At 37.7% G+C, this 72,089-nt stretch overlaps 1 non-coding gene across 1 annotated transcript; it reads right to left on the bottom strand.

Moving 5' to 3' along the window:
• Positions 1-29,463: 29,463 nt before the first annotated feature.
• On the bottom strand, positions 29,464-29,570 carry LOC141694335 (small nucleolar RNA R71). The gene has a single exon (XR_012563650.1). It is a non-coding gene; the product is annotated as a small nucleolar RNA R71 (small nucleolar RNA).
• Between the last annotated feature and the right edge of the window lie 42,519 nt (positions 29,571-72,089).

Below are 72,089 nucleotides of genomic sequence, written 5' to 3' on the forward strand. Positions count from 1 at the left end.
TGGCATCAAACTTCCCGTTCTGATCAGTTTGATTTCTCAAGATAAAACATTTGCAGCCAAAGACATGAAGAAAGTTTAGAGTTGGCTTCTTATTCTTGAACAATTGGTAGGGAGTCATGCATTTTGCTTGATTAACTAGAGAAATATTCTGAGTGTAGCATGCAATATTTACAGCTTCAGGCCAGAAATATGTTGGTAACTTGGATTCTTCAAGCATTTTCCTTGCATCTTCAATAAGTGATCTATTCTTTCTTTCCACTAATCCATTTTTTCGTGGAGTTCTTGCTGCTGAAAACTCATGCAAAATCCCATTTTCTTCACAAAATGCTCTCATGACAGAATTCTTGAACTCAGTTCCATTGTCACTCCTGATTCTTCTAACTTTGAAATCAGGATGATTGTTGACTTGCCTTATGTGATTGATGATGATTTCACTAGCCTCATCTTTAGACTTAAGGAAATATGTCCAAGAGAACTTTGAGAAATCATCTACAATTACTAGGAAAAATCTTTTCCTTAAGATGGACAACACATTGATTGGTCCAAACAAATCCATGTGTAGCAGTTGTAAAGGTTCTTCAATTGTTGAATCAAGCTTCTTTCTGAATGATGCTTTAATTTGCTTTCCCTTTTGGCAAGCATCATACAGTCCATCCTTAGAAAACTCTACTTGAGGAATGCCTCTAACCAGTTCTTTCTTTACAAGTTCATTCATGGTCTTGAAGTTTAGATGGGATAGCTTCTTGTGCCATAGCCAACTTTCATCTTGACTTATTTTACTGAGAAGACAAGTAACAGATTCTGTATTTGATGAATTGAAGTCAGCTAAGTACACATTCCCTTTTCTCACACCAGTGAGAACCACTTTGTTGCTTATCTTGTTTGTCACAACACAGGCTTCTGAGTTGAAGGTTACTGAATTGCCTTTGTCACACAGCTGGATGATGCTCAATAAATTGTGCTTGAGACCATCCACTAAGGTAACCTCCTCAATGATGACATTGTCTTTTGAAATCAAGCCCTATCCCACAGTATAACCCTTGCTGTCATCTCCAAAAGTAATACTTGGGCCAGCTCTCTCTTTGAACTCTTTGAGTAGGGTAGAATCACCAGTCATGTGTCTTGAACAGCCACTATCCAAGTACCATAGATTCTTTCTTTTTCCCCGCACACATTAAAATCAAATCAAGTTGATTTTGGTACCCAAGTTTCCTTGGGTCCTGCCTTGTTAGCTTTCTTTTTCTGTTTCTTAGGTTTGATCTCATTTGACTTGGGGTTATCAGATTCATCCTTAGTCATTTGAGTTGAACCTTTGAAACCATTCATTACAACAATTATCATGCACATTTTGATTAATAGAAAATGGCATGCTATTAGTAAACATGTTATTCTAGTAGGGCATGCTAAATGGCATTTGAGGCATACTAAATGCAGCATAATAAGGATTAGGTGCAAATGGCACATTAGCAAATTGTGCATTCATATTCTGTGTAGACATAGCATTCATAGGCATAGAAGGCATGGCATTTATGTTGGGAAAATGAGGTGGCATAGATATGGAAGTAGGCATGGTAGTTTTGCAATTAACAGACAGATGATTTACACTACCACACTTAACACAGATTTTTCTAGGAGCATATTTATCAGGTGTGTAGTTGTTATGTTTGTTAATCCCCACTTTACCATTTCTATTATTTTTCCTTTTAGCCTCTGTTTTAACCTCAATCTTTTCTAGTCTGTCATTCAATTGCTTGATAGATAGATGACCAACATTCACTTTCTTTTCCTTCGTCACTTGACTAGATTCTCCTGAAATGAAGTTTTTGGAAACTGATCCATGCTTTTCATTTAACTTAGCAAGTTTGCTTTACTCACAGGTTTGCTTACAGCCGACGGATGAGGATTTATGTCACTCGACAGATAATCCTTTTGATTATCCGACGGATGGCTCTCGTCATCCATCGAGTCCACATCTGTTAGCAATCCTTCAACCAAATTGGATTCCAGCTTCTCCTTATTCTTCTTCCAGGCTGCATCACAAAAGGACTCAATACCTTGAACTTTGGTGATTTGAGCATGAACATTCCTTGATGTTTTCCATGCCTTAATCACCTCATGTTCTCGTTCAAGCTGCTTTTTCAAGATCTCTTCTTTCTTCAAGGACTCAGTTAATTCATCCTTAGCAATTTTACACTCAATTCTCAATTTTTCAAATTCAATAAACTGAGATTCTAGCACATTATTCCTCTCATTTAAAAACAAATTGTTTTCTTTGATTTTAGCATTTTCCTTAGTAAGAGACTTAAGTGTAACACGCAAATGATATAATTCTGTAGACATGTCATTTATTGCATCATTACACCCAGCTTTAGATAAATGTGCTAGGTTAGTGGTGATTACCTGATTACTTGAAGAACTTGTCTCTGTTTCATCAGACTTGGCCATTAGGGCTAGGTTGATATAGCTGACATCCTCATCCTCATCCTCATCCACACCATCTGCTGCCCAGTCATTTTCTTGTTTAATGAAAGCCCTTTCCTTTTGTTTGAGCAACTCAAAATATTTTTGTTTATAGTCCACAGGCTCAAACTTCTTCTTGCTGGAATCTGACTTTCTACAATCACTAGAAAAGTGCCCTGCTAAGCCACATTTGAAACATTTGAATTTTGATTTATCCACCATGTTTTTATTTGGCCTAGCTGCTCCAAAGTTCTTCTTGAACTTGAGCTTGGAAAATCTTCTGGAAAGAAATGCTAGATGTTCATCAATATCCTCCATGTCATCTTGGCTCAAAGAATCTTCATTTTTTGCTACCAGCCCATTGCCCTTATTTTCACAGACCTTTGAAGTAGACTCAACAGCTTCTATCTTCATCTCATTCTCTTTCTCTAACTCAACAACTAGTGCAATGGACCCTCCTTTCTTTCTCCCTTTCTCCATTCTTTCATCTTGCTCTATTTCAAGCTCATAAGTCTTTAGGATGCCATACTGTCTCTCTAGTGTAAACTCCTTGTATTCTTGTGAGTTTCTCAAGGAGACTGTCATTGGTTTCCATTCTTTTGGTAGGGATCTCAGAAATTTGAGGTTAGAATCTTTGGTTTGGTAGACTCTTCCATGCAGCTTTAGAGCATTTAGTAGCTTTTGAAATCTACTAAAGATAACAGTGAGAGTTTCACCTTCTTCAAAGTGGAAATGCTCATATTGCTGAATTAGCAACTACATCTTATTTTCCCTAACTTGTTCAGTGCCATCACAGATAATCTGTATTGTATTCCAAACTTCCTTGGCAGTTTTGCAATTGATGATGTTGTCAAACATGTACCGTCAACTCCATTAAACAGAATATTGATGGCCTTCTTGTCCTTCCTGACTTGTTCAATATCAGGATCTGACCATTCATGCCTTGGCTTGGGAACTGATGGCTCATTTCCAGTTGCAGCTCTCATTGGTACATGAGGGCCTCTCTCTATGCAATCTACATAGGCCTCATCTTGAGAAAGTAAATGAAGATGCATCTTTACCTTCCAGTGATGGTAATTATCTTTGTCCAGAAAAGGAATCTTGACTCCAACATCCTTCTTGTTCATCTTCTGTTTGTTGTGATCTTTAAACTCTTTGTTCTTTCAAGAGCTTGCTCTGATACCAATTGTTAGTCCCTAACAATGCAACAAAAATTACAAAAGGGGGGTTGAATGGAATTCTTGAAACTTTTTCAGAAATATAAAATGTTCTATCTTAATAATATATATAGGTGTTTGATTTACTAAATGTGGAATAAGAATTAGTTGAATCAAAAACACAAAGTAATAAAAACACAAGTCTTTAAAACTTTCTGGTGGATTTGAATGTATCCACCAGAGATATATATATATATATATATATATATATATATATATATATATCAAGAGAACCCTGTAAAGCTTGAATAGCTCACAGCTGCTTACAGAATAAGAACAACTAAACTTACAGAGAAATGCTAAGGATACATCTTACAAATGTTTCTCCGAGAATTTTCTTTCTTAGTCTTCTTGTTGTTATAATTGCTACTCTTAGTTTATATATCACCAAGGTTACACAGTAATAAGACAAGATAATAAAAACAAAACCTATCAAGTCTAATACTATGCTACTTCATTACTCTATTCTAGCATCTTTGAATATCTTCTTAATAGTATGGAAATGGCAATGCTTCTTTATTCTCAAAAACCCAGTTGAATAGGCTTCCACATTCCTTTTGCATACACTCGACGCATGTGACTGAGTTGTCACTGTCAACAGATGTTTGAATTGATTATCCGTCAGGTACATGATCATCCGTCGGGTTACCTTGTTGATCATCCGTCGGGTAGCATTGTTGATTATCCGTCGGGTAGCTATTTGGCACTTGACTTCATTTCATTTATGCAGAATTACAAGACATCATCTATGTACAATTAATCAACTTATTCTGCATATCTAATTAAAGTCAACATGACTTATTATATGTTACTACAGAATCTATACAAAGGTGTATGTAGAAATGTGCTACAGACTTATTGTTACATAAACTACTCACTCGATCGATGCCAAATCCTTATCCGTCGGGACTATATTGAGTCATCCGTCGGGATAATATTTGCTTATCCGTCGAGTGCTACATATTTCGCTAAGTTAAATCTATTAAGTGTTTTGTTAATGAAATCATCAAGTTCACAACATATACACAACAGTTTGATAACTTATTCAAATTGCATAATGTGTGATATTATCATGGCGGTTTACTGGGATAAATGGTCATTTTAAAAACAAATTATATGCTTTTATTGCATTACTTATCTTCGTCTGTAAAAAAAATAAAATGGTGAATATTTTACCACTCCTTGCTGGAATCAATATGTTGATTTGTTCGAAAGGAGTAATATCCTCATGAAAATTGTTAATATATTCACAATAATCTATTTTATGGTACAATTCGAAACTATTTAGAGAATTGAGTCATCAAACCTATTACGAGTTATGGGAAAAATCCACCGCCACTTGCACAAGCCCTTAACCAATCCTTTTTTTTCATTTTACTTACATAACCAATATGAATTTAATTGTTATATGTTACTCCCCTCGATGTAAGATATATCTTCCAAGATCATAAATAGATTACTTGTTTGTTTTTGTGAAAAAATGAAATAACATTTACTTCCTAAAGCTCATTTTATTTGTCATCTCCCAACAAATTTTGATCACACAAACACAATAAATGTATCTATCAAAACCAATTCATGTAATATTTTGTTATTGTGTAGATGATTTTAGGTTAGTAGATGAGTTTTGTACAACCATGTACCCGCTTCCTTTAATTTCATAAGAAACGTTCGTGATTCATGTGTTTGATTGTTATATATGTTTCGAAAATCTTAAAAAATTTGACTAACATTGTGAATTTTTATGACGCCCCCGACACCTGACCAATAACATTTGAACCGGTCCTGGGTCGCCAAGCACTTAAACCTATAAATCGAATTCTCATTATAACATATATATAGCTCAAATTACAATTCTAATTGTAATATTTTAGTATACAAACTTATTCTCAATATACAAATTATTCTCGAATTTTATAACCTTAAGAAATTAAATTTAACACCAATACTCTCAAATTTAACCATCTTTCACTCATACCCTTCATTTCAACAGTTGCAGTTTTATATGAAATAAAAATAAAGACAAGAAAGAGTGAGACAAAGAACGACTCTATAAGTATATTTAACAATAGTGTGACATGCAAGTCATGATCAAATAATATGATGACGGTTCAATAAATAGTATTACGTAAAATGGACAATAATAAATAACTTCACGTATAATAAAAACGCACGCCAAACCGAATTTATGAACCAAACTTAAACTACTAAGTGATCTAATAATCTTTACGGCACCTTCCATTTTGGGATCTCCCTTCCAGCTAGAATATTTTGCGTTTGACAATTTTACAATGTTTTTCATCACACCTAGTAATTTACTGAATTACGAATTAGCCAACTCAGTTATCGACCGATCAAATCATGACTAGAAAGTCAAACTAGTCAAACGTATCAAGAAAAAATCTCAAACTCAAGCTAACGAATTGAATTATCTTTCTTAGATGATAAATAAACCAAAATGATTGGACAATGAATAAGATAATATCCAATTAAACCGGTGTTATCTATAATCCAGTAACACACTAAAATTAACGATATTAGATAAAAATAATATCGTATATAATCAGAAATTATATAAAAATGAACAACACTAACAAATAGTGTTGTGCATGACATGCCTTCACATAACAAGACTAGGCCACTTTCACAATCCCAATATTTAGTTGACTTGTATGTTAGATATAATTGATGATATCAGAAAATAAACTATCAGAGTTTACTATCAGGACTTAATATCAGTATTTACTAAAGGTGACATCATCAGTACTTGTCTATCAGTACTTGATGATCAACATTTGATATCATTAGGATTTAGTCTGTGACGGCCTCAACTCCGGGGTCCGGAGTTGACGTCATCCACCATAACAATAATGTTGCCCAGTGAATATACAATTATTTAGGGGGGTTGGATACAATTATATAAATGTTTCGAACAAGTAATAAAATATAACAACTTTTTATATTTCTAATAAAAACCGTTACAAAATCCTCTCAAGAATAACTGATGTTCTTTAGAGCTGCTAGGTGATGACCTAAACTGTATTTATATACTACATAGCTACAACAAATCAATCTAAGATATGCATTATAAATAGCTAATTGAAACTGATACATGATAAGTGACATTTTATACCACTTAGAATGTCTTATAATGGCTTGAATTGATGTCTTGAAATCAAGTATTTTGTGTATTTGATGCGCTTTTTTAGTGTTTGTGCATTTCAGGGTATTAATTACATTTTTGGAGAGATTTCATCAAGAATAAGCCTTGGCATGTGTTTGGCATTGCAAGTGGGAAGATAGGAGCAGATTGCAACAAAGGGTTGGAGCAAAAATAGAGTATTTTCCAGAAGGGGTCTGAGCGCCCACTCAGCTCTGCTGAGCGACCGCTCAGGAAGCTGAGCGCCCGCTCAGGAATGCTGAGCGGCCGCTTAGGGACGGAATTTTAGAATAAATATTTTAGACTCCTGGTTCTGTTTAACTTCCAACTTCTGAGTTAGCTGGGTTTTATGGGACTCCTATATAAGTAGTTTTCAGAGACGTTTCACATAAGGTTGGATTGTAGTATTAATCAAGGAGCGAGGAGATAAGGAAAAAGACCGTTTTAGCACACCGCAACGAAGAGGAAGCATATTTTCTTGTGATTCTTTATTTCGTTGTAACTTTGGATGCTAGTTTTCTTTACTTTGAACCTATTTACTCTTGTGACGTACTCTGGTTTAATATAAGTAGTTTTAGTTATTATTCTCGTGTGTTATTATCATGTTTTCATATGAACCCATGATGACGATGAGTGCTATCATGGGCTAATCGTGATCATGGGGTCGTAACGGATTTACTATGGAATTTTTTAGTTAGTTGTTTAATACCTTAGTGTGTGATGATTGTATGATATCTAGTATTGGTTGTGCTTATTCGTCTTATGTACATCGCGAACATATAAGATAGGGTGTTAATCTCTTTTGAAGCGACGGTGGATCTTGAGGTTTAGAACTTGCCATGCTAGCATAGGTTCACGTATGAGTATGCATGATTAGTGGGTAACTCTAACTGTTTTACTTGTCCTGTGTAATCAAAAGGAGTAACTTGTGCTTAAATCGTTATGTTGTCAAATTCTGTAGACATATAGGGTCTCAACATAATTGATGCCTATTCAACTTCTATCTTAATTGTGGATGCTTGGTAGAATGGTATTAGTACAATGAAAGTTAGCTTTTATCAGTTTCATGTTGTTCGATTAATATCATCACTGTTGCATGCTAATGGTAATAACAATGACTATTGAAGGAAGTATTAATGAAGTTGTGATCTCATGTGTGTTTTAATATTGTTAATTCAAGTGTTAATTAAGTGCTTAATTCTTGTAGTTAATTGTAGATAATAATTAGTTAATCAATCTAAGTGTTATTGTCTTAACATTGAGAAGTAATCATACATTGGTGAGTGAGTGTTAATTGAACATAATTAGTCTGAGTCTCTGTGGGAACGAACTAGAAAGTATTCTATATTACTTGCGAACGCGTATACTTGTGTGTATTATTTACGCATCTTTTCACCCTAACAAGTTTTTGGCACCGCTGCCGGGGACTCGGCGTATTTGTTTAGTTTATGTACTTATCATCAGTGGTCATTAGGACTCAGTGATTAAGACGTGTTACTTATTGTTTCCGGTTGTGTTTCAGGTACTTTAGCGAGCGTTTATGCAAACACGTTCTCATACTCGCAAGAGGACTTTAGATACGGCCGAGGAGACAGACGAAGTTCTTGATATTCCGGAGAAGATAGATTTTGAAGATTCGGATTCAGGAAGTGAGCAGAAAGAGCCAGTAATCATGGGTGATCGTATAGTTCCGGCAGATCCAGCACTTATGGACTTTTCTCGGCCTAAAATTTATGACATTCATTCTAGCATCATGCACCCGGCTATTGAGGCCAATAACTTTGAAATCAAGCCGGGCACTATTCAGATGGTGCAGAATTCCGTTTCTTTCGGAGGTGCTGTAATTGAAGACCCCAACATGCACATAAGGAATTTTGTCAAGATATGTAGTACTTTCAAATACAATGGTGTGACTGATGAAGCTATCAAGATGAGGCTTTTCCTATTCTCACTGAGGGATAAAGCTAAGGACTGGTTACATTCTGAACCAGTTGGGTCCATCACTACTTGGAAAGATCTTGCGCAAAAGTTTCTGGTGAAGTTCTATCCAATGGCGAAAACTGCGGCTATGAGGAGTGCTCTTACTCAGTTTGTGCAGCAACCTACAGAATCTATGTGCGAAGCTTGGGAGCGCTACAAGGAGATGTTGAGAAAGTGTCCATATCATGGTATGCCTGATTGGATGGTGATCACTGGTTTCTATAATGGTTTTGGAGCCCAATCTCGGCCCATGCTTGATGCAGCAGCTGGAGGCGCCTTGTGGGCCAAAAGCTATACTGAGGCTTATAATCTGATTGAGAATATGGCTGCAAATGAGCATCAAAACCCAACTCAAAGGATGATTCCTGGGAAGGTAGCAGGTATTCTGGAAGTTGATGCAGCTACAGCTATTACAGCGCTGCTCCAAGCGCTGTCTATGAAGGTCGATTCTCTAGCCACCTATGGAGTCAATCAGATAGCTATGGTCTGTGAGCTTTGTGCAGGTTCTCATGCTACGGATCAGTGTTCTCTTGTTGATGAATCTGTTCAGTATGTGAACAATTATCAGTGACCGTAGCAGCCTGTGCCAGCTACTTATCATGCTAACAACAAAAATCATCCAAATTTCAGCTGGAGTAATAATCAGAATGCTCTTCAGCAACCATATTAGCAAGGCGTAAGTAAACAAGTCAATCCACCTGGATTCCAGCAACCACAACATTATGCTCAAAGGCAATCATATCCTCAACAAGGAGGTGCAGCTCCACCCTCTAGTGCTGATTTTGAGGAACTTAAGTTGTTGTGCAAAAGTCAGGCGGTTTCTATCAAGACCTTGGAAAATCAAATCGGTCAAATAGCCAATGCAGTGCTCAATCATCAACCTGGCACACTTCCCAGTGATACCGAAGTGCCAGGCAGGAAGGAAGCTAAAGAGCAAGTCAAGGCTATTACCTTAAGGTCTGGAAAAGTTGTTGATGTTGAAAAAGCTAGAGAAGGAGAAGCTGAAGTTGGTGATGAAGAAGCTAAACAATGGGAGAAAGCGGCGGAACCAAGGAAGACTACTATGGAACACACTCTGCCTGAGGGTAATACATGGGAGAAACAACTCTATCCTCCACCATCTTTCCCTAAGAGATTGTAACAACAAAAGCTGGATAAGCAGTTCGGTAAGTTTCTGGAGGTGTTCAAGAAACTTCACATCAATATACCTTTCGCTGAGGTTTTGGAGCAAATGCCTAGTTATGCGAAATTTATGAAGAGTATTCTTTCAAGGAAGGTGAAACTGGATGAACTTGAGACCGTTGCTCTAACGGAAGAATGCAGTGCTGTGCTGAAATAAAAGTTACCTCCAAAGCTTAAAGATCCAGGTAGCTTCACCATTCCTTGCATCATTGGCAAGTTATCTTCTGACAAGTGCCTGTGTGATTTGGGAGCAAGCATCAATCTGATGCCGTTGTCAATCTTCAAAAAGTTGAATTTTCCTGATCCAAAGCCCACCTACATGTCTCTACAATTGGCTGATCATTCTATTACATACCCACGAGGCATAGTGGAGGATGTGCTAGTAAAGGTGGATAAGCTCTTCTTTCCTGCAAACTTTGTTATTCTGGATTTCGAGGAAGATAAGAAGATTCCCATAATCTTGGGGAGACCTTTCTTGGCTACAGGCCGTACCTTGATAGATGTGCAAAAAGGTGAACTTACTATGAGGGTGCAGGATCAGGATGTGACATTCAATGTATTCAAAGTGATGAAATTCCCTACAGAAGATGAGGAGTGCTTAAAAGTGGATTTGATTGATTCTGCGGTTACTCAGAACTTGATCATATGCTAATGTCTGATGCATTAGAGAAAGCCTTAGTGGGGGATTTTGACAGGAATGATGAGGATGGCAATGAGCAACTACAATATCTAAATGCTTCTCCTTGGAGGCGAAAGCTAGACATGCCATTTGAATCTCTTGGTACTTCTGACCTCAAAAATGCTGAAGGAAAGCTCAAACCATCTATTGAGGAAGCACCTACCTTGGAGCTTAAACCATTGCCTGAACACTTGAGCTATGTTTATTTAGGTAATGCATCTACTTTACCTGTTATTATTGCATCTGACCTTTCAGGTAATGAGGAGGACAAGCTCCTGAGGATCTTGAGAGAATTCAAATCGGCTATCAGATGGACTATAGCAGACATCAAGGGGATCAGCCCCTTCGTACTGCATGCATAAAATTCTGCTAGAAGAGGGTAGTAAGCCGACTATTGAGCAACAGCGCAGACTCAATCCTATCATGAAAGAAGTGGTGAAGAAAGAAATTCTGAAGTGGCTGGATGCAGGAATCATTTATCCTATTTCTGACAGTTCTTGGGTGAGCCCCATGCAATGTGTACCTAAGAAAGGAGGTATTACTGTGGTAGCAAATGAGAAGAACGAGCTCATCCCCACTCGAATAGTCACAAGATGGAGGGTATGCATGGACTATAGAAAGTTGAACAAGGCCACGAGAAAGGATCACTTCCCTCTTCCATTTATTGATCAGATGCTTGACAGGTTGGCCAGTCATGAGTATTATTGATGGTTATTCGGGGTATAATCAAATATGTATTGCACCAGAGGATCAAGAAAAGACTACCTTCACTTGTCCATTTGGCACGTTTGCTTCTCGCAGAGTTTCATTTTGCTTATGTGGCGCATCGGCCTCTTTTCAGAGATGTATGATGGCTATATTCTCTGATATGATTGGAAATAATGTCGAGGTGTTCATGGATGACTTCTCCGTCTTTGGACATTTGTATGATGAATGTTTGAATAATCTTCGTGCGGTGCTCAAAAGGTGTGTGGAAACTAATTTGGTGCTCAATTGGGAAAAATGTCACTTTATGGTGCGTGAAGGCATTATTCTTGGGCATAAGGTCTCTAACAAGGGTCTTGAGGTGGACAAAGCCAAGGTGGGAGTCATTGAAAATCTTCCACCACCTATTCCTGTGAAAGGAATCCGTAGTTTTCTTGGTCATGCGGGTTTTTATCGGCGTTTCATCAAGGACTTTTCGAAGATATCTAAGCCGTTGTGCAACTTGCTCGAGAAGGATGTGCCTTTCAAATTTGATGATGAATGCTTGACGGCATTCGAGATGCTCAAGAAGAGTTTGATAACTGCACCAGTTATTACAGCACCTGATTGGACAGAGCCTTTTGAGATGATGTGTGATGCGAGTGATTATGCGGTGGGCACAGTTCTTGGGCAGCGCAAGAATAATCTCTTTCATTTGGTCTACTATGCTAGTAAGACTTTAAATGGAGCTCAAATGAACTACACCACTACTGAGAAGGAGCTCTTGGCTATAGTCTTTGGTTTCGAAAAATTTCAATCTTATTTGCTTGGGACAAAGGTGACAGTGTTCACTGATCATGTGGCCATCCGCTATTTGGTCTCCAAGAAGGATTCAAAGCCTAGACTCATTTGTTGGGTGCTCTTGCTACATGATTTTGAGTTAGAGATCAAGGATCGAAAAGGTACTGAGAATCAAGTAGCTGACCATCTCTCTAGATTGGAGAATCCCGAGTCTACTTCACATGATAAGATATTGATCAACAAATCTTTTCCTGATGAGCAGTTGTTCGCAGTTCAGGAGGAAGAACCATGGTTCGCAGATATTATGAATTATCTTGTCAGCAATATAATGCCTCCTAATTTGAATATAGCTCAAACGAAGAAGTTTCTGCATGAGGTGAAGTGGTATATGTGGGATGAACCGTATTTATTTAGATAGGGAGCTGACCAGATCATTAGGAGATGTATCCCATTCTGTGAGACGGAGGGGATATTACGAGACCGCCACTCCACAGTTTATGGTCGATATTATGGTGGTGAGAAGACGGTAGCTCGTATTCTGCAAGCAGGTTTTTTCTGGCCTACTTTGTTTAAGAATGCTCATCAGTTCATTTTAAGGTGTGATCGTTGCCAAAGAGTGGGAAATATTACGAGGAAGAATGAGATGCCGTTAAATGTGATGCTTGAAGTCGAGGTCTTTGATGTTTGGGGAATCGATTTCATGGGGCCATTTGTCTCATCCTGCAATAATCAGTACATCTTGCTGGCAGTCGATTATGTCTCAAAATGGGTAGAAGTCAAAGCTCTACCGACGAATGATGCAAAGGTAGTGTTGAATTTTCTTCATAAGCAGATTTTCACAAGGTTTGGAACGCCACGAGTAATCATAAGTGATGAAGGGTCGCATTTCTGCAACTGTAAGTTCACTTCTATGATGCAGCGCTACAATGTGAATCATCGTGTTGCTACTGCCTATCATCCGCAAACGAATGGTCAAGCGGAAGTGTCTAATAGAGAGATCAAGTGCATTTTAGAGAAGGTTGTTTGTCCGTCAAGGAAGGATAGGTCTTTAAAGCTCGATGAAGCTGTTTGGGCTTACAGAACATCATACAAGACTCCACTTGGGATGTCCCCGTTTCAACTTGTATATTGTAAGGGATGTCATTTACCTGCGGAGCTTGAGCATAAGGCCTATTAGGTGTTGAAGAAGTTGAACCTGGATCTAGATGCAGCTGGAAAGAAGCGAATGCTTCAGCTAAATGAACTTGATGAATTTTGACTCCAACCGTACGCGAACAACAAAATGTACAAGGAAAAAGTGAAAAGGTGGCACGACAGGAAGTTATATCCTAAGTCATTTGTGCCGGGGCAGCAAGTTCTTTTATTCAACTCTCGTCTCCGACTTTTTCCTGGAAAGTTGAAATCAAGGTGGTTTGGAGCTTTTATTGTCAAAACTGTGTTTCCACATGGAGCGGTGGAGATTTTTGAGAATGATCCGGACCAAGCATTCAAGGTTAATGGTCAGCGTTTGAAGCATTACTATGGGGACACGGCAAACCGGGAAGTGGTTAGTGCCATTTTATTGTCAACTTGATTAAGGTACGCTACGTCAAGCTAATGACGAAAAAGAAGCGCTTCTTGGGAGGCAACCCATGATTTGTTGTTACAGGAACCCTTAGAAGTTAGTAACCTATCCAAAACCACAAAAAAATCAGAAAAACAGGGCAAGGAAATTTTTTTCCAGAAGACCCCTGAGCGCCCGCTCAGCTCCGCTCAGCTTGCCGGTCGCTCAGACTGGAAGAATTTTTTTTAAGTCATATAAGAATCCAAAAAAATCTGAAAAATCCAAAAATAAAACACAGCCCCATTACCCACGAATTATCTTCGCATTACCCACATTTTTAACCCTCAAAGCCACTCCTAATCAAATTTTACCCTAATCTCTATCCTATATATACATACAACTATTCCATATACTCCCCCATACACTTTCAAACCTTAAACTCTCTCCCATATTCAAAAACACAAATCTTAAACACTTTTTCTCAGTTTCGATAGCACCCAAGAGATCCAGGACTATTGATAGCAGCAATACTGTTCCTACTGCTGATTCTTCGAGGGGTACTGCTGTGAGGCCTCGTTTGTTTGATAGGGCTGCTGAGGAGGAGTATACTAGGCTTCTGGGTAAGCCGATTTTGAAGGAGAGGGGATTCTTACCATCGGGGAGGGATGGTGAGTTGTTGTCAATGATTGCTGAGAAGGGTTGGATTGCTTTTTGTGAGTCACCTGAGGTAGTTCCGATGAGCGTTGTTCGCGAGTTCTATGCGAACGTGAAGGCTGAAAAGAATGGGTTTTCTGTTATGCGGGGGATGACGGTGGATTATCACCCGGAGGCGATTCGCCGTGTGATTGGGCAGCGATAGAGGAAGCCCACGGAGGAGAATTGGAACGAGAAGACTGCTGAGGATTTTGACTTGGATTTGATTTGTACTACTCTCTATAGGCCGGTCACAGTTTAGACCTTCAAGACTGGGACTAACGAGTATCGCCATTTTTCGGCGATTGCGATGAATAGGTATGCCCGTGCATGGAATGCCTTTATTTGCGCTAATATTCTTCCTACTTCAGATGCACATGAGGTCACAGTAGAGCGAGCACAGTTGTTATGGGGTATTTTGAATGATGAGTACTATGTGGACCTTGGTGAGTTCATCTACCAAGGAATTCTGAAGTTTTTGAGGGGAGCTAAGCACATGAACATCCCTTATGCATCCATGGTTACAAAGCTTTTTCGAGCAGTGGGAGTTCAGTGGCCGTCTCATGAGCAGTTGTAGCTTCCAGCCGCTCCTATTGACTCCGGGACTCTGAATGCGATGTAGGAGTGGACTGGTGGAGAGCTCGAGGAGCATGGGCTGGGTTATCGTCTTCCAGGAGGGCGTCCAGCACGCGGTGTTACCATGGCGAGACCAGGGCGTGATGAGGCTGGTTCTTCTAGAGCTCAGGAGGGTGTTGAGATGGATGATGCCCAGTATATGAGGCTATCGAGGAGGATGGATGCTATGTACGAGACGCAGAGCAGGTTTGCTCAGGAGCTCACCCTTGCGCTTGGGACTGCTTTTAGAGGCCTTGGAGCTGACATCCAGTGGCCAGTTTTTGGTAAGGACTCTGCATATCCGCCTCCTGATACTCCACCCTCTGAGGGTGATGATGATGATGATCTATCCGAGTAGGTATACCCTGTGTTCCTTTCTACTACCTTCACTGGGGACAGTGAAGATTTTAAGTTTGGGGGTGGTAGTTAAGGAATATTTTGTGTGTGTGTCATATAGTTGCATATTCATGATAGTTTAGTTCATATAATTGCATATTTTTGTCATATAGTTTTTATTTATTTATTTATAGCTTTATTTATCATGTCAAGTAGCTCATGCATATACCATGATCCCTTTTGCGTTGTTTTGCCAATTGATTTGTGATGTTGATGCGAGTGTAGTGATAACGTTAAAGTGATGTTGAGTCTTGTAGGTTGACATGCATGCTAGAAACACTTGTAATTTCACTAAGTCTTAGAAAATGCTTAAGTACTAGATTGTTGTTATGGTTTGATGGTTTTCAAGGTTAATCTATTGATTATGCTTAGAATTTATAATAGGTTCTTAGTGATACAAGGCATGAAAAGAAAAATTGGAGTAAAAAGTGGAATTCATTGCTAATTGTGGCTAGGCGTCAAATGGCTAGTAGCCAGCTCGTATTTTTATGCGAGTAGTCTAGGGTTGAGCAAGATGGAGCGAAACGCACTTGCTCATTATTTTTAAAAAAAATAGAAAAAAAGAAAAAAAAAGAAAAGAAAAGAAAAAAATTAGAGAGTTAATGCATAATTGATCACGAGTGGGCTCTTTGGTATTCGAGTTATTAAGTTCTTAGGGGACTTTGTGCCTAGTGACCTAAGGCTTTTATAGTCTGGGATCCGCTAACCTAACGCTCGCTACATGGATGCCATAGTATAAGTCTTTTGTGGACCTCACTCATTGCACGGTCAAATAAGCGTTTTTTGTTGTGTTAGATAAAAAGCATGATTCTGTAATAAGCTCCAGTAATCTTGAAGTGTTATAAGTCATTTTGTGCCTAGAATTTTATTCTTTGTATAATCATGTGATTACCTTGAGGATAGTCGAGTTATGATAATTGATCTAGTTTCGAAGCATATCTGTTAAGCATCCGCACACACCACGTTTCCGGCTGTATGTTAGTTTGCATGATTTGATTGATCTTTATTCCCCTAATTGCATTTGTTGAGATGTCGTAAGTTGTTGGTTTGGTCGTAGTAAGGGGGATCGCTGCATTTCATATAGATTGCATTCATGCATGTTTTTGATTTGTTTTTGAGTCTGTGACGCTTGAGGACAAACATCGATTTAAGTTTGGGGGTGTGATAAGTGGCATTTTATACCACTTAGAACGTCTTATAATGTCTTGAATTGATGTCTTGAAATCAAGTATTTTGTGTATTTGATGCGTTTTTCTAGTGTTTGTGCATTTCAGGGTATTAATTGCATTTATGGAGAGATTTCATCAAGAATAAGCCTTGGCATGTGTTTGGCATTGCAAGTGGGAAGATAGGAGCAGATTGCAGCAAAGGGTTGGAGCAAAACAGATCATTTTCCAGAAGGGGTCTGAGCGCCCGCTCAGCTCTGCTGAGCGACCGCTCAGGAAGCTGAGTGCCCACTTAGGAATGCTGAGCGGCTGCTCAAGGACGAAATTTTAGAATAAATATTTTAGACTCCTGGTTCTGTTTAACTTCCAACTTCTGAGTTAGCTGGGTTTTATGGGACTCCTATATAAGTAGTTTTCAGAGACATTTCACATAAGGTTGGATCGTAGTATTAATCAAGGAGCGAGGAGATAAGGAAGAAGACCGTTTTAGCACACCGCAACAAAGAGGAAGCATATTTTCTTGTGATTCTATAGTTTGTTGTAACGTTGGATGCTAGTTTTCTTTACTTTGAACCTATTTACTCTTGTGACGTACTCTGGTTTAATATAAGTAGTTTTAGTTATTATTCTCGTATGTTATTATCATGTTTTCATATGAACCCATGATGACGATGAATGCTATCATGGGCTAATCGTGATCATGGGGTCGTAACGGATGTACTATGGAATTCTTTAGTTAGTTGTTTAATACCTTAGTGTGTGATGATTGTATGATATCTAGTATTGGTTGTGCTTATTCTTCTTATGTGTGTCGCGAACATATAAGATAGGGTGTTAATCTTGATAGGGATAAATAAATTATGATAGTATAATTAAATACTGCATTAATTGTACAAGGTGTGGACTGCTAGGCCCAATAAGAAGATGTATAACATTCAGACCAGAAAGGTTAATATGCTGATCAGGCCTGATGGACCAGATCAGGCCTGATTGAACAAAGAAGGCCCAAAAACCCTGATTATTAATTAATTTCGTAATTAATTAATAAGGGAAAAATCAGCTATTGAGAAGAGTCCCGATAAGGATATAAATCCTTACAGATTAGCCTCAAGGTGACCTAAAAGGATAAGGAATCAGTTTCCTACTATCTAGGACTCCAAAGTCCATTCTAATTATGAGACTTGCCCACCAAGTCTCCTATACCAAGTCCAATTCAAGGACTCCCAACATCTATATAAGGGGCCTCACCCCACAGATCAGAACTACGTTTTTTTGACTTGATCATTGGCAATCAGCAAGGTACGTAGGCATCTTGTTAAGGCAGATTGAGTCACGAAACACAAGAGCAGTCAAATCGAGCCTTAGAGCTCACGTTCCTTTTTATTAAATACAACAAATAATAACCTTAGAATTTTATCCATAACATTTGGCGCCGTCTGTGGGAAAGCACAACAACAACCATGGCGAGAACACGGAGAACAATTAGAGCTCTAGAGGAAGGAACACCATCAGAGACAACCCAGGTGATTTCGTCAACCGTGGAGGTTCCTCCCCATTCAACTTATGCATCTACTCAGGGGGAAGCCCAGATAGGGGCAACTCAACCTCAGCCACAAGGGACAACTCCCCCGACTATTCAAGGTACGAATCCTCAAGTTCAACAAGTACATATACCTGTGAATTCTTGACCCGTCGGGTATGAATATTCAACTATTGTTACTACTAACCCCCCTTATGGGATGCCCCTTCACCCTGAGGTTAGAGGAAGCGGATATGCTGGGCGAAGCGAAGCACGAGGGCAGTCGCCCCCCTATATACGAGGTTTGGCTCCTATCCCTGAGGATCGGGAATTTTCTGGTCCTTACACTGAGAGAGACTCCGAATCTTCGGATGATGAAGTGGCCCCGAGAAGGAGGCATCCTGGAAAAGAGCCAATGGCCGATGGAAGGCAACGCCCCCAAAGCACCCCAGGGGCGAATCCCCAAGAAGTGCAGGAAAGGATCAGGGCTCATGAGGCTGAAATCCAAAGGCTGAGGCGTGATTTGGAGGCTCACCAGGCCACCAGACCCCAGATACCTCCTAGGGGGAGAAATCCTCCTCCTGTCATAGACCTGGATGGTCCGGTACGAAGAAGGGCTGTTGTCCCAAGAACTGATCCAAGCAATCTCCTTCCCCTTGGAGATCCTGATGATCCAACTCCACCCTTCACAGAAGAGATAATGAATGCCCATATCTCAAGGAAATTCAAGATTCCCACTATCAAGCCTATGATGGCACGGGAGACCCCGCTAATCATGTTAGGACATTCTCTAATGCACTGCTGCTGCAACCCATGAATGATGCTATAAAGTGTCGGGCCTTCCCTCAAACCCTGTCGGGTATGGCTCAAAGATGGTACAGTCGCCTGCCCCAAAACTCTATTGGATCGTTCAGAGAATTAAGTCAGGCTTTTATTAAGCAATTCATCAGTGGAAGAGTCCATGAGAAAAGTTCAGCATCTCTTATGAGTCTTGTGCAGGGAGCTAAGGAATCCTTGAGAGATTACTAGAATCGTTTCACAAAGGAGGCTTTAAAAGTCCCGGACCTTGATGATAAGGTAGCCATGATAGCACTGCAACAAGGAACTAGGGACATGTTTTTTAAGATGTCCTTGGCCAAACGTCCCCCTGAAAGCATGTTGCAGCTCCAAGAGAGGGCAGAGAAGTATATCAAGGTTGAAGAAAGTATGAGGAAGACCGTAGTAAGTAATGAGTCCACTGGAGGCACGAAGCGGAAAACTGATTTAGAATATATTGCAAAGGACAAATATCCTAGAACCGAACAAAACCCTGATTCAACCCCCAAGAAGGGAGGACCTGGGCAAAAGTTCACTGAATACGCTAAGCTGAATGCTCCTAGAAGTCAGATTTTGATGGAGATTGAGAAAGATAGAGATATTTGCTGGCCTAAGCCCTTGAAGGATGATCCCGCTAAGCTAGATAAGAGCAAGTATTGCAGGTTTCACAAAGATGTTGGCCATGACACCGATGAGTGTAGGCAATTGAAAGATGAAATTAAGTTTTTGATTCGAAAAGGAAGATTGAACAAGTATACTAGAGATGGAGGGGACATAAACAATAATGGAAGGAAGAACTTTGAAGATCGTAGGAGGGACCAAGACGATCAGGGGCGGAATCCCCAACCTAGAGGGCCGGTTATAAATGCAATTTTTGGAGGACCGCGACGCCCTCGAGGACCTGTGATAAACACGATCTTTGGAGGTCCAACTGTTGCTGGATTGTCCAAAAATTCCAGAAAGGCATATACTAGGGAGGTTATGCATATTATTGGAGAAGCCCCAAAGAGGGCCAGGACAGAAGTAACATTGGCTTTTGATGATTCCGACCTAGAGGGTGTGAAGTTTCCCCATGACGACCCGCTGGTCATAACACCGATAATAGGAAATAGCCCGGTTAAGAGGGTCCTTGTGGATAATGGTGCTTCTGTGGATATCTTGCTCCACGACACCTTTCTAAGAATGGGGTATAACGACTCCCAGTTGACACCAACCGACATGCCGATATATGGATTTGCTGGAGTAGAATGTCCTGTGGAAGGGATAATCAAATTGCCGACCACCATAGGTACGGAACCAAGGCAAGCAACGCAGATGCTGGATTTCGTGGTGGTAAAGGCTAGTTCAACTTATAATGCTATCATGGGGAGAACAGGGATACATGCCTTCAAGGCAGTCCCCTCTTCCTACCATTCAGTCATGAAGTTTCCCACCCGAAACGGGATTGGAGAAGAGAGAGGAGATCAAAAAATGGCTAGAAGCTGTTATGTGGCCTCTTTGAGGGCAGATGGAGTCGGGGGGCAGGTTCTTCCTATTGAAGATATGGATGTTCGAGAAAATGACGAGAATAGAGGAAGGCCAACAGAAGAATTGGTTTCGGTTCCTTTAGACCCCGAGAATCCTGAGAGGATGACTTTCATTGGAGCCACATTAGAGGAGCCCCTAAGAGGGAAGTTAGTGAAATTTTTGCAAGGAAATAGTGATGTGTTTGCATGGTCAGCAGCTGATATGCCAGGCATAGACCCGGAGTTAATTACTCACAAGCTAAACATAGATCCAAGCCGGAAGACAGTGAAACAAAAGAAAATAAATTTTGCCCCGGAAAGACAAGAGGCTATAAAACAGGAAGTAGAAAAGCTCTTAGAGGCTGGTTTCATTGAGGAGATTCAATTTCCGGAGTGGTTAGCAAACCCTGTAATGGTGAAGAAGGATAATGGAAAGTGGAGGATGTGTATAGACTTCACTGATCTGAATGATGCATGCCCCAAAGACTGTTTTCCGCTGCCTAGAATTGATTTTGATTGATGCCACTGCAGGACATGAGATGCTGAGTTTCATGGATGGATTTAGTGGATACAACCAGATCAAAATGCATAAGGATGACATTCCAAAGGTATCATTTATCACTGACTTTGGTGTTTATTGTTATCTTGTTATGGCGTTTGGTCTCAAGAATGCAGGAGCCACCTATCAAAGGTTGGTGAATAAAATTTTTAAGGATCTTATTGGTAAGACTATGGAAGTCTATGTTGATGACATGTTAGTCAAGAGTCTAGTAAAGACTGATCATATAGCCCATTTAAGGGAAGCTTTTGAGGTCCTGAGGTACCACAAGATGATGTTGAATCCTACGAAGTGTGCTTTCAGAGTAGGATCTGGAAAATTCTTGGGACTGATGGTCTCAAAGAGGGGAATTGAGGCTAACCCGGATAAAATAAAGGCGATCCTGGACATGGAACCACCAAAAACTGTCAAGGATGTTCAGAAGCTTATAGGAAGGGTTGTTACGCTAGGACGATTCATCTCCAAGTCGGGGGACAAGTGTTTGTCATTCTTCAAGTCGCTAAAGAGCATCAAAGACTTTGTATGGAGTGAGGAAAACCAGAAGGCATTTGAAGAGTTAAAGAAGTATATGGCCCAGGCCCCGTTGTTGGCCAAGCCAGTTCTGAGTGAAGTTTTATTCTTGTACTTGGCCGTTTCAGAGAGCGCCTTGAGCGCGGTGTTGGTTAAAGAGGAGCTAAAAGTCCAGAAACCCGTGTATTATGTCAGCAAAATTCTGCATGGTGCTAAATTAAATTATTCAACTATTGATAAATTTGCTCTAGCCTTGGTAATGGCTTCAAGAAAACTGCGTCCTTACTTTCAGGCTCATCAGATTGAGGTGCTAACGAATCAGCCACTGAGAAATATCATTCATAGTCCCAAGGCAAGTGAGAGATTGATTAAGTGGGTAATAGAGTTGGGAGAGTTCGATCTCAAGTATAAGCCACGTACGACCATAAAAGCCCAGGCACTAGCGGACTTCGTGGTGGAATGTACCATACCCAACCAAGAAGTCGGGGGGCAGGAAGATACCATACCTCAAGACAAGGGAGTCAATAATGGGGACAGAGAGAAGGATGATAAGGAGAAAGAATATTGGGTTCTCTATTTTGATGGAGCATCAAAAACAAATTCCAGTGGAGCAGGGTTGGTTTTGCAAAGTCCTGATGTGTTCTTAATTGAGTATGCTATGAAGCTAGACTTCCCAACCACAAACAATGAGGCAGAGTATGAAGCCCTGATAGCTGGCCTTGGTCTAGCTGGGACACTTAGAGTCATAAACTTAAAGGTCCGTGGAGACTCGAAGCTGATCATATCCCAGGTAAAGGGAGAATTTGAGGCAAGGGATGATACGATGGCTAAGTAGTAAGGGCTGTGATGACCCAATTTAATGAATGCCATGTTGAACACATTCCAAGGGAAGAAAATGCTAAAGCAGATGCGCTATCAAAGTTTGCTTCATCTGAGATAGAAGAAAGTTCAGGAAGTGTGTACTTCTGTGTTTTGAAAACACGAAGCATAGATGTTAAGCTTGTGGCTCCTATAGGCCTGGGGACGTCTTGGATTGATCCTATTAAGGCTCATATTCAAACCGGTTGGTTGCCAAGTGATGCAACTGAAGCACGGAAGTTAATTGTTCGGGCACTAAGGTACTCTTTGATAGATGGGATTCTTTACAAAAGATCTTTCGTGGTTCCCTACTTGAGGTATCTCAGGCCCGATGAGGCACACTTGGCTCTTGAAGAAGTGCATGAAGGTATTTGTGGACAACACTTGGGGGGCAGGGCCTTGGCTCATAAGATAACTCGTTTAGGCTTTTATTGGCCAGAAATGATGGCTGATGCCAAAGAATATGTGAAGAAATGTGACTGCTGTCAGAAGCATGCACCTGTTGTTAGACAACCCCCCGAGATGCTGACCTCTATCAACTCACCCATTCCTTTTGCTATGTGGGGAATGGATATTTTGGGGCCTTTTCCCATGGCCACAGCACAAAGGAAGTTTCTGATTGTAGCCATTGATTATTTCACCAAGTGGATCGAAGCCAAACCCTTGGCCAAGATCACAACTAAGCAGGTTGCACAATTCCTGTGGGAAAACATTATGTACCGATATGGAATTCCCCGTATCCTCGTCACTGACAATGGAACACAATTCAACAATGAGGAATTCAAGAAGTATTGTGAAGAAAATGAAATTGAGTTACGGTTCACCTCTGTGGCTCACCCGCAAGCCAATGGGCAAGCGGAGGTAGCAAATCGGATAATCCTGGATGGACTAAAGAAGAGGATCGAGAAGTCAAGAAATAATTGGGTGGATGAGATACTTCCCATATTATGGGCCTATAGGACTACCTGTAGAGTCACGACAGGAGCGACACCCTTCATGTTGGCATATGGGGCAGAAGCAGTAGTTCCGGTGGAGATATCACATTCCTCTCCAAGGATTCAGGCTTTCAATGCAAAAGAGAATGAAGAAGGGCAGAGTTTAGCCCTGGATTTAATCGATAAAGTGCGAGATAAGGCTCATGCAAAGATAGTAGAATATCAGAAAAAGGCTTCATTCTACTACAACCTAAGGGTTAAAGAAAGGTTTTTCAAACAAGGTAGTCTTGAGAAAGATAGAAGCTTCTGGTGTCGGAAAAAAAGGAAAGCTTGCCCCGAATTGGGAAGGGCCGTACAAAGTCAAGAGCATTCAGGGTAGAGGAACCTACAAGCTGGAAACTATGGATGGTTTTGAAGTCCCGAGAACCTGGCATGTACAAAACCTGAAGGTTTACTATATGTAAGATAGTCGAAGTACGATTCTCGCTTGTCATTATGACAAGCAGGTTTAAAAGCACCTTGAAGCTTTGCTTGCGTAGGACTTTATATTCTATTAGAGTTTACATTGTCAAGTTATTATTGATTAGGGTCGAACCCATGCTATGTAAGGTTTTGGAAAACCAGACTTCGTATTAAAGAGTTTGAAATTATTTCAATCTAAGGATGCTTAAAGTTTAAGTGCATATTAAGTATTGTAAAGAAGAAAGAGGCAAATAAGGAAAACAGCATATCTAATATAGCCCCGAAAGGTAACAACTTCTGACATAAACTAAATTCACATATTGTCTCAAAAAAAGATATACAAAAAAAAACTTAGGCCTCGGAAGACTGAGATTCTTCGGAACCACTATCCGAGGTCTCCTCGGACGTCTCAGTGGTCCCTTCAGAAGTCCCTGCAGAGGTTCCGTCAGAACTGCCTTCAGATGCTTTGGATGATGCGGGAGACACCGGATTCTGAGTCGCAGCCCTTGGAGGCTCTTCCACCCTGACCTTCTTCACAGCAGGCGCAGAATCTTCTTCGGAAGAAGTCTCCTCCTCCCCAGAACTGAACTCCAGTTCTTTCCTCTTATGGCCTGGGCTCCCTGAAGGGCCGTCTTTGATCATATCAGCTAGCTTGTTAGTAACACCCCCAAGCTCCGAAACTCGCACAGGGCAAGGGAAGGAGGACTGCTCGAGGACTTCTGGAAATTCATCTTGGATGGCCTCCACAGCAGCATCCCAGCCCTCCTTATAGCTAACTGGGTGTAGGAGGGCATCGTGCTCCACCATCAAGTCCTTGAACTCCTGGGTGTCCATCCAGCCATCAAAGGCTTTATCCTTCTGCGCCTTCAGAATAACATTTTCGGCCCGGGCCATTTCCAGGTCAGAAGTGGAAGAGGCCAGTTGAGCTTCAAGGGCCTCTATTCTCTGGTTGGCCTCCTCCAACTTCTTGTTAGCATCTTCCAGGACAACCTTCCAAGCCTTAGCTTGGTGAATTGCCCCTTGGAAGTGGGCGTTAGCCTGCAAGAGAAGCAGCAAAAGTATGAGAAAAGAAACATGAAGAGGCAAGTATGAAGGGCATAGGAAAAGGACGTATCGTCGCCAAAGCCTGGGCTCCAAAAAGCTCATTCCCCTCTAAGTCCTGTTGAAGGACAAAGTCTTGATAATCCACCGGGGAGATGGAATGCTTGGACCATTCCTTGGACAGCGCCGTGCTGCCAACGATTGAATCCTTGCCCCGGATCCCCCAAGCAGGTTGAAAATAGGCCGCTGGCCTCTGCTTGGTGCGCAAAACTTGGCTGGGGCCTTCCTCGCTTGGCTCCGTTGCCTGGAGGAGGAACTCAGGGAAGCGGTCACCAAGGCGAGGGTCTTTAAAGACCTTCCCAGCCCTCTTCATCCTGGTTGTCTCCAGGTCCTTAGGCTTGGTAGCCTCCTCAATCTTCTCAGCCACTGCAACAAACGAAGTCAGTTGAAAAATCAATGGAATAGAAAATGAAGGAAATAAAAAGGAGGTAAGAAAGGGAACTTACTTTTCTTATGAACGGGCAAGAGGCCGCGTTCTACTAGGACGGTCTCCCGGATAAGGTCCCAAGAATGGGAAGTCCCATTGTCTTGCGTAAGGAGGTTGAAAGCTCTAGCCTCCTCCCCAGACAAAGTTATATCATTTGGGCTCCCATCCACGGCCAGCCTGAAGGACGATCAAAACAGGGAGCCCCAGTCTCCACCTTCCCAAAAAATGAACAAAAAATCTTTCTTCCACCCCAAGTTGTTGTCGGGGATGGACTTCTCATTCACGATATGGGGAATAGTGGGGCGCTGGTTTAGAGAAACCCAACCCGGACTTTTATCAGGGCTGTTCTTCAACTGAAAAATCTTTCTGAAGACAGCAACAGAAGTGGGGACATTGTGCTTGGCGCATTGTGATAGATAGCACAGAATGAGCCTCGAAGAATTAGGGGGGAGTTGGCAAGGGCTGATGCCCACATCAGCCAGTAACAAAGGAATGAATGGATGAAAAGGGAGTCTGATACCTGCCCTTAGAGTATCCCTATAGACGCATAGCGCGTCCTTTTTCCACTAACAGGCCCTGTCGGCCGGACCTGCAAGAACCAGCTTAAAAGGTTCCTTGATTTTGAAGCAGCTGCTCAACTTTTCCAGCTCCTTGGGATCCCTTAAGGCACTAATATGATCGTGCGCGTCCAGATGTGCATCAGACGGGTACTCGTCCCCTCGAGTATTGATCATGTCGATTAAAGAAGTGTACCTCGATCGGATAGGGAACTCATTGGACTTTCTAGCCACGTTCATCTTGGCAAAGCGAGTCATTTTCTTGTCAGCCATCTGCAAAAAAGGACACATACAGGATATCTTAAAAGGGCACACAATAGAAAAATAGACGCGAAAAGAAAAAGGGAGGGATTTTACCTGAAGAAACACTCCTAAAAAAGGCTTTGAGCTCCGACTTGCTGTTATTGCTCTGAGAATCTTAGCAGGAGGAAAAGAAGAAAACTTAGAAATGAGAAGGTGAGGAGTAGTAACCTCTCCTCAGTCCTTTATATAAGAGGAAAAGGAAGTTGAAGGGACGAAAGTCCATTAAGGACAAAGGCCCATGGGAAAAAGCCCAGAAAAAGGAATATTCCTAGGAATTCTAGAGGATTCTAAACGGGGAATATTAAGCCCAATAAAAGAGGCCCAGTAAGATTTGGAAAAGCCCAATAAAAGAGGCCCAGTAAGATTTGGAAAAGCCCAATAAAAGAGGCCCAGTAAGATTTGGAAAAACCCAATAAGGCCCAATAAAGAAGGCCCGACCCAAATCCAATTAGGATTTGGAATTTGGAAAATACAATACCTTAAATTAAAGCCAAATAAAGAAGGCTAGTGGAAGACCAGGATTCAGGTCGAAATCCAGGTCGTGGATCCTGCCCGAAAACTTTCGAACAGGCACCCGAAAATAACTGGTAAAAAAGACCAGGATTCAGGTCGAATTCCAGGTCGTGGATCCTGCCCGAAATTTTTCGACTAGACACACGAAAACAACGGAAATAATAGGACTGAATTGAGGTCGAAACTTCGACCAGGAATGAGGTCGAATAAACCAAGCATCTTTCAAGAATGGGGATTAAAAACCCAGGTCGAAGTTCGACTAGGATCCTGGTCGAATTCCAGGTCGTGGATCCTAGTCGAAATCCTTCGACCAGGAAGCAAGAGAATCAAAGAATTTTCGAACAGGATTCAGGTCGAAATTTCGACTAGAATCCTGGTCGAAATCCTAGTCGAGGCTCAAGACCAGGAGCTAAAAAGTGGGGGAGTTTTTGACCTAGATCCAGGTCGAAAGTTCGACTAGGATCCTGGTCGAATTCCAGGTCGTGGATCCTAGTCGAATTCCTTCGACCAGGATGGCAAGGCTGACCCCTATTTCGACTAGGATCCAGGTCGAAATTTCGACTAGGATCCTGGTCGAAAAAGGGCTGGAAATCTGAAAAATCAGGAAATTAAGGATAAATCCCAGAAAATTAGGGAAAAATCCCAGAAAATTAGGGAAAAATCTAGAAATTAAGGGAAAAACCCGAAAAATTAGGGAAAAATCCAGAAATTAAGGGAAAAACCCGGAAAATTAGGGAAAAATCCCAGAAAATTAGGGAAAAATCCAGAAATTAAGGGAAAAACCCAGAAAATTAGGAAAAAATCCAGAAAATTAGGGAAAAATCCCGGAAATAAGGGAAAAATTCCTGGAAATTAAGATAATTCCTGAATAAAAGGAAAATTCATTGTAAATGTGTAGGTCGCTCCACATTTTACGGAAAAATGAAACCCTGTAAGGGAACGAATAGACTTAACTTCTGCGAAACCTAATCAATGTTTCCCAAAAGTTGGGGGGCAAATGATAGGGATAAAGAAATTATGATAGTATAATTAAATACTGCATTAATTGTACAAGGTGTGGACTGCTAGGCCCAATAAGAAGATGTATGACATTCAGACCAGAAAGGTTAACATGCTGATCAGGCCTGATGGACCAGATCAGGCCTGATGGAACAAAGAAGGCCCAAAAACCCTGATTATTAATTAATTTCGTAATTAATTAATAAGGGAAAAATCAGCTATTGAGAAGAGTCCCGATAAGGATATAAATCCTTACAGATTAGCCTCAAGGGGACCTAAAAGGATAAGGAATCAGTTTCCTACTATCTAGGACTCCAAAGTCCATTCTAATTATGAGACTTGCCCACCAAGTCTCCTATACCAAGTCCAATTCAAGGACTCCCAACATCTATATAAGGGGCCTCACCCCACAGATCAGAACTACATTTTTTTGACTTGATCCTTGGCAATCAGCAAGGTACGTAGGCATCTTGTTAAGGCAGATTGAGTCACGAAACACAAGAGCAGTCAAATCGAGCCTTAGAGCTCACGTTCCTTTTTATTAAATACAACAAATAATAACCTTAGAATTTTATCCATAACAAATCTCTTGTGAAGCGACGGTGGATCTTGAGGTTTAGAACTTGCCATGCTAGCATAGGTTCATGTACGAGTATGCATGATTAATGGGTAACTCTAATGGTTTTACTTGCCCTGTGTAATCAAAAGGAATAACTTGTGCTTAAATCGTTATGTTGTCAAATTCTGTAGACATATAGGGTCTCAACATAATTGATGCCTATTCAACTTCTATCTTAATTGTGGATGCTTGGTAGAATGGTATTAGTACAATGAAAGTTGGCTTTTATCAGTTTCGTGTTGTTCGATTAATATCATCACTGTTGCATGCTAAGGGTAATAACAATGACTATTAAAGGAAGTAGTAATAAAGTTGTGATCTCATGTGTGTTTTAATATTGTTAATTCAAGTGTTAATTAAGTGTTTAATTCTCGTAGTTAATTGTAGTTAATAATTAGTTAATCAATCTAAGTGTTATTGTCTTAACATTGAGAAGTAATCATACATTGGTGAGTGAGTGTTAATTGAACATAATTAGTCTGAGTCTCTGTGGGAACGAACTAGAAAGTATTCTAATTTACTTGCGAACGCGTATACTTGCGTGTATTATTAGCGCGTGTTTTCGCCCTAACAAGTTTTTGGCGCCGCTGCCGGGGACTTGGCGTATTTGTTTAGTTTATGTACTTATCATCAGTGGTCATTAGGACTCAGTGATTAAGATGTGTTACTTATTGTTTCCGGTTGTGTTTCAGGTACTTTAGCGAGCGTTTATGCAAACACGTTCTCGTACTCGCAAGAGGACTTTAGATACGGCTAAGGAGACAAACGAAGTTCTTGATATTCAGGAAGTGAGCAGAAAGAGCCAGTAACCATGGGTGATCGTATAGTTCCGGCAGATCCAGCTCTTATGGACTTTTCTCGGCCTAAAATTGATGATATTCAGTCTAGCATCATGCACCCGGCTATTGAGGCCAATAACTTTGAAATCAAGCCGGACACTATTCAGATGGTGCAGAATTCCGTTTCTTTCAGAGGTGCTGCAACTGAAGACCCCAACATGCACATAAGGAATTTTGTCAAGATCTGTAGTACTTTGAAATATAATGGTGTGACTGATGAAGCTATCAAGCTGAGGCTTTTCCCATTCTCACTGAGGGATAAAGCTAATGACTGGTTACATTCTGAACCAGCTGGGTGCATCACTACTTGGCAAGATCTTGCGCAAAAGTTTCTGGTGAAGTTCTATCCAATGGAGAAGACTGCGGCTATGAGGAGTGCTCTTACTCAGTTTGCGCAACAACCTACAGAATCTATGTGCGAAGCTTGGGAGCGCTACAAGGAGATGTTGAGAAAGTGTCCACATCATGGTATGCCTGATTGGATGGTGATCACTGGTTTTTATAATGGTTTAGGGGCCCAATCTCGGCCCATGCTCGATGCAGCAGCTGGAGGCGCCTTGTGGGCCAAAAGCTATACTGAGGCTTATAATCTGATTGAGACTATGGCTGCAAATGAGCATCAAAACCCAACTCAAAGGATGATGCCTGGGAATGTAGCAGGTATTCTGGAAGTTGATGCTACCATCCCTGAAAAAGTACAGAATCTCTTCTCTGACATCATTATCATTTATCTTTCTATGAACAATCGTTGCAGCTTCAACTTTCTCAAGATGTGAAGGAGAAATTCTTTCACCAAGATTTTCTGTCAGAGTATTTGTATATAGCAGATCAGAACTTAAAATCTCCATATTAGAATGACCAATGCCTCCTCTGGTTCGAGATTTGATAAGTTTTAGTTTTTCATTGTATTCCACCCAAGAAGGCTTCTTGATGGACTTATCAACATCTTCTTGTTCTAAAATAAAATCTCTTATTCCAGCTGACACAAATTTAACATGCTTGAACCCTTTATGATAATCGAATGTATGAATGTCTTTCCATCTTCTATTCTTCTTGCTGAGAGGAGCATAGTTTGAAGACAAATCATGAGTCTTCCCTTTTTCTTTATGCCATAGCTCCCTCTTTGATTTTAAAACTCTCTATAAATATTCTTTGCATGTTTGATCGGCTTCCCTTCTATCAATCTTTTCTTTTTCATCAACCTCTGAAATATGAGGAGTGATTACTGGAGAAGGTGCCGACTCATTTAATGCTTTGATCACTTTTTCATCAGAGTTAAAATCAGTTATCAGGTTCACAGCATCAGGATCTGCTTTTACCTCAGGATTTATCTCTGCATCAGGAGTTACATTCTGATTTGCTATATCATCTTGATCAATGTCAATGGCTGATCTTTTCTTCCTTGGTATAATCAACTCTTCTGGCTTCTGAACTTCTTCATTTTCTTTATATCCTTGTACAGGAACATACCCTTCTCTGGATAGAAAATTCATAAAAGTAGAATTAAATGCAGTCACTTGACTTGGTTTAGAAGTTCTTCCTCCTCTTCCTCTTCCTCTTGCAGATCTACCACCTCTTTTTCCTCTTCCCTTAGAAGTGTTAGATTCATCTTCAATTTGAGCCAAAAGCTCCTTTTGTTGTATAATCACTTCTTCAGGTGTTAGATCAGGAAATTCTTCAGTTATATACCCAAGAGCACTCCTTATGTCTTTTTAGTACAAGACAATCTCTTCACCTGTTTCCTTTTGTTGCATAATCACTTCTTCAGGTGTTAGATCAGGAAATTCTTCAGTTAGATACCCAAGAGCACTCCTTATGTCTTTGTAGTACAAGACAATCTCTTCACCTGTTTCCTTATGCCTATACGGAAAGAACAACCCTTTAGCATATGCTAAATTAGAGATTGTAACATCATCATCCTCAGGAGCACCAACAGTAGTCTTGTGCATGGCTTTATAAGCACTAGTAGACTTCCCTTGTCCTAAAGGATCATTCTTCTTGGAATGTTGAGTTTGTTGAGCAGTAGAAGCAATTTGAACATCTGTAACTGGATTATTCTTATCACCATCATCATCAATATCTTTATCTTTTATCTGGATAGAATCTGGTGTACATTTTGTAGTAACTATCTTCTCCCCCTTTTTGGCATCAGTATTTGAAAGAAGAGAAAACAGAGCATCCAGTTTGTCACCTATAGAAGAAATCTTATCTTCTAAGGAGGAAAGTCTAGAGGCCATGCTGTCTTGAGATTTAACAACATTTTTGATGGTATTTTTCATACTTTTAATTTCAGTTGAGTTAGATATGTGAAGCAAAAATCCATCAATTTTCTCCTTGACACCAGCATGAGACTTCTTCATTTCATCAAGATCAGAGTGAATTCCTTTAACATAAATAGTTGTGGCCTTAAGTTCTAACTTCAGATCAGGAGTTTGAATTTCATCATAGGCATGATGAATATATTGTAGGCCAACAGCAGATGAGATAGAAGTATTTGTGAGTCTCCATTTATAATCCCACTCTGTCTGTCTAAAGTGTTCAACATCAGCATTGTAATAAGAAGGATTCTCATTGAATTGTGAAGAAGTACCAATATTGGACTTCTTAGATGCATCAATCACAGTCTTAAGCTGAGTTGAGTCAGAATCATCTTTATCACTATCATTATCAGAATTAGACAAGCCATCAGAAGAATTTGCAGAATCAGGCAGAATTGCCTTGCCTTTATCCAGATTCTTTGCAAGAGATGCCTGTGTTTGATGGGATCCTGAAATAGAAATAAGGTAACACCTAAATCTCTCTGTTCTTTTCAAGTGATCTCATCACTTCTCACACAATATATTAATTTTAAGAGTAATTTTATTCTCACAGAAGAAACGCTATAATAAAAAAAAATTATAAGATTCTTTTCTCAAAGCTACCTCTCCTTTTGCCAGTACAAGAGACTGCCACTCAAAAAAAATATTTTTTTAATTTGATATTTTCACACAGTCTCACAGAAAGGCTCAAACACACATTTAGCAAAGAAATAAGAGATGTCTAAGAAGAGTTGTATGCTTGTCATATAAATAGAGGTAACCTCAAAGAAGGGACTATTTATAATCATACAAACATGAGAATATATGAGAAGTTAGCAATACCTGAAGGTGAGTCCTCAAGTGGAAGTGATGAAAGTGGAGGAACAAACAGCACATCAGGATGTTTTTTCAAACTAGCAACCAGTAATGGAGAATCAATTGTAGCTAGTATAGTTGAATGATGATTCTCAGTAGGAGTTGTTGCAACATCAGGATTTGATCTGTCAGGAGAGGGTGAAAGACCAGCATTAGTACTTTGAACTGATGGTTCTTGTGGAGTCTGAGACATGTGAGCTGCTTCAGCAATGCTTGGTGAAGGTTCTTGTGTGCTCTTCTATAAAATAGGATCATTGATTATTGCATCCACCTGTGACAGTATCTCCTGATGAGTTTGTTTTTCCTGTAGTAGTTGAATAGAGTCAGCAAGAAGATCACTCTGAGCAATATTAATAATGATTTGTGCAGCCTCAGTGTGGCACCCTCCAAACCCGGGTAAGAAGTTTGGGGTCCACACACACTATTTATAACAATAATAAAGATAATAATAATAATATGCAGTGACCCTACTTAGCAACTACCACGGATCGCAATAGGTTAAAGTATGCACACAAGCCAACCACACTTACTTATATTACAAACCGTTCAAATCCCAACTATCCAACTCAGAACTGAGTATTAAACATTATTACAAACTTTTTACAAACTTAAACTTATTCCAAAAGAAGCCTACTAGCTCAACTCGATCAACCTGAACCCCTAGCTCTCGCGCTGGACTGGGGATCCTCGGTACCAACCGGTTCCTTCTTAACTGGAAAAGAACATAAACAACATCGCACAAATGAGCTAACTAGCTCAGCAAATCACAATGACAAAACTGAGAATAATGATCATCAGGGAAATATGGATATGATATCAAGTGAACAGTGGATTATGATTTAGAATTGGATATTATATTTTCATTTTAAAAACCAAGGTTAGGCTGCTGATCAGTCACGCACTAACCCCGAGCAGAGCACACATCACTGCTCTAACTACTGGATCCAAGGCACACATTGGCCTAACTTGACCATTATATGGTCTGACCACGAATCTGGTCCACAATTTTATAAAAACAATCCAATTCTACCATAATAACAGAATAAGCAGTAATAAACAATAAACAGGATCATTAACAATATTGGACGTTCAATAATGAAAATGGTTTCAATCTGTATAAAGATCCATATGGCATTTCCAAAGCTTGGCTGTTAGGTAATGAAAGAATTCGGTAACAAAGGAATCAACATTTCAGGTTTCAAGGATTTGGTCTTTCAAAGCATAAGATATAATGGTTTGAATGTGTAAGCAATCTGGTTCAATGTTTAATATTTAGTTTGTATGTATTTGTGGAGTAGTATCGTAAATTTGAGGTTCGTATTTGGGTATACAACAATCAATTGTCTAGAAAGAATCAGGTTTACGACTCAAGATCAATAACTGGAATCAAGGTTTAGGGTTCAGTGCTTCAATACACTTGCAATATAAAACAGGAATATCAATTACTACAATATCTCGAGAAAGTTCAGAACACTTGCCTGGTACTAGCTTACTACACTGCACTTGCTCTCAATCACCACTGTCTTACTCCTTGACTATCTGTTTCCCTTTCCTACGCCTTGCCTCTTCTACTCATATATCATAAGCATCTATCAATATTTAACTCATACGATTCTATTCGACACATACTTCTATCTACCCTTCGTTTCACCCAAATCCGATTAACGGATTAAAAGATACGCAATAAACAAGTAAATATCGAATATACAGACCGACAGTTAACCAACAAGTCACATATAACACATAGCACGTCACATAATCAATAATATATCATTTATAAATAAATCTCGGGTCATAAATAATCTTTCTGGTATTTAAAATGCTTTTTAAAACATTTTTCGGAATTAAAATGGGTCATTAGATCAATTTTGGAGTAATAAACAGGGTTCCGTTGGCCAATTCCGGCTTCAAAACAATTTCATAATAATTATCGGGCCTTGAAAACAATTTAAAATAATATTTTAAAGCTCGAAACTATTTTTCAGAATTTTTAAATCATTTTTAAATAATAAAATCTAATTAAATAAATAATTAAAATCAATTAATAATTAATTAAATCAATTAATCAATTAATTGTTGAATTAATTGACTAATTATTCAATTAAAAATTAACTAAAATTAATTAACTAATTAATTCAGATTTATTTTTGAATTAAATAAAATTTTTGGAATTAAAATAATAATTTTTGGAATTTTCAGTAATTAAAATCGATTTTTTTATAATTAAAATAAATAGGAAATATGATTTTTGAATATTTTTAAAACAGGAATCCTATTTTTGCAAATTCTGGAAAGTTCAGGGACCTAACTGTTTCTTCCCCAATAATTCAGGCACTAAACTGTAATTTTACAGGGGTCGCCGGAAAAACTTCGGGGATGGCCGGAGAATACATTCCCGGAATCCTCACCCCACCACAAGCTCCAGATATGATCTTCAGGTAACCAGGAATTGATTCATGCAATTAAAACATAACAATCATCACTGTTCTGGCCGGAAAATGGCCAAGAACATCGCCGGTTTTCGGCGAATATCGGGAATTTTCAAAACACAACTCCCTTCGATTCAGACATCCTCTATTAACGAGCTATATACCAATCGATTGCAAATTTCATAAGGAACATAATCCACTATAAATCAACAGCTAATAACCCCTAAATCAAAAACCACCAAATTTCAATTGAAAATATTCATACGGGTTATAAACCCTAATTTCAAAATTCGAAAATCAAACTCAATTTTGAACATGTTATTGAACTCCAAATTAGACGTATGACATATAAAAATCATCAGGAAAACAAGCTCTACAATATGCAAGCATCAAATCATACAAACAATCATCCGACAAAAATTCATATTTTTAATATAATTAATTCAAAAATAAATAATTTTTCAGAAAATAAACCTTGATTTCTGCAGTGATTTGGAACACAGAATCTGATAGAACACCTCAAGACCTTTGGATTGAGTACTCAAGCTTTTCAAACGGACTCCGGTAACACCTCCGATTGTTGGTTTGATTCTCAGAAAGGTTTATGAATATATGAATTTTCTCTGGAAATTTATATAATTACTGACTGCAAATGATTTTTGATACGAAATAAAATACGATAAAGGCTATTTATAATTACGGAAAATTAGTATCCCGTTGGATCATTCCGGATACAAAATGGTACATTTATTTATAAAAACTGATCCAAACGGTATCGGTTTTCGGGATAATTATCCAAACCAGTACAATTTGTACTGCGGTCTTGGTCTCAGCGCCTGGTTACACGTACTACGAGGTGATAATTGGGATAGTTTAATAAAAAGCTCCCGTTTATCGAAAATACGAGTTTTATTGATTTACCGAAATGAATATTGTATCGAAAATGTTGCGCCGAGACCCGCGCAAGACAAACCGTACGCCGGATCGAAAAAGTCGAAACATGGAATATGCTCGGAATATTACAATTAGGTTAGAAAGGAGTTCTCGGAAGAGTTTCGGGTTCCAAAAACGTAACAACGGATGACGTCGATTGGTTCCCGTTTTTATAAAATAGTTTTTAAATACTCGGAAAAAGATTTTATAAATTTCATATGATCCTTATAAATCCATAAATCAACATAAAAATAATTAGGAAGATATGACAATTATCTATATTTTATTTTGGACATATAAAAATTAAAATACTCAATTAATAATATTTTTAAACATCCAAATACTTTTAACACTTAACAATTAATTCACAGAATAGATACTAAACACATATATTAATTATTTATTTAGCAAAAATAATTACACGATATATCCCGGATATTACATCCTTCCCCCCTTAAAAGGATTCTGTCCTCAGAATCTCCTAAGAAAATAAATGAGGGTACTTTTCTCTCATATCACTTTCCAACTCCCAGGTTGACTCTTCAACCTTTGGGTTTCTCCATAACACTCTTACTAACTTTACCACTTTATTCCTCAATACCTTCTCTTTTTCCTCTAGAATCTCTATTGAGCTCTCTACATATGACAAATCTGCCTGAAGCTCTATTGGCTCATATTCTATTACATGCCTGGAGTCTGGATTATACTTCTTAAGCATTGATACGTGAAAAACATTGTGAATGTGTTCCATGTGCGGAGGTAACGCCAACTCGTAAGCTACTTTGCCAACGCGCTTTAGAATCTCAAAAGGTCCGACATATCTTGGGCTCGGCTTTCCTTTCTTTCCAAACCTCGTTAGTCCTTTCCACGGTGATACTTTCAGTAATACCAAGTTTCCTTCTTCGAATTCCATGTCTTTCCTGGACTGGTCTGCATATTTCCTTTGACAGTCATGTGCGGCTATTAATCACTTCTGGATAATTTCAACCACTTCCTTTATTTGTTGTACTAATTCCGGTCCAAGTATTTTGCGTTCTCCTACTTCGTCCCAATGCACTAGAGATCTGCATTTGCGTCCATAAAGGGCTTCATAGGGTGGCATCCCAATACTGGCGTGATAACTGTTATAAGAAAATTCTACGAGAGGTAAATGCTCGTCCCAACTTCTTTTGAAATCAATAGCACAAACACGTAACATGTCCTCAATCGTCTGAATCGTTCTTTCACTTTGGCCGTCCGTCTGGGGGTGATAAGCCGTACTCATATTCAATCTCGTTCCCAAACATTCTTGAAAACTTTTCCAAAATCTTGAATTAAATCTTGGATCTCGATCAGATACGATAGACACAGGAACTCTATGACGAACTACAATTTCCTTTAGGTACATATGGACCAACTTGTCGAGCGAAAATCTTTCATTTATAGGCAGAAAATGAGCTGACTTGGTAAGTCTATCCACTATAACCCAAATGGCATCATGATTAGCCCTTGTCCTTGGTAATCCAACTATGAAATCCATGGCAATATGTTCCCACTTCCACTCTGAAATCTCCAATGGCTGTAGCAATCCACTTGGTCTTTGATGTTCGGCTTTAACTCTCTGACATGTATAACATCTGCTAACCCATTCTGTAATTTCCCTCTTCATATCTGGCCACCAATAACTTTCCTTTAAATCTCTGTACATTTTGGTACTCCCTGGATGGATGGAATATCTTGAATTATGTGCCTCCTGTAAAATTTCATTCTTCAGCTCCGTCACCGGTGGAATCCAAATTCTAGAAGAAAACCTCAGAATACCTTGATCATCCTTCTGCGTGCACAATTCCTCACCTACCAAACAATTTATATCTTGATCCATTACATCTCCCTGACATTTCTTTATTTTTTCTAGCAACTCCGGCTGAAAAGTCATACTGTACACTTTTGCTTTATTAGGCCTGCAAACTTTAATCTCCAATTCCAGTTTCTGAAACTCCTTATATATCTCTTCAGGTACTGATAACACATTTAACTTTTTCTTCCGACTTAACGCATCTGCTACAATGTTCGCTTTATCGGGATGATAATTAATCGAGCAGTCGTAATCCTTGATCAATTCTAACCATCTCCTTTGCCTCATATTAAGTTCCTTTTGTGTGAATATGTACTTTAAGCTTTTGTGATATGTGAAAATCTCGCACTTTTTTCCATACAGATAATGTCTCCAAATTTTCAAAGCGAAAACTATGGATGCTAGCTCAAATCATGAGTAGGATATTTCTGTTCGTGTGGTTTCAATTGCCTTGACGCATACGCAATCACCTTATCGTGCTGCATAAGAACGCATCCTAGTCCTTTATGAGAAACATCGCTATAAATTACGAAATTCCCTTGATCGTCTGGAAGTGACAAAACAGGTGTTGTGATTAATCGTTGCTTCAATTTCTGAAAACTTTCTTCGTACTTGTCGTTCCATATAAACTTTTCATTCTTCCGTGTAAGCTTTGTCAATGGTGTTGCAATCCTTGAAAAATTTTGAACGAATCGACGATAATATCCTGCTAATCCCAAGAAACTTCTTACCTCAGTGGGTGTTCTTGGTCTTTCCCAGTTTGTAATTGCCTCGATCTTTGCTGGGTCCACTTTGATCCCTTCGTTACTAACTATGTGTCCTAAGAACTGAACCTCCTGTAACCAAAACTCACACTTCGAGAATTTAGCATATAACTTCTTTTTCCTTAAAATCTCCAAAGCTGTTCTCAAATGTTCCGCATGATCCTCTTCCATTTTGGAATAAATCAAAATATCATCTATAAACACAATCACGAACTTGTCCAAGTATTCTTTGAAAATTCTGTTCATCAGATCCATAAACGCTACCGGGGCATTTATCAATCCAAAAGACATTACTAAAAACTCGTAATGCCCATACCTTGTTCTGAAAGCTGTCTTTGGTATATCTTCTGGCTTGATCTTCAGTTGATGATATCCCGATCTCAAATCAATCTTGGAGAAATACTTGGCTCCCTTCAGTTGATCAAACAAATCATCAATTCTGGGTAACGGATACTTGTTCTTGATTGTAAGCTTGTTGAGTTCCCTATAGTCAATGCACAGTCTCATGCTTCCATCTTTCTTCTTGACAAATAATACCGGTGCACCCCACGGGGACACTGTAACGCCCTCCAGACCCGGGGTATAAGTCTGGGGGTTACGAGCTAATCACCCAACCTGTACAAGCTTATTAATAAATAATAAAGAAATGAAATTAAACCCCTTAACAACTACCAGGACCTTTCTAGGTTGAAGTATGAAAACAAGAACCACTAACTACTTTTATTACAAACCAACATTCAAAATCTCACAAACTTTCTTTATTACAAACCATTGTCTAACTCATTTTAAACTAAGTTCAGCTTTTATTCAAACACACATACTATCTATTAACACTCCACCTGCTCGGGCAACTCAAAGCTTTCTTCCTGGATAGGGATCAACACCTTGGGTATAAGAGGATCCCGAGGCTTGACCCGCTTCTTTACCACTCGTGTTCTGACGGGTTTCATATTCCTTCTTAACTGAAACAATAAGGTGAATAACAACAAAAAGGGGTGAGCCAAAATTGCTCAACAAGTCTACCAAATATACACAATGTTAAAGCAATATAACTGAATCCGTATCCTAGGTATATCTGTAAAGATATAACCTCATAAGAATCAAAAGAAGGCCATTGCTGGCGAATATAAACGAACTACACTGGACTCAAGTTTGCAGCTATACCCTGCTGATCAGCCAGGATATAGTGCAGATCTATATCTCACTATATAGATCCCGTCGGGCACCCAGGCACTACGGCCCATCTCAAGGATCCGGTTATGTCCCGATCCTTAGGATTAAGTAACCTTAATCCTCAAAAGTAATGTTATCCAGTCCCCGGAATAGCAACCGGAACAATCGGTATACTTTGATATATTCTAATCACCAGAATATATTAATAATTGTGAGTAATAATTGGAATATGAATAATAAATTCAAATGAAAAGAATAATTCAAGAATCGAACTGAGATAGTAATAAAGGAGTTAAAGTAATGCAAATGTAATAAGAATCTGAAGAGAATATCACTATTCTGGAAAATAGAATAGAGGAAAAACTTGCCTTCTGTGCGACTTACTGCAATTAAATCACTTCCGTCTATTCTCTACTTGACCTGCCTTGCTGGCTTAGTTTCTGTTAGCAAAATAGATTGGTTAAGTTATTTTGTACTTCAGTTGTACCTTAAATCGACTTCATTTTGCTCCTACTATTTACCCATACGTTTATAACCAACTCGAATATTACATATAAACAAGTAAGACTCGATTAACCACATAATACACATAAGCACATAAACGCATAATCATTTTTATAGTTAAAATAATTTTAGAATCGAAATCGATTCGCTGATTGCTCCGTTGATCACCTTCTGCTTCATTTCCCATTTTTTCGGAATTTTTCGAACTCGTCTCCGCACGTATTTCGACTGATAATCAAGCAATCAATAAGGTCAACTAATTTCGAGAAGAAATTAGGTCTTCATATTATTTTTAGTGAAAAGAATTCATTTTTCTGAGTCAACAGGCTTTCATTTCGCTCAATTCGGACTAACGGTTGAATTATTATCAATTAAACACTGATAATTCAATTTATTATTCAATATAAACAATTATTGCTAATTTTTAAATCCCAAAATAATTTTTAAATAATTATTTAAGAAAAATCAAAGTCAAAAATAAATTTTTTTATAATTTTTGGAGTTAAAATGAAGAAGTTATGATTTATCGAAAATTATGTGACTAATTATCGAAATAATTAATCACTTTTTAAATATTAAATAAATAAATAACTAATAAATAATTAATAGATAATTATTTACTAATTTAAAATAATTAATCCCTTATTCCCTTTTCTGAATTTTCTGATTTATTTTGCTGATTTTTAATTAAAATTAATAATTAATTACTGAAAAATTAGCTATTTATACTATGTAAAATAATACCCCTAAATAAAATTAAGGGGCTAATTACACTCCTAATAAAAATATTTGGCCCCAATTTTTATAATTTTTGGGTATTAATATTGAATTTTTAAATATCCAATAAATACAAAATTAATGCTAAAAATTCCCAAAAATTATGAATATTACAAAAATGCAAAGAAAAATGATATATGATAATTTCATGATCATATAAAAATAAAAATGTGATTTTTGTGGGGTTTTTGGTACCCGAAGGGGCCCAGAAAAGCCGTTTTTCGCGAAAAAGGTCAATTTGTAAAACATCTAGGGGTTCAGAATAGCGATATGGTATAGGGCATTTTTGGCAAAATAGGGCCAATGATTTTGTTTGAAATACGGGCTTTTAAAACATGATTTTGAGCTGTACGGGTTTTGATATAAGATATCTAACTTACAATAAAACACTCAATAAATGTCCAAAACACATTTGGATCAAAACAGATAACATGTAACACATAGCAGTTAAGGTTTAATGACTCAACACATTTAATCACATATAAATGACATATTAATACACATATTTTATTATAAATATGATATCATACAACGTAAATTTCCCGGTCGTTACATTCTCCCCCCCTTAATAGGATTCTGTCCTCAGAATCTTCTACAAAAACAAATGAGGGTATATCTCTAACATTTCATTTTCAAGCTCCCAGGTTGATTCTTCAACCACTGGGTTTCTCCACAACACTCGCACTAAATACACAGACTTGTTTCTTAACACTTTCTCTCGCCGATCTAAAATTCTTACCGGCTGTTCTACAAAAGACAAATTTGGTTGGATATCTATCGGTTCATACTCTATTACATGCCTAAAATCAGGATTATATCGCTTAAGCATTGACACGTGAAACACATTGTAAATATGTTGCATATGAGGTGGTAACGCTAATTCGTATGCAAGCTTTCCTACTTTCTTCAAAATCTCAAATGGCCTGACGTATCGTGGCTTCAATTTACCCTTATTGCCAAATCTGGTCAATCCTTTCCATGGCGATATTTTAAGTAATACGTGTTCCCCTTCCTGATAGTCCATATCCTTCCTTGCTTGGTCTGCATATTTGTGTTGTCTGTTTTGCGCTGCATCGAGTCGTTTTCGAATAAGTTCAATCTTTTCTTTCGTTTGCTGAATTAATTCTGGACCCAAAATTTTACGTTCTCCAACTTCATCCCAGTGCACTGGTGATATGCATTTTCTCCCATATAGTGCTTCATACGATGGCATTCCAATGCTGGCGTGATAGCTGTTATTATAAGAAAATTCCACTAGGGGTAGATGCTCATCCCAACTGCCTTCAAAATCGATTGCACAAACTCGTAGCATGTCTTCAATCGTTTGAATAGTTCTTTCACTTTGCCTGTCGGTTTGCGGATGATAAGCGGTACTCATGTTTAATTTTGTTCCAAGGCATTCTTGAAATTGTCTCCAAAATATTAAATTGAAACGAGGATCTCGATCTGATACAATAGATATTGGAACTCCATGTCGCATCACAATTTCTTTGAGATACATGTGCACTAATTTGTCGAGCGAAAATCTTTCATTAATTGGTAGAAAATGTGCCGACTTCGTAAGTCTGTCAATGATTACCCATATCGCATCATGATTTGCCCTAGTCCTCGGTAGTCCTACCACAAAATCCATCGCTAGATATTCCCATTTCCATTCGGGAATGTCTAACGGTTGCAATAATCCGCTCGGACGTTGATGTTCCGCTTTAACTCGCTGGCATGTGTAGCATTTACTCACCCATTCTGCTATTTCCTTCTTCATATTCGGCCACCAAAAGTTTTCCTTCAAATCGCGATACATTTTTGTGCTTCCTGGATGAATGGAATACTTCGAATTGTGCGCATCCCGCATTATTTCTTCTTTTAATTCTGCCACGTTAGGGATCCAGATTCTCGATGCAAAGCGTAAAATTCCTTCATTATCTTTCTGAGTTGTGATCTCTTCTCCCGTTAAGTCGTCATCTTGATTCATCACTTCATCTTGACAACGGCGAATCTTTTCTAACAACTCCGGTTGGAAAGTCATAGCGTAGATAGTTCCTGCAGATTCATTGGGAATACGAATCTCGATTTCCAATTTGTCAAATTCCTTGGCCAATTCTTCGCATGAAGTTAACCGATTCAATCTTTCTTTTCTGCTTAGCGCATCGGCTACAATATTTGCTTTTCCTGGATGATAACTGATTGTAACATCATAATCTTTAATCAATTCCAGCCATCGACGTTGTCGCATGTTCAGTTCTCTTTGCGTAAAGATATACTTCAGACTTTTATGATCCGTGTAGATTTCGCATTTTTCACCGTAGAGATAATGTCTCCAAAGCTTCAATGCAAATACGATCGCTGCCAATTCCAGATCATGCGTAGGATATTTCTGCTCATGGGGTTTAAGTTGTCTCGAAGCATATACAATGACATTACCGTGTTGCATCAATACACATCCTAGCCCGCGATACGAAGCGTTACTGTAAATGATGAAATTTCCTTGCTCGTCTGGCAGTACAAGTACTGGTACGGTCACCAACCGATTCTTTAACTCTTGAAAACTTTCTTCACACTTATCATTCCATTCATACTTTTCACTTTTTCGGGTTAACTTGGTCAGCGGCGTTGCTATCTTTGCAAAATCTTTGACAAATCTTCGATAATATCCTGCCAATCCCAAGAAACTTCGAACTTCTGTCGGCGTCTTTGGTCTTTCCCAATTCAACACAGCTTCAATCTTTGCTGGATCAACTTGGATGCCTTCTCTACCGATGATATGCCCTAGAAATTGTACTTCCCTTAACCAGAATTCACATTTTGAGAATTTTGCGTATAATTGCTCTTTCCTCAGAATTTCCAAAACTATCCTCAAGTGTTCTACATGCTCTTCTTCTGTCTTGGAGTAAATCAAGATGTCATCAATGAATACAATCACGAACTTGTCCAAATATTTCTTGAATATCCTGTTCATCAAATCCATGAATGCAGCTGGTGCGTTTGTCAAACCGAATGCCATTACAAGAAACTCGTAATGCCCATATCTCGTACGAAACGCAGTCTTTGGAATATCTTCAGCTTTAATCTTCAATTGATGATAACCTGAGCGTAAATCTATCTTCGAAAACCATGCAGCTCCTTTTAGCTGGTCGAACAAATCGTCGATTCTCGATAAAGGATACTTGTTCTTGATAGTGAGCTTATTCAATTCCCTATAGTTGATGCACAATCGCATGCTGCCATCCTTCTTCTTCACAAATAACACTGGTGCACCCCATGGGGATACACTGGGTCATATAATGCCTCGGTCTAGAAGATCTTGCAGTTGCGTTGACAATTCTTTCATTTCGACTGGAGCCATTCGATACGGAGCTTTCGAAACTGCATCTGTACCTGGTGCTAGATCAATCGTGAACTCGATTTCTCGATCTGGCGGTAATCCTGGAAGCTCGTCTGGAAAGACGTCCGAAAATTCACATACAACTGGAATGTCTTCTATTCTAGGTTCCTTTTTCAGTATCTAACACGTAAGCTATGCACGCCTCACATCCTTGCCGAAGCAATCGTTTGGTCTGCACTACAGTGAGAAATTTATTCTGCTGCTTTTCGCCCTTGAATATTACCGTTGCATTTTCCGCAGTTCGCAATTCAACTTTCTTATTCGCGCAATCTATCTGAGCCTTATGACATGCTAACCAATCCATTCCCAAAATGATATCGAATTCTCCCAGCTTAAAAGGAATTAAATCTACAGAAAAATGATGTTCGGCTATTTCTACAACACACGCAGGACATACTCGATCTACCGGAACTTGGTCGTCATTCGCTAATTTTATAATTAACGTCTCACCCAACCATTCAATTTCGCAATGTAACTTATCAAGAAATTTTTCAGAAATAAATGAACGGGTAGCTCCAGAATCAATTAATACTTTTGAATCTATGGAGTTCACCAAAAGCGTACCTGCAATCACACTTGGATTCTGTACTGCTTCTTTCATGGTCATGTTAAAAGTCCTTGCTCTGAGTTGATTTGGCGGCGGTGGCGGAGGTAATGCCAATACTTTCGGAATACTGGCTACCATTGCTGGTCCTTTACAATTCCTAGCGATATGCCCTCTCCTTCCGCATTGATAGCAAGTGATTTCTGCTATTTTTCCTGTCGGACATTCGTTAGAGTAGTGCCCTTTTTGCTTGCATTTGAAACATGTCACCTCTGCTTTAATACATATGCCGGTATGCTTGCGTCCACAAGTTTTGCAATACGGCACTGGAACCTTAACAATTCCCTGCTGGTTGGAGACTTGGAAATGATTACCTGCTTTTTTTGTACCCTGTCCTATCCTTTTGAAATTCAGATTTGCCCGGGCTTGAAATCCCGGCTTTCTGTTGAAACGGTCTTGGAAACTTCCCTATCCTCTGTCTCGTTGAGATCTTTCACTTTCCCCTTCGATGATCAAAGCTTTCTGGACTACAGCAGTATATGTTGCTAATTCAAAAACTGCAACTTGTCCGCGTATCCATGGTCGTAATCCCTCTTGAAATCTCTGCACTCGTTTCCCTTCAGTGTCTATCTGTTCCAGAACAAACCTAGCCAATTCATTGAATTTGGCTTCATACTCTGTTACAGACATACTTCCCTGCTTCAGCTCTAAAAACTTTATTTGCATCTGATTCCTTACATAGCGAGGAAAATGCTTTTCTAAAAATAACTCTTTAAACTTATCCCAAGCAATAACATCTTCACCCTCTAAAGCCTTTTTAGATTCCCACCAATAATTTGCCTCTCCTTTCAACAAGTAACTAGCAAAATCAGTCTTCTGGTCCTCACCTACCTTCACTAGTACAAAAGCTTTCTCTATTTCCTTTAACCAGGTGGTAGCTCTAATAGGATCAGTAGACCCATCAAATTCTGGAGGTTTAACTGACTGAAACTGCTTAAAAGTAACAACAGGTTGAGGCTCAGGACGAGGTGGTTGTTGTAACATTTGTTGTTGTATTTGCTGTTGCTGATGCTGCATCTGCTGCTGCATCATTACCATCTGTTGTTGCATCAGATGGAACATTTGGTTCATGATTTCATTAGTCTGGCCTTCAGAATTGTTGTTAGAGGTCTCAGCCCTAGTCTTTCTTTTTGGTGCCATCTTCTTCTGATAATAAAACATGTGATATTTATTTAACAGTTTAATAAATAATTGACAGTATGTAAGAAAACAATTTATCCGGTATTACTTAACATGATTTATATAAAGAAAACAGTTGCTGAATATAAAAATTAGAAATGTAAGCAGTTAAATAAAATGGTTATCCTATTCTGTTTTTTTTTCAACAGGAATTATAGTATAAAAGACTGTAAAGCAGTAAAATGAAAGTAAATGCTGTAAAACTGGAAAGACTAAAATTTAAATAAAAGAAATTTAAAAAGTTCAGTTTATATATATATGACACCAGCCTCAGGTGTAAATGCTTGATACAAAAAGTCTCGCTCCGCTGGAAGTCATCGGGGCTACAAGTCATACTACTACAGGTCAAAACCTACTACAGGTTAAACTACTAATACACACATACACACTACTCACTAGATCATACTACGCTGCCTCTATGTACATCTATACTCTGAAGTCACTGTCTCATCTGTCCCTGACTCAGAACCCTGGTGGCACATGACTCAACTCCTCCTACAATGCTTCTAGCACTGCCTCGGTAAGTCCCAATGCTCTATGATATGCTGTCTCTGCACTAATATCCTGCTGTCTCAGATCCATAAGCTGCTGAGAATTAACTCGGTAAATCTGACGTAACCTCTCCCTCAGTATGTAATCTGATCGTAATGCTCGGACGGAACCATCTGCCTGTGTCTCAAACAATCCAAGGATCTCTCCGCACTGGGTCTGCCATCGAACCCTTTCCTCTCTCTCCTCCTGAAAACGCTGATAAGTAACTGTATGATGCTCACTAAGATCCGTGCTAGAACCTCGAGAAGGTAACGACCCACCGACTACTATCTCATCCATAAACTCCTGCTGTGGAAACTGATATACTCCAGGAATAGGGGCATAAATAGCTAAAGGGGCAGGAAATAAGACTGGCTGCTCCATAGGTGCATACACTGGTGGCTCTGCCTCTGGCTCTATCTGTGGAATATCTGGAATCTCAGGCTGTGGTACTGGAATCTGCGGCTCTAAATCATCCCACTGTGGAAGATCAATCATATCAGGAATATCAAACATCAGGAACTCCAAAGGTGGAAAGTCAGGCATCTCTGGCTCAACATAAGGGAAATAATCAACAAAGTCTGGTACCTCTAGTGGAGGTGGTATCTCTGGTGCTGGTCCAAATGGTAATAGTGGAGGTGGTGGCAATGGAGGAAAAATCTGCACTGATGCTGGGGCTATTACTGCTGCTGCTACTGGGTCTGACTCAGTCCGCTCTGACAAAAAAGCCATCTAATAATATACCAAAGAAAAGAAAAGGTCACTAAACAATTCTAAGATTTATACTTTCCTATTCTAATCTGACCTAAATCCTAACACTATTTTTCCTAATCTGACTATCCCTATCTTATGTGCTCTCTATATCCTATCTTAATCCTAATGTTCTTGTTTTCAGGGACCAAACCTACAACTCTGATGCCAAACTGTAACGCCCTCCAGACCCGGGGTATAAGTCTGGGGGTTACGAGCTAATCACCCAACCTGTACAAGCTTATTAATAAATAATAAAGAAATGAAATTAAACCCCTTAACAACTACCAGGACCTTTCTAGGTTGAAGTATGAAAACAAGAACCACTAACTACTTTTATTACAAACCAACATTCAAAATCTCACAAACTTTCTTTATTACAAACCATTGTCTAACTCATTTTAAACTAAGTTCAGATTTTATTCAAACACACATACTATCTATTAACACTCCACCTGCTCGGGCAACTCAAAGCTTTCTTCCTGGATAGGGATCAACACCTTGGGTATAAGAGGATCCCGAGGCTTGACCCGCTTCTTTACCACTCGTGTTCTGACGGGTTTCATATTCCTTCTTAACTGAAACAATAAGGTGAATAACAACAAAAATGGTTGAGCCAAAATTGCTCAACAAGTCTACCAAATATACACAATATTAAAGCAATATAACTGAATCCGTATCCCAGGTATATCTGCAAAGATATAACCTCATATGAATCAAAAGAAGGCCATTGCTGGCGAATATAAACGAACTACACTGGACTCAAGTTCGCAGCTATACCCTGCTGATCAGCCAGGATACAGTGCAGATCTATATCTCACTATATAGATCCCGTCGGGCACCCAGGCACTACGGCCCATCTCAAAGATCCGGTTATGTCCCGGTCCTTAGGATTAAGTAACCTTAATCCCCAAAAGTAATGTTATCCAGTCCCCGGAATAGTAACCGGAACAATCGGTATACTTTGATATATTCTAATCACCAGAATATATTAATAATTATGAGTAATAATTGGAATATGAATAATAAATTCAAATGAAAAGAATAATTCAAGAATCGAACTGAGATAGGAATAAAGGAGTTAAAGTAATGCAAATATAATAAGAATCTGAAGAGAATATCACTATTCTGGAAAATAGAATAGAGGAGAAACTTGCCTTCTGTGCGACTTACTGCAATTAAATCACTTCCGTCTATTCTCTACTTGACCTACCTTGCTGGCTTAGTTTCTGTTAGCAAAATAGATTGGTTAAGTTATTTTGTACTTCGGTTGTACCTTAAATCGACTTCATTTTGCTCCTACTATTTACCCATACGTTTAAAACCAACTCGAATATTACATATAAACAAGTAAGACTCGATTAACCACATAATACACATAAGCACATAAACGCATAATCGTTTTTATAGTTAAAATAATTTTAGAATCGAAATCGATTCGCTGATTGCTCCGTTGATCACCTTCTGCTTCATTTCCTATTTTTCCGGAATTTTTCGAACTCGTCTCAGCACGTATTTTGATTGATAATCAAGCAATCAATAAGGTCAACTAATTTCGAGAAGAAATTAGGTCTTCATATTATTTTTAGTGAAAAGAATTCATTTTTCTGAGTCAACAGGCTTTTGTTTCGCTTAATTCGGACTAACGGTTGAATTATTATCAATTAAACACTGATAATTCAATTTATTATTCAATATAAACAATTATTGCTAATTTTTAAATCCCAAAATAATTTTTTTAAGAAAAATCAAAGTCAAAAATAATTTTTTTTATAATTTTTGGAGTTAAAATGAAGAAGTTATGATTTATCGAAAATTATGTGACTAATTATCGAAATAATTAATCACTTTTTAAATATTTAATAAATAAATAACTAATAAATAATTAATAGATAATTATTTACTAATTTAAAATAATTAATCCCTAATTCCCTTTTCTGAATTTTCTGATTTATTTTGCTGATTTTTAATTAAAATTAATAATTAATTACTGAAAATCAGCTATTTATACTATGTAAAATAATACCCCTAAATAAAATTAAGGGGCTAATTACACTCCTAATAAAAATATTTGGCCCCAATTTTTATAATTTTTGGATATTAATATTGAATTTTTAAATATCCAATAAATACAAAATTAATGCTAAAAATTCCCAAAAATTATGAATATTACAAAAATGTAAAGAAAAATGATATATGATAATTTCATGATCATATAAAAATAAAAATATGATTTTTGTGGGGTTTTTGGTACCCGAAGGGGCCCAGAAAAGCCGTTTTTCGCGAAAAAGGTCAATTTGTAAAACGTCAAGGGGTTCAGAATAGCGATATGGTATAGGGCATTTTTGGCAAAATAGGGCCAATGATTTTGTTTAAAATACGGGCTTTTAATACATGATTTTGAGCTGTACGGGTTTTGATATAAGATATCTAACTTACAATAAAACACTCAATAAATGTCCAAAACACATTTGGATCAAAACAGATAACACGTAACACATAGCAGTTAAGGTTTAATGACTCAACACATTTAATCACATATAAATGACATATTAATACACATATTTTATTATAAATATGATATCATACAACGTAAATTTCTTGGTCGTTACAGACATACTGGGTCTGATTACTCCTTTCTCTAATAGCTCTTGCAATTGCTTCGCCAGCTCTTTCATCTCAACGGGCGCCATTCTACATGGGGCCTTGGATACCGGTTCTGTTCCAGGTGCTAAGTCGATTGCAAACTCAATTTCTCTATCTGGAGGAAGTCCTGGTAACTCGTCGGGAAACACGTCTGGAAATTCATTCACTACTGGAATATCTTCAAGTTTCGCTGGCTCCTGACTCCTATCAATCACATATGCCACGAAATGCTCGCATCCTTGTCGTAATAACTTCTTGGCTTGAATCATTTTTAAGAACTTCCTTACTTGCTTCTAGCCCTTGAACGTTACTATTCTTTCGTCTGGCGTTTTCACCATTACCTTCTTATTTCGACAATCTATCTGGGCATCGTGCTTAGATAACCAATCTATTCCTAAGATAACGTCAAATTCTCCTAACTTAAATGGTATCAAATCTACACAAAATTTACTACTAGAAATCTCAATCTCACAACTCCCACAAACTTGATTAACAGATACTCGTTCTTGATTTGCCAATTCCACAGTCATTATTTCATTTAAATACTCAACTGGACAATTTAACTTACTAACAAAATCTTGTGAAATAAACGATTGAGTTGCTCCCGAATCTATTAACACTTTGGCACATAAAGAATTCATATTAAGTGTGCCTACCACGACATCCATATCCTGGATAGCATCCTTCACAGACATGTCAAAAACTCTAGCCCTTGGAGTTTCATTCACTGCTGGGGTAGATCCCATAATCCTCAATGCATTACTGACTGAGGCTGGTGTCTTGCAATCCCTGGCTATATGTCCTGGTTTCCCACATTTAAAACATGTAAATCCAATGGCTGGAACCTTCACTGCTGGATTCCAGATAGGCTGATCCTTATTTCCTGGCTCTCTTGCTGGCTGATTTCGGCACTCCCTTGAATAGTGCCCTTTTTGATTGCACTTGAAACAAACCACATTCAACTTATTACAAACTCCCCCATGCTTCTTCCCACATACTTGACAATCTGGAAAAGTTAATCTCAACTGATTTGGCTGATTCGCATTAACTGGACGGTTGCCCTGGCTTCCGTCGCTTGCATTTTGTCACCTGAGGTTAAAATTCCTCCCTGGCTGAAACTTGCCCTTCTTAAAATTTGGAAACTTCCATGGTTGTGACTGGCCTTCATTCCCTTCAAATTTCCTTTTCTTGCTTTCTTTCTCCTTCTGTGACATCTCACTCTCTGTCTCTGCGATCATAGCCTTCTGTACAACTCCTGTATAGGCATCCAATTCAAAAATAGCTACCTTCCCTCTGATCCATGGTTTCAAACCTTGCTGAAATCTTTTAGCCTTCTTCCTGTCAGTATCCATATACGACGATACATACCTTGACAATTCCTCAAACTTACTCTCATAATCTGCCACCGACATATTCCTTTGCTTTAATTCTAAAAACTTCAGCTCCATCTGATCTTGGACAAACTGAGAAAAATACTTTTCTAAAAATAATTCCTTAAACCTCTCCCAAGTAATAACATCTGTACCTTCCAATGTCTTCACCATCTCCCACCAATAGGTGGCCTCATTCTTCAAATAGTAACTTGCAAACTCAACCTTCTGTTCTTCCTTTACTTTCACTAAGGCAAATGCCTTCTCTATTTCCTTTAACCAAACATTTGCTTCAATCGGCTCTAAGGATCCCTTGAATTATGGTGGGTTTATTGCCTGAAAAGTTTTGAAAGTTACCTGGGGATTGGTCTGTCTTTATTGTTGTTGTGCCAGGTGAACTGTTTGTTGGGCCTAGATTTGAAGAATCTGGGCTATTGCTGGGTCTATGGGTCCTGGGTTCATATTCGGATTTCAATCATCTTGGTTGTTATTATTGTTGTTGTTGTTGGTTTCTTCATTCTGGGTGTTGGTGCGGGTATTTCTTCTGGGAGGCATTTTTTTGTAAAGAATCAAACAACTTATTTAGCTTTTAAACCAAATTCTTTGCAGAAAAGAAAAGTTTTGTAAAACAGAAATATTTCTTTTTGAAAATAGTTTTAACTAAGTAAATTACATGCTTCTTTACAGAATATAAACAGTTATGGAAAAAGGGTACATGGTATCACAGGGGTATAACTGGTGCAATAAATAAGGTAAAGTAAAACAGGTGCAGTAAAATGAATAACAATACTGGAAAGGAAAGGTACTGATATATATAGATCAAAAGTTTTAGGTAGTACAAGCGTAAAGACGCTTCGGAAGTAAAAGCAAAAGGGTACAACAACCTACTCACTAGTCAGCATAGCTAGTCTATAAATACAACCCAAAAGTCTACTGATACACACTACACACTACTGTACATACTACACAACCAAAACAACACTGTACAGTATCTCTATCTCTTAATCTCTGACTTATGGAAAATCTGGACCTCCAATCTCCTCAAGCTCCTCTAGCACCCACTTAGCCCACTCCACTAGAAAATCAGGGGTGATGTCCTCATGTGTAGCCTCATCAATCCTCACCGCAGCTGCTCTACGAAACGCCTGGAGCCTCTCTCTGAGTCGCCTCTCACCACACCCAACCTCTCTGGTATGCATAATATGCAATAACTCTTGTATCTGACCCTGTAGGAATCGCTGCTCCATAAGGCAAGCCTTAAACTGATGATATGGGACAGTATATGAAGAGAACTGGAAAGGTACTCCTGTAACTGAATGACCAGTAAAGCCCGAATCAGCAGGTGGGGGTCCTCTGATAGGTGGCCTCATGCCTGGGGGTGGAATAGCCTGTAATGGTACGGGCTGCAACACATGTGGAGGTAGTATAGCCAACACTGGTGGAATAACATGACGTGGATCCAAAGACGGTCCTCCAACTGAAGGCTCAGAGTGATCAGCTGATACGGGGATAAAAGAGTCGGCCATCGCTGCTATCTGAAATCATATCGCAATATAAGAATCTCGAACCATAACGCGAATTACGCTAATACCTTTTATACCGAAGCACTCAACCTCTCGACGATCTATCTTTCTATTCCTTACTTCTAATCCTAACACTCTACCCATTCCCGTCAATCCTAGGCTTATGTCAGTGACTTATAACCTGTAGCTCTGATAACAAACCTGTGGCGTCCTCCAAAGCCGGGTCAGAAGTTTGGGGTCCACACACACACTATTTATAACCTGCTTATAACAATAATAAAGATAATAATAATAATATGCAGTGACCCTACTTACCAACTACCACAGATCGTAACAGGTTAAAGTATGCACACAAGCCAACCACACTTACTTATATTACAAACCATTCAAATCCCAACTATCCAACTCAGAACTGAGTATTAAACATTATTACAAACTTTTTACAAACTTAAACTTATTCCAAAAGAAGCCTACTAGCTCAACTCGATCAACCTGAACCCCTAGCTCTCGCGCTAGACTGGGGATCCTCGGTACCAAGCGGTTCCTTCTTAACTGGAAAAGAACATAAACAACATCGCACAAATGAGCTAACTAGCTCAGCAACTCACAATGACAAAACTGAGAATAATGATCATCAGGGAAATATGGATACGATATCAAGTGAACAATGGATTATGATTTGAAATTGGATATTATATTTTCATTTTAAAAACCAAGGTTAGGCTGCTGATCAGTCACGTACTAACCCCGAGCAGAGCACACATCACTGCTCTAACTACTGGATCCAAGGCACACATTGGCCTAACTTGACCATTATATGGTCTGACCACGAATCTGGTCCACAATTTTATAAAAATAATCCAATTCTACCATAATAACAGAATAAGCAGTAATAAACAATAAACAGGATCATTAACAATATTGGACGTTCAATAATGAAAATGGTTTCAATCTGTATAAAGATCCATATGGCATTTCCAAAGCTTGGCTATTAGGTAATGAAATAATTGGGTAACAAAGGAATTAACATTTCAGGTTTCAAGGATTTGGTCTTTCAAAGCATAAGATACAATGGTTTGAATATGTAAGCAATCTGGTTCAATGTTTAATATTTAGTTTGTATGTATTTGTGGAGTAGTATCGTAAATTTGAGGTTCGTATTTGGGTATACAACAATCAATGGTCTAGAAATAATCAGGTTTACGACTCAAGATCAATAACTGGAATCAAGGTTTAGGGTTCAGTGCTTCAATGCACTTGCAATATAAAACATGAATATCAATTACTACAATATCTCGAGAAAGTTCAGAACACTTGCCTGGTACTAGCTTACTACACTGCACTTGCTCTCAATCACCATTGTCTTACTCCTTGACTATCTGTTTCCCTTTCCTACGCCTTGCCTCTTCTGCTCATATATCAAAAGCATCTTTCAATATTTAACTCATACGATTTTATTCGACACATACTTCTATCTACCCTTCATTTCACCCAAATCCGATTAACGGATTAAAAGATACGCAATAAACAAGTAAATATCGAATATACAGACCGACAGTTAACCAACAAGTCACATATAACACATAGCACATCACATAATCTAAAATATATCATTTATAAATAAATCTCGGGTCATAAATAAGCTTTCTGGTATTTAAAATGCTTTTTAAAACATTTTTCGGAATTAAAATGGGTCGTTAGATCAATTTTGGAGTAATAAACAGGGTTCGGTTGGCCAATTCTGGCTTCAAAACAATTTCATAATAATTATCAAGACTTGAAAACAATTTAAAATAATATTTTAAAGCTCGAAACTATTTTTCGGAATTTTTAAATCATTTTTAAATAATAAAATCTAATTAAATAATTAATTAAAATCAATTAATAATTAATTAAATCAATTAATCAATTAATTTTCGAATTAATTGACTAATTAATCAATTAAAAATTAACTGAAATTAATTAACTAATTAATTCAGATTTATTTTTGAATTAAATATAATTTCTGGAATTAAAATAATAATTTTTGGAATTTTCAGAAATTAAAATCGAATTTTTTTATAATTAAAATAAATAGGAAATATGATTTTTGAATATTTTTAAAACAGGAATCCTATTTTTGCAAATTCTGGAAAGTTCAGGGACCTAACTGTTTCTTCTCCTATAATTCAGGCACTAAACTGTAATTTTACAGGGGTCGCAGGAAAAACTTCTGGGATGGCCGAAGAATACATTCCCGGAATCCTCACCCCACCACAAGCTCCAGATATGATCTTCAGGCAACCAGGTCATGCAATCAAAACATAACAATCATCCCTGTTCTGGCCGAAAAATGGCCAAGAACATCGCCGGTTTCCGGCGAATATCGGGAATTTTCAAAACACAACTCCCTTTGATTCAGACATCCTCTATTAACGAGCTATATACCAATCGATTGCAAATTTTATAAGGAACATAATCCACTATAAATCAACAGCTAATAACCCCTAAATTAAAAACCCCCAAATTTCAATTGAAAACATTCATACGGGTTATAAACCCTAATTTCAAAATTCGAAAATCAAACTCAATTTTGAACATGTTATTGAACTCCAAATTAGACGTATGACATATGAAAATCATCAGGAAAACAAGCTCTACAACATGCAAGCATCAAATCATACAAACAATCATCCGAACAAAAATTCATATTTTTAATAAAATTAATTCGAAAATAAATAATTTTTCAGAAAATAAACCTTGATTTCTGCAGTGATTTGGAACACAGAATCTGATAGAACACCTCAAGACCTTTGGATTGAGTACTCGAGCTTTTCAAACGGACTCCGGTAACACCTCCGATTGTTGGTTTGATTCTCAGAAAGGTTTATGAATATATGAATTTTCTCTGGAAATTTATATAATTACTGACTGCAAATGATTATTGATAAGAAATAAAATACAATTAAGGCTATTTATAATTACGGAAAATTAGTATCCCGTTGGATCATTCCGGATACAAAACGGTACGTTTATTTATAAAAACTGATCCAAACGGTATCGGTTTTCGGGATAATTATCCAAACCAGTACAATTTGTACCGCGGTCTTGGTCTCAGCGCCTGGTTACACGTACTACGAGGTGATAATTGGGATAGTTTAATAAAAAGCTCCCGTTTATCAAAAATACGAGTTTTATTGATTTACCGAAATGAATATTGTATCGAAAATTTTACGCCGGGACCCGCGGAGGACAAACCGTACGCCGGATCGAAAAAGTTGAAACATGGAATATGCTCGGAATATTACAATTGGGTTAGGAAGGAGTTCTCGGAAGAGTTTCGGGTTCCAAAAACGTAACAACGGATGACGTCGATTGGTTCCCGTTTTTATAAAATAGATTTTAAATACTCGGAAAAAGATTTTATAAATTTCATATGATCCTTATAAATCCATAAATCAACATAAAAATAATTAGGAAGATATGACAATTATCTATATTTTATTTTGGACATATAAAAATTAAAATACTTAATTAATAATATTTTTAAACATCCAAACACATTTAACACTTAACAATTAATTCACAGAATAGATACTGAACACATATATTAATTATTTATTTAGCAAAAATAATTACACGATATATCCCGGATATTACACTCAGTGTCTGCATCTTCCCTTTGAGAAGATGGTTCTTGTATGACTGAATGTGTTGCAGTTGTTAAATCCCTTTGAGACTTAGGTTCTTGTGTACTAACATCCTTGTCAAGAGGCCGAGTCTTCTTCTTCTTTCTGATATATCCAACTACTTCTTCACTTCTTCTTTTCAAATGGATCTTTCCAGTTTTCTTGTGTTCAGCAGTTACTTCAATTACTGGGAGCTTGTCAAGCAGAGCACTAGCATCAGTATTTGGCTCCTTGGTTCCAGTAGTGTCAATCAGATCATCAGGATGTTGATCAATGGACTTCTTGATTTTTGATAAGGACCCTATTGGCATCTGATCATTTGAGTCAGAATTATTTTGTATAATAAGTCTTGTTTTCTTGATTGGAAAGCAGTCTTCTTTCTTCTCACTCTCACTCAGTGAGGCTTGTTTAGCTTTCTGTCCAGATGTGACAGATTTCTTAAATAACCTTTTCTTTGTTACAACTGATGTCTTTTGAGAGACAATAGATGAAGCTAATTTATGAGCTTGATGTGTTTGTTGTTTGGAAGAAAAAATGCTTGGAGTTAGAAACAAGATGGGTGGTTTCTTGATTCTCAGCATCAGGAACTGTGACAGAGGTGCCAACATCAGGATTTGCAGGAACTTGTGTAGGAGTAGGTCTATTTCTTAACAGAAATTTCCTGTCCTCTCTAGGAAGAAAGGGTGGTTCTGAAAATTTATTCTTTTCATCCCTTTTAATGTGATCAGTGATTACTTTTTCAGAAATTTGAAAAACAGGGAGTAATTCATCATCATCAAAAATAGCATTAGGGCATAGATAATTGAAAATCAGTTGTAAAAATCTAGTATACCCTATTACTCCTGAAGCATTTGCTCACCTAGCAATTATGAACTGTAATATAATATTACCATAAACAAAATTACCAGAGTGAAGAAGAGAGTACCCAATTCTCAGAGAAGTGGATGAAAGAGCATTAAAGTTTGTTGTCTTATTCAAGAAACACCTACTGATGTAGTCAAAGAAAAAGTTCCACTCTCTTTTCAGTTTAGTCCTGGCCAGTTTTTGAATGGTTGTGATTTCTCCTTGATACCCTAAAGTCCTTAGCATATCAAACAGCTGCTCAGTGGTATGAGTATCAGGAGCACCATCCGGGGCAGATAATCTCAAGTCTTGAAGCAGAATATCAGCATCAACTTCATATCTTTGGCCCTTATATTCAAAGAAGAAGCCAGTCTTTGTTGAATTTACCACAGCTGTATTCCAGACCTGCATGACAGCCCTGTATGACACCTTAACATGATTCGTAAGAGCATACCCAATTAGATATTGAAGTAGAAAATCCTGAATATCATAAAAAGATGATGGTAGCTGCTGATGTGTAAGCAAAGCTAGGTAATTGTTAGTGCCAAAAGTATTTCCATGAATGATTGTGGTTTGGCTAAAGAGTGGTGAAACTTCAGACGTTGACATGATGTGTATAGCTTGTGTGAGAGAGTAATCGTGAGATGTGCACAGTGAAACTACGTGTATGATGAATTGTGTCACATAATTTCTTCTGGTTTTATAGCTTCACTATTCAGAAATAGGTATAACACACTCATATGAAGAAGATAACTTAGTGAATTTGACTTCGGACAGGGAACAATTACTGAGTAAAAGAATTCGACGGTGGAGTAAATTGCGGAAGTAAAGATAAAATACATACAGATATGTTAAGACACAACTGTAGAAATTTGTTTATTAGATAATCCACGATTAATCATTAATTAAGTGAGACACTTAATTGTAGCAATAAAGCTTACTCAGAGATTAATTAATACTAATAATCTAAATTAGAACATGCTGACCTGTCGTTAGGATTTGAAACCTTTCTTCTGTCAGGATCTGATAATCTCAGGATATGTCGATTCGAATTCAGCAGTTGATTATCAAGATAGCACAAATTATTAGCAAACCACAATTTTAATCAAAACAATCATCAAGAAATATAATTTAAGTAGATGATGTGAAGATTAACAGGCTTCAAGAAGAACATTCACATGCATACAATACGAGATAAGCATAGACTAAATCTTGCAAATAAAAGAAATTTCATTAATATATCAGAAGAGTACATTTCATGAATCCTAGTCTAAGATGGTGAACAACAACAGCCTTGGTCCAAGAACTAAGGCTGTCGATTAGTTCCTCCTACTATTGACAACTAGCACCGCAAGACAGATGATTCGTACTTGTTGAAGAAGAGCCTATCTCCGTGCTTCTTTCAAGAGATCGAGATGGAGTTGATAGTCCATCTCAAAGAACAGGGGATTTGTCTGAATCTCTTGTGGAACCAAGTTCCATATCTCATTGGGAATGGCAGTGATGTGCCATTTCTGCTCCCAGTCATCACAACTGAACTCGACGTGGAAATTCTCATAGTTCATGAACATGTTTACAAGAACCATTTTTGTGATAGAAAAAATGTGTGAGAAATAAGAGAGAGAGAATCGTTTTGTGTGAGAATAGGAGATGATATGAATGAGCTAAAATGACGGTTAAATAGCCAAAGGAATATCAAGGGACTATAGTACTGATTAATTATTAAGTGTAGAGTTAACTTAATGATTTAACCAAAAGATATCTTTTAAGGCGCGTCTCCCTAGACTGATGTGTAATGATGACAATGATATATTTATTCATACATGCACATTTAGAAAATAAATTCACTTAATTTATCATGCATATAAATATGAAATACATCAAATATTTCTAGCTTATTATCGAAAAACACAGCATTTAGGACATATCAGGATTTGATCAGTATACATCATGATTTGATCAAATATATTAAAATAAATTTACTTGTCCCAATTAACCATACCAAGTTTATTCACAAGCTTTGTAAATGTTGCTTCAGGTAATGGCTTTGTGAAGATATCGGCCAGCTGCTGATCAGTAGGAACAAAATGAAGCTCTATGGTTCCTTCCATGACATGCTCTCGTATGAAGTGATATCTGATACTGATGTGCTTTGTAAGAGAGTGTTGAACCGGATTTCCTATCATAGAAATAGCACTTTGATTATCACAATAAATAGGAATTTTTGAGAATGATAATCCATAGTCCATGAGCTGATTTCTCATCCATAACAACTAAGCACAACAACTTCCAGTTGTAATATATTCAGCCTCAACAGTTGAAGTAGAAATAGATTTCTGCTTCTTATTGAACCATGAGACTAATCTGCCTCCCAAGAACTGTCAGCTTCCTGATGTACTCTTCCTGTCTATTTTGCAACCAGCAAAATCAGCATCTGAATAATGCAAAATCAGCTTCCTTTGCATACCAAAGTCCAAGTGAGACAGTACCCTTGAGGTATCTGAAAATTCTCTTTACTGCAATTAGATGTGGCTCCCTTGGATTTGCCTGAAATCTTGCACACAAACAAGTGGCAAACATAATGTCTGGTTTGCTAGCAGTTAGGTATAACAGAGAACCAATCATACCTCTGTAAGTTGTGACATCAACTGCTGTACCTTCATTTGGATCAAGTTTTGTAGCAGTTGCCATAAGAGTACTTGTAGTTGCACTTTCTTGCATATTAAACCTCTTCAGTAGATTTCTTGTGTACTGGGACTGATTGATATATATGCCATTATCAGTCTATTTAATCTGCAAGCCTAGGAAGTAGCTCATCTCTCCCATCATACTCATTTGATATCTTGATTGCATCAACTTTGAAAAATTATCACACAATGTTTGATTAGTTGATCCAAAAATGATATCATCCACATAAATTTGAACTAAAATCAAATCTTTACCTTTATTCAGATAAAATAGGGTTTTATCTATTGTACCTCTTTTGAATCCACTTTCAAGTAGAAACTGAGCAAGGGTTTCATACCATGCTCTAGGTGCTTGCTTCAGTCCATAGAGTGCTTTATCAAGTCTGTAAACATAGTCAGGATGTTTAGGATCCACAAATCCTGGTGGTTGTTCAACATAGACTTCCTCTTCGAGTTCTCCATTGAGAAATGCACTCTTGACATCCATCTGGAAGACTTTGAACTTCTTGTGAGCAGCATATGCCAAGAATATTCTGATTGCTTCCAGCCTAACAACATGAGCAAATGTCTCATCATAGTCAATACCTTCCTGTTGGGAATATCCTTTAGCCACCAACCTTGCCTTGTTTCTGATGATTGTTCCATCAGAATCAGTCTTGTTTCTAAAGACCCACTTTGTGCCTACAATTGACCTGTTCTTAGGTCTAGGCACCAGCTTCCATACTTTATTTCTTTCAAACTCATTCAGTTCTTCTTGCATAGCCATGACCCTATCTGCATCCTTAAGTGCATCTTCTACTTTCTTTGTTTCTTCTTTTGAAAGTAGATTAAGATATAAACATTCTTTCTGAGTTGCACTTCTTGTCTTTACACCATCATCATGATTTCCAATGATCAGATCAGGAGTATGATCCTTAGTCTATTTTCTGGCACTTGGAAATGTCCTTCTGGAGCTAGATGCTCCCCCTGAATTGTATGCCTCATCAAATGCATTTGAGGCTCCCCCTGAATCTATTATGTTATCTCCTGATGAAATATTGGGACTTGAATCATGTTCATCTGATGTTGAATCAGCATTAGATTCTGAGAAATTAAATTGAGAAGAATCTTGAGATGATTCTTCAGTGTTAGTACCATCAGTTGACCCATGCTGTTGCTCCCCCTTAACATGTGCAGGTTCGGTATTACAGTGATTATCTTCAGAATCTGAAGGAGTGTCAGGATTTGGATCATCAGAATTTGACAGTTCATTAGAGTTTAATCCATATTTCAACAATGCATTTTCATTTGCAAAGATTAAGCTTTCATGAGTGTTTTCTTCAAAACCAGGAATCTTTTTATCATCAAAAGATACATTAATGGAGACTACTACAGTATATGTTCTCAGATTGAACACTCTGTATGCTTTTGATGGTGATATCCAGCAAAGATTCCTTCATCAGCCTTTGATTCAAACTTTCCAAGCTGATCAGTATGAGTTCTCAAAATAAAGCACTTACATCCAAATACATGAAGATGTTTGAGATTGGGCTTCTTTTCTTTTAGCATTTGATAAGGAGTAACACCATGTCTGTTTATCAGACTGATATTCTGAGTATAACATGTTGTGTTTACTGCTTCAGCCCAAAAGTAAGTGGGTAGTTTTGCTTCTTCTAGAAGAGTTCTGCCAGCTTCAATCAAGGTTCTGTTCTTCTTCTTAACAACACCATTTTGCTAAGGTGTACCAGGAGCTGAGAATTATTGCTCTATGCCTTTGTACTTGCAGAATTCCTCCATCTTTAAGTTCTTAAATTCAGTGCCATTATCTATTCTCAGGATTTTCACTTTATGAGTAGATCCATTTTTAATCTGCCTTATGTGGTCCAGAAGAATTTCTGGAGTTTCATCCTTCCTGTGTAGAAAATAAACCCATGTATATCTAGTGAAATCATCAACAATTACAAGTGTGTACCTTTTCTTGTTGATGGACATTATGTTCACTGGTCCAAAGAGGTCCAGATGTAGCATGTGATATGGCTAAGAAATGGAGAATTCAGTTTTGCTTTTGAAAGATACTCTTCTTTGTTTGGACTTTTGGCAAGCATCACAAAGACCATCAGATGAGTATATCATGTTTGGCAATCCTCTTACAAGCTCCTTCTTGGCAAGTTCATTGATTGAATTAAAGTTAAGATGTGAGAGCTTCTTATGCCAGTTCCAGCTCTCATCTACTGATGCCTTAGATATAAGGCAAGTAGATTCCTCTTCAAGACTTTTATATAGCCTTGCTTCATAAATGTTACCATGTCTGTATCCTATCAAGACAATTTTCTTTGACTTGTTATGAACAACTTCATAGTTTGAGTCATAGAATACAACATGATAACCTTTGTCAGTGATTTGACTGATGCTCAGAAGATTATGCTTCAGTCCATCCACCAGAACTATATTCTCTATTTCTACCTTTCCAATTATCAAGTTGCCATATCCCAGAGTGTGTCCTACATTTCCATCTCCATAAGATACATCTGGGCCAACCTTCTTCTCAAATTCTGACAACAAGGATTTATTTCCAGTCATGTGTCCTGAACATCCATTATCTAAGACAAGTGTATTTTTCTTGTTACCCTGCAATCAGAAGAATAATTAATTAGAAGGATTTTTAAGGACCCACACTTGTTGGGCCCTCTTTTTGGACAACTTAAGCCTTTGTGTGTCAGGAGTACTTTTGACAGTTTTTCCTTTATCAGGATTTGTCTTGTCAAAAGCTTTAGTAAAATTAACAGAATTAAGCTCACAAGCAACTTTATTAAACTTAGACAAAGGTTCATAATAATTGTGATAGAACTTGTGATAAGAACTACAAGTATAAATCAAATGCCAGCTACTACCACAATGAAAACAAGGATTTTGTGGTTTATAAAATACTGATCTACCCCTAACATCAGACTCATGAATAACAGTTTTCATTTTCTTATTCCTCCTGCAATCAATAGCAAGATGATTAGTATTTCCACAGTTAAAACAAGTTTTTCTAGGAGCATTGGGAACAACCTTGTAATCTGAATCCTTAGAAATACCTTGCTTACCATTCCTGTTTCTTTTAGGACTTTTTACTTGAGGTTTTTCAGTAACCTCAGATAATTTCTTTTTCAATTGTCTTGCTGACAAAAGTCCTATGTTCTTTTCTTTCTTAACTGTTGGTGAGACTGCTTAGCTGCATGAACAGTTACATGATAACTCAACACGAGAACAACACTAAAACAGGACACATTAATAATACTACGTCTACACAAGAAATCAGGAAGAATGAAGACAAGGCAAATACAAAGAATCAGAAGATTAGAAGAAGGCTTGAAGTCTATTTACAGGTCACTGAAAGAAGTTCATTAATATGTTCATGCCTCAGTGAAGAATAAAGGTTAAAGACTTTCAGGGTTTCAGAAATGATGAAGATTCAGTGTATAAAGTTCTACCAGAAGATTTCAGTGTATTGGCATTGATTGAAGATAGACAGTGTATGAAGCATATGAATCTGAAGAATTGAAGACATGGTATAAACAGAGGTTAAAGAAGACAATTGCAGTCTTGAAGTTATACTCACTAACATGAGTTCATTTTTATGCTCAAACGTCGGTGAAGAACAGTGAATGAAGTATTCAAGATTATAATAGCAATAAAGATGTCTAAAGTACCATAAAGGATTCCGGTGAAAGTACATTTGTTTATTGATAGTCAGTGTTAGAAGTAATGGATATTCAACCAATCTATATCAACTCAGAAACACAAGACAAATTGAAATAGGTTCTCTCAATGCTAGTTATTTGTGAACCAGACCAGTGCACTAAACATCAGTATACAAGAAGGGATTTTAATTCAATTACAGAAGAAGGTGTTGATACAGTAAAGAATGGAAAAACAGAAGCAAAACATTCCAAGGCAAATAGCTTATCATCTTGGTCGCCATAGAAGTGTAATCTCAGTAGTCACCATAGAGCAGTCGCCATAGAGAATTACTCTAAGGCAACCAACTGGTCGCCATAGAGAATTCCTCTAAGGCACCAGTGGTCGCCATGGAGAATTCCTCTAAGGCACTAGTGGACGCCAAAGAGAATTCCTCTAAGGCACTAGTGGTCGCCATAGAGAATTCCTCTAAGGCACCAGTGGTCACCATAGAGAATTCCTTTAAGGCACCAGTGGTCGCCATAGAGCACCAACTAGTCGCCATAGAGAAGCCAAAGGATATTCGGGTTGCAGGCGAGCACTTGTGTGAATGTTCAGTGATTCAATACAACAATCCTAAGATTTGTGTGGACACAGAAATGCCACCTGTCCAAAGGAATTGAAAGTCTACACAGAGAAGCAGAATATATAACAATCAAAATTATTATTGTTAAAAAGTTATGTTCATCTTCTCTCTCACGGGGGTTGATGAAAACAAGAGGCAAAGATTTATAGAGAAGCTCCGACACCTTGGATATCCGTTTAACTTCTCACCGGAGTAACGTTATAATGCCCGATTTAACTCTTGTATATTTATAGGGCCATTATAATCGTTACCCGGTAATTAAATCCTTAGACAAATAAAAGCTAGATCATTGTATAGGATTTGATTTGTAAATCTTTGTAGTAGCTATAAACTTTGTTGTTCTTAGATTGTAGCCGGCTAATTTATTTACCGGAGTGTAGCAACATCGTCGAGGATTTATATACGAATATATATTTTCCCGAATATCTTGTGTTCCTTATTTTTATCATTCCAAACACTATTCCTCTTAAGAACACGAAACTACTAACCGAGCACTAAATCTATATCCGCTAAAGATTTGAAAGAATTTTTAATTTAGTGATTATCGTATTCAACCCCCCCTTCTACGATAATTCGGGACCTAACAATTGGTATCAGAGCTTGTTGATCGATATACAGATCAGATCCGGTGTGTCAGCCAAAACAGTCAAGTTCTCATATTTTCGGATTTTTTAATTTTAAAAAATCAACAACACTTGAGATTTTTGAATTTTAAATAATTTGGACTTAGCCATAATTTTTATTTCTGATTTATTTATTTTTCCATAAAATTTAAAATTCTTAAATTTAATTTTTTCTTAAATAATAATTTACATTTTATTTAATTTTTAAGAAAATTCGAAATTCTTGAAAATTAAATTTTACGTTAATATTTATTTTTTACTAACTTATTTTATAAGAAAATTAAAAATATTGGAAATTTACATTTCTGTTAAATATTAAATAAGGTACTCAAGGATTGGTAGACTCAGGATTCCTCCGGGCTTTTAAAGTGGATTTTAATCTTTTGAAGAAAACGAAGACCATGTGCTATTCAGACAAAAAATTCCTGAATACAGAAATTATAAAAAATGGTTTTCTTACTTCAATGGAACTGATTTCAAGACCTACAGACGAAAATTATGGAACTTCCTCAAAGGCTTACTTTATAGGATACCACTGGGTTTTCAGACACAGGGAATGAATGAAATTTCTACGAGTACAATTTTTCTCGAAGATTTTAAGAGAACTCTATGATTCCAGATTATACAGTCACACAGTGGTTTGTACCAATGCTATATTTATCCGGGAATCAATGAGATCATACAGGCAGAAATTGTGGAGGTCAGAGAGAATATGGGGATAAATAAATATCTCAGTTACATGCATTATGGTTGGAACCTCGGGACAGAATATAAGAGTTACTGATAACTGAATCAGAAGAAGATGAGGTAGAAGTACTTGAGGGACTGGACGTCAGGGAAGCGTTTCACTTGTCAGGGAAGTTTAGTCGCATCAAATTCACAAGGAGTACATAAGCTATATCCAAGAATTAAGTCTATCTATTCTGAAGCAGAGACTTTTACAAATTCAGTTCAAGAGGTGATTTCAAGACTGAGATTGGAACATAAACAAGATTTGATAGCTACAGTTTTGACAAGCAATATGTGTCAAGTAACTATCAGGGGTTTTGCTACAACAGAACAAGAAGCTTGACAAACAAGGATGAGTAGGGATTCAGTTGAAGAGCTGAGACAAAGGTGGAATGTTTTTTTAGGGAAACAGCCAATCAAAACTTATAGTGCATGGGAAAGAGTTGGGATGGATCAGATGACGAGAATCATGAATATCTTGCTTTCACAACAATCTCTGAAGATGGTCCAAATTACATATCTCAGTTTTCAAATTCTTGAACCACTATAATACTTTGCTCTCAATATTCAATGCATGATAAGATCATAGTGTTTAAATGTTTAACACTCGCACAAGCATGATAGCATCACACATAGATAATGTTGAACTAGTTTAATAGATTATTTTCTGGTACCTAGGATTGATGTTTAACTTGTGCATGTTACATTAGATGATCTTAAATAATTGTTTGAATATTTGTTGAACATGATTAATTGCTATAGTGAGATATATGTTTTCCAGCATATAAGACCTTTGTTTATGCTTATCTTCTGTATCCTAATACAATGTGATTTATTCATTTGATCTGAATTGTTTATTAAGATGTATTAATTTATAATTTGATTGAGATAGCTAGATGAGATTTATCAACAGGATTGGACTAGATAGAATTAGTCATTTATTTGTTAATTCTGTTTGTTCCATATCATGCCTGTCTTGCTTAATTCTTATGTGTAATGTTTCTGAATGAATGCCATATATTCTTAATACAATGCTTGCTTAACTGTAGAAAGCCTGTTTAAGATCACAATAGGGCAAAGACTGCTAGTCCTCCTTATGTAAGGTTGGAACCATTTATCCCCTAGCCTAAGACAAATCTGTCAAGGGTATTAAAATGGAGAAAATGGTCAGATAAAGATAAGAATTAGCATGATAAGGTTGCAACTATTGTTATGTCTGTTTATAATATTATCTCTAATCCATCTGGACCCAAACTGATAAGTTGGGTACCAAGAACTGTTAATCAATTTGTGAGTGCAGGACGTTACAGGTTATTTGATTCATATGTATTCTTGGTATTTGTTACTCAAGGCATGTGATCAAAGAAAGAGCCTCACAATCAAATGTGATTGACATAAGCTATTCCGTCAATAATCTTTGAAGATGACAACAAAGGTTTTCATTACGGGATAAGCTATACAGAAAAGGAATGTCATCATGAACTCAATAATTGCTATCACTGATAACAACTAATTATTGGAGTCATTGATAATAGTTGAAGCAACTTCCTTGCTGGAGAATCAAGGCACAAATCCTCTTATCAGACAGTTTTGCATCAAAGGACAAAATGTCAACTCAATGAAGGATTAGTGTCTCATCTGAAGCAGGAAGGTTGAGAAGCTTTCTCTTCTTAGAGTAAGGAAATGATATGCTCGTGGCTAGACTATCTGGAAAGGTGAAGTCAATGGTTTCTACTGTAGAGCTTCATCTGATAAAAGTTTAGCTATGGCATTAGAAGCTCTCAACCTTGAATATCAACTCAAGAAACTCTTTTGTAAAAAGGGGTATAGTGAGAGGACTGCCTTATCTGGAATTCAGAAGAATGATAAATATGAGGCATGTCAGGAAGAGAAGTCAAAGACAACATCACATCAAAGTAAAGATATACCTTAGTGATGATTGATGACTACTCTTAACACAAAGTTGTTGTCCGTGCGTTCTCAAGACAAGACATCACAGATGGTGATTGATCATATCAGAAGATCAAGCTGGAAGCAACTGTAAAAGAAATGATCTTGTGGTCAGATAATGGGACTAAATTCAAGAAGCAGTCCTGATTAATATATGTAACATCAAGAACATTTTAAGACAAATTCAGAATTATGAGCTCCGTGTCATAATGGAGTGGTACAGGGGAAGAACCAGAACTTGATTAAAGCTACAAGGGAAATATCAAGCTAATCAAGAGTTTCTAAATACCAAAGGGATGGAACAGTCAAAACAGTTTGCAACAAGTAAGATCAAGCCTTGATCTGGATGTATACATGAAGACCACTAATGAATTAATGGCCAATAGGAGCAAACACTGGATAACCTGAAAGTGTTTGGAGAGAATGTTCTACATGAGCAAACAATGAAATATATTCAGTTGTTTGAAGATCTTGGAATTTGCAGCTAAGACTTGTAAGGATATTCTTCATGGCTACTCAATGGAGTCTACAACCTACAGGGCATTTATGGTTAATCAACAGAAGGTGATTGAAAGTCTAAGTGCACAGTTCAGCAACTCAATGCTCCAAGCTGTTACAGGAGAAAATATTGGTATTGATGATTTATACCAAGCAGTGGAATGGCAGTGTAATACACAACTCATTATTTCAATGAAGCCAATCAGCAAGGGTAAGAATTTTCAGAAAATCACAGCAACAACTTAGGGGGAGTAATAGAAGGATCAACTAGTCAGACACAACACCACATTGAAAAATCAGAGGTCACTAAAGAACATATCTGCTGAGTGTGAATGATTATTTCTCTAGTTTTCTATTTGAAGAAGAAACTAAGAAAGTTACAGAAGCTCTGATAGATTTGGATTGATTGGGTGATACCAAAACAAGATGAACTCAATCAGTCAACAAGCAGGTTGTAGGGAAGCTGGTATCCAAACCAAATGACAATATTGTAATTGGTACAAGGATAACCAGAAGTCAAGCTGGATGACGATGGCATTGTTACGAGGGATAAGGCCAAACTGGATGCTAGGTTATTATTAGGAAGCAGTATCTAACAGATAGCACCAGTGACGAGACTTGAGGATATTATGACATATCAGGCACCTGATGCAAATTACACTTGGAATTGGACTCTAGTAGATGTGTATAAGTGCACTCCTAGTTGGTGAGTCAAAAGAGGAAGTCAATGCACAACAGTTCATGGACTTTGCAGTTGCAGATCTATTGGACTATGCATATCTCTTCTTCACAATCTCACTTCAGGTTGGTATGAACTAGTAGACTACTCAAGCAATCGTCAAGGACGTGGTATGGCACTCTAACTGAAGTTACAATTTAATATGAACTAGTAGAGTCGTCATATTACTAACTCTCTTATCACTAGGCACAAATATATTATTTTATATGTGTAGTGATATAATGATAATGTTATATGTTGGTCTACTAACAAAGATTTGTGCAAGATTATTTGCTAAGTAATTGCAGAGTAGGTATGGAGGAGCGTGTTGGAAAGGTTGCAATTCTTTTTGGGATTACTTTAAGAAAGCCATTAGAATAATTCTTTTAGGAGCTCAAGCAAGCCAAAAGAACAATTCTTTTAGGATCACAAGTAAACCAAAAAAATGATGGCAATATAAGTAAGTTAAGGATCTTTTGAAGATGCAAAATTTGGAAGATTCTGAACATGCCAAGACTACTTACCAACAGAAACCACTAAAGCTTGATCAGTGCAACTCAGGTATAATGACAAGATATAGAGGTATGACGAGCTCGCTCTTTTACTCAAATGCTAATAGACAACATGTAATGTTCTCAAGATGCCAATGTGCAAGGTTCCAAATAGATCCTAGAGAACCCAATCTTATAGCTATTAACAAGATTATTAAATATCTTAAGGGACTATCAACTCTTGGAGTAAAGTACCCTAAAGATATTATGCTTAACATGTTTGGCTATATAGATACAGATTATGCAGGTCGAAAGGAAGACATGAGAAGCATCCCTGAAGCTGTCAACCTAAGTGACATGAGAAGCATCTCAGGAAGCCGTCAACTTCGTGGAAGAAGAATGATTTCTTGTTACGATAAGAAATAATTTCAACTCCAGCAACTCTGTGGAACACTTTATGACAAGGCACTTTGACACCTATCATTTATTTAGAGAGCATGTCTTTTAGTAAAAGAGTTACTGACAGAAACATTTATTAAATCACTTGATAAAGTTAATTTTTCAAGACTGGTTTGTAAGTGTGGGATATCATTCATTGCATATTAGTTTGAAATCCCATTTGTAAGGAATTCTTCATATAAGTTCACAAGTATTAAATCTTCAATATTTAAAGGACTTGTGAATTTATCAGTAATTCAGTACCTCATACTTAATGCTACTATCTTGATTATCATCATTACAATGTTATATACATTTGTGGTAGTTAAGTATTATAGCATTAGTTTGAATATCATTTTAATTGATTTAAATTATGACTGTAGACAATTCCATTCTATATCAGTCTCATAATTTAAATTATATTAAAATAATATGCAACATAGTTATTTGTATCATGTACGAATAATTGTGGTACTTTTAGTATTAATGATATTATTTAGAATTTTTGTTCTAAGTAATCAATGCTTATTTCTAAAATCACTAATATTGAAAGTTGACGTATTTTATAAGTTATGTGTATAAAACTCTCAATATTTTATATGCTTAGAAAGTATTTCTAAAATTACTAATTATCTAGAGAGTGATTGCCATGTATATAAGTCATATATCCTATTGGTGATTATTCAAGGATAATTACGAAAATATTTAAGTGCTAATATCTAACTAATAGATATTTAATATTTATTTAGTATTTATTTTGGGTAGTTTGGATTATGAAATTGAAGCAATTCAATGATTTTATTTGCTCCATAATTCAAACTAACTTAAAATAAATGAGCAACATGATTGATTATAACTAAATCCTGTTAACGATTGATATCTTGTATATTAATTATAACTAAACTGTTATAGGTCAATTATGAGGTTTTGGTTCTAGTGAATTTAGCAATGTTTACATCTCAAGTGTTGTGCATATGTTGTGTACTTGATGATTTCATAAACAAAACATCTAAGTAGATTTTACTTAGTGAAATTATATAGCACTCGATGTATAAGAATTATAGTCCTGACGGATAACTCATTATAGTCCCGACGGATGATTAACCTATTATCCATCGAGTGAGTAGCTTATGTAATAATAAGTTTGTAGTAGAGTTATGTATGCACCTTTGTATAGAATCTGTAGTAGCATATAAGTCATGTTGACTTTAACTAGATATGCAGAATAGGTTGATTAATTGTACATAAATGATGTCTTGTAATTCTGCATAAGTGATATAGGGTCAAGTGCCAAAATAGCTACCGACGGATGATTAACAAAGCCATCGACGGATGATCAAATGACTATCAACAGATGTTTAATATAGCAGTCGACGGATGATAAATTAAATCATCAACGGATGTTCTGAAAGTCGACGAATGATCATAGGAAGAATTCAAACAGCAGTTGAACAGTGAAAGCTGACACACAGCCGTCGAGATGTATACAAACACACTGTGGAAGCCCATTAACTGGGTAATAGAGGACGAAAAGCAGCAAAGCTTAAAGTTGTTAGATTTTATATTTGTTCAGTCTTTTTGACTTTGTAATCTTGGTACTATATAAACCAAGAGAGTAGCAAATAGAAAAATAACTGAGATAGCTGAGAAACATAAAAACAGAGAAATCTTTGTAAGCAGAATCATTAGCATTTCCTGTATTCTCAGTAGTTCCATTTGTAAGCAGCTGCGAGCATTTCTGCACACAGAGTCCTCTCGATATATTATATATATCTCTGGTGGAATTGTTTAAATCCACCAGAAAGTTTTTAAAGACTCTTATTTTTAATTACTTATATTTTGATTCAATTAAGTTTACATTCCGCATTGTGCTAATCAAAACAAATATATCTATAATCGAGTTGAACATTTTTTTCAAGAAAAAGGTTCAAGAATTCCATTTATCCCCCCTTCTGTAATTCTTGCTATATTGTTAAGGGACTAACAATTGGTATCAGAGCAAGCTCTTAATCTACAAAGAGTTTAAAGATCAAAACAATTCAGCAAGATGAACAAGAAAGATGTTGGAGTCAAGATTCCTTTTCTTGATAAAGATAATTACCATCATTGGAAGGTAAAGATGCATCTTCATATGCTTTCTCAAGATGAGGCCTATGTGGACTGCATAGAAAGAGGCCCTCATGTCCAATGAGAGTTGCAACAGGAAACGAGCCATCTGTTCCAAAGCCAAGGCATGAATGGTCTGATCCTGACATTGAACAAGTCAGGAAAGATAAAAAGGCCATGACCATTCTGTTCAATGGTGTTGATGCAGACATATTTGATAACATCATCAACTGCAAAACTGCCAAGGAAGTTTGGGACATAATACAGATAATTTGTGATGGCACTGAGCAAGTAAGAGAAAATAAAATGCAGCTCCTGATTCAACAATATGAGCATTTTCACAATGAAGAAAGTGAGTCACTCACTGACATTTTTAGTAG

Source organism: Apium graveolens, chromosome 10, assembly GCF_009905375.1.
Source record: "Apium graveolens cultivar Ventura chromosome 10, ASM990537v1, whole genome shotgun sequence".
Taxonomy (NCBI): domain Eukaryota; kingdom Viridiplantae; phylum Streptophyta; class Magnoliopsida; order Apiales; family Apiaceae; genus Apium; species Apium graveolens.